Genomic DNA, 72,089 nt, shown 5'->3' with positions numbered 1-72,089 from the left:
TGTTGTTTAATTGCTGTCATGTCCAACTCTTTGCTACCTCATGGACTGTGGCTCAGCAGACTCCTCTGTTCATGGGCTTTCCCAGGCAGGATACTGGTTGTCATTTCCTTCTCTAGGGGATCTTCCCAACCCAGGGCTAAATCCTGCTTCTCCTGCATTATAGGCAGATTCTTTACAGGTGAACCACCAGGGAAGCCCAACATTTTTTTTTTTTTTGACAGATTCCACATATAAGTGATAACATATTTGTCTTTGTTTGACATTCTTCACTTAGTATAATTTAAAAGAAAATAAAAAAATACAAGGGCCCTATTTGATTTTTATTGCCATTCTGTGACTTTATTCTTCCCATTTCCTTTCTACAAAGAAACAGTGCTTCAGAGGGTAGAACTGGGGACCATGTTTGGACCTCAGTCCCAGGCAGATCTACAGGTCAGATCAGCCAACCAGATGACACTCCTCTAACAAGAATTATTCTCTTCCCAGAATGGTTAAGCTTTGTATTAAGGTAGCATTAAGTTCCTGGCTTGATCTCAAATGGGAGCGTGAAGGCAGCCTTGTCAAGGGTAGGCAGCATTGAGCCATTTCCAGAGATCAACCACAGGCAACAGAAGGTCCCTGAGATTGGGGGCTCATCCTGCTTTTGCTGGGATGAACAGGAAGGTTTTCAGTAAGGCCATTTTGAGGCTGCTTTCCTGGGTCCAGCTCTGTATTTTCTTGGTAATCCTTTGGAAATTCTGCAGGAGTTGGGAGAACTTAGGGGACTTGACCATCTGGTTATGTCAGGAGGCATCTGTGCATCCAAAATAACTACTGTCTATCTTATATTTGAAAATAGCTTATTTTAAGGTACAAGTAGAGATTTTTCGATTGCATTATTGAAGTCACTCTGGAAAGGGAAACGTATTAATTATTTATCAGTGAGAGGCAAATCACTTAATATTTAATATTATTTAAATGAAAGTGTTTAAACATAGTTTTTTTTTTTTTTTTAATCCTTGATTGTTAAGCTGATGCTGAAGCAATTCCAAACTTTATGACAAGATTTCCCACTAAACTGGAGTTGGTATGAGCCTCTGGGGGCCAATAGCTTCTCATCAAAATGGCGAGCTCTGGCAGGGCATTTGTAATTAAGTATCCACAAGAGGTTAGGCAGCTCGTTCCAGGGAAAGAGGAGCCAGGGTTGGCATAGGGGGCAGGTGGGGGTGGGAGGGAGTGAGGTGGGTGGAGCGTCTCAGAGCAGAACATCCGGGGTCACCTGACATATCATCTGTATGTCACCTTGGCCTCTTGGAAGAGAGGAATGTATGGGACTCTGGGCTACCTTTAAGCCCTAAACTCTGGGGGCTATTGGAGGACTTATCTGTTCCTTCAGCAAATATTACTGAGCACCAGAGATGTGTCAGGAGCTGCTCTGTGACATGAGAACCCAGAGAGGCACAAGACACAACAGCACTAGTCTCCATCATTAAGGAAATTGATGCATCCTTTCTGATTATACAAGTAGCAGGAGGGGAGAAACGAGTGGCATATCACAGATGGTGACTTGTGGCAGGAAAGGGGATCACGCTGGCTTCTCAGCCTGGACTCCTCGGAAAAGGCGGCCGAGGGAAGGAGCGAGCACTGCCTCTTTGTTTAGGGAGGAGATCAGTCCCGCAGAGGTGAGAGTGAAGCAAGGGGGGCTGGGGAGCTGGAAGACCCCACCAGGGGAGAACCCTGAGAGGACCTGATCAGCACTACCCTGTCCCGTGAATTACTTCCAAGGAGAGGTTTAACCCGTGTGCTTGTGGGCTTGCACGCATGGGTTCAGAACTGGGTGTGCAGGGCCTCCAGGGGTCTGAGCAGGAGCCAGGTGAGATGCTGTCAGGATGCGCCAGGGACGCCCAGTGTATGCGCAGAGGCCCAAGGTGAGGCTGACGGGCTGGGTGTACTGGGCGCTGTTCTCCCGCTCATGGGTGCCCTCCAGGACAACTGGTGCCAGTAATGCCACTCAGGCTTCCATTGTCTGCAAAAATAAGAGTCCTCACTTCCCTCCTGAAAGGGGAGGTGGCAGTTAGTTACTTGCTTTGTTCTCAGTTGGCCACTGTAGCCTCAATGACCCTGCAATGACTTATTTCCTGTTACTACGGGGCAAAGAAGCACAGAAATATGTCTCCACTGTTCTTTCTATGCACTGACTTCCCCAGCCCTTCCCGAGACTGATCTTTGAACTGCGCTCCTTTCTCCTCTTTCACTAATTAATCTTGATTTTAATTGCTGCCCAGGACTCTACATTTACAGAACTTAGCCTTCTCTATGACACTGAGATCCAAGTAAACCCCTCTGGACACTGTCTCTGGGAGGATTTCCCTTTGCTTTTAGGGTCACCACTGAGTGTGGTTATAATGTGTCAGAGTCCATTTCTTGCTGACACTGAGGTATGATGTCAAGTTATCTGTGAATGGGTCATAATTCTTTCCTTCTCTGTCAGGTGGCCATTGAAATCTCCCCAGAAGTATCAAAAAATCTCTAGAGCTAATCAGTGAATTTCGTAAAGCTGCAGGGTACAAAATCAATACACAGAAATCACTTGCTTGTCTATATACTAACAATGAAAAATCAGAAAGAGAAATTAAGGAAATAGTCCCATTCACCATGGCAACAAAAAGAATTAAATATCTAGGTGTAAACTTATCTAAAGGGATAAAAGAACTGTACACAGAAAATTATAAGACATTTATGAAATAAATCAAAGATGACATAAACAGATGGAGAGATATTCCATGTTCCTGGGTAGGAAGAATCAATATTGTGAAAATGACTATACTGTGAAATGCAATCTGCAGATTCAATGTTATCTGTATCCAATTACCAATGGCACTTTTCACAGAACTACAACAAAAAATTTCACAATTCATACGGAAACACAAAGACCCTGAGTAGCCAAAGAATTCTTGAGAAAGAAGAATTGAGCTGGAGGAATCAACTCTCCTGGCTTAAGGTTATACTACAAAGTTACAGTCATCAACACAGTATGGCACTGGCACAAAAACAGAAATATAGACCAATGGAACAAGATAGAAAGCCCAGAAATAAACCCATGCACATATAGGTACCCATTCTGGGTACCTTATTTTTGACAAAGGAGGCAAGAACATACAATAGGGCAGAGACAACCTCTTCAATAAATGGTGCTGAGAGAACTGGACAGCTACATGTGAAAGAATGAAATTAGAACACTTCCTAACACCATACACAAAGATAAACTCAAAATGGATCATAGACCCAAATGTAAGATCAGAAACTATAAAATTCTTAGAGGAAAACATAGGCAGAACACTCGATGACATAAATCAAAGCAAGATCCTCTATGACCCACCTCCTAGAGTAATGAAAGCAAAAATAAAAGTAAACAAGTGGGACCTGATTAAACTTAAAAGCTTTTGCACAGCAAAGGAAACAATAAGCAAGGTGAAATTACAACCCTCAAAATGGGAGAAAATCATAGCAAATGAAACAACTGGCAAAGGATTAATTTCCAAAATATACAAGCAGCTTACACAACTCAATGCCATAAAAACAAACAACCTAATCAAAAAGTGGGAAAAAGACCTGAACAGACATTTCTCCAAAGAAGACATACAGATGGCTAACAAACACATGAAAAGATGGTCAACATCACTCATTACTGGAGAAATCAAATCAAAACTACAATGAGATATCAACTCACACTGGTCAGAATGGCCATCATCAAAAAGTCTACAAACAATAAATGCTGGAGAGGGTATGGAGAAAGGGGAACACTGTTGCACTGTTGGTGGGAATGTCAGTTGATACAGCCACTCTGGAAGACGGTATGGAGATTTCTTAAAAATGTAGGAATAAAACTACCAGCAATCCCACTCTTAGGCATATACCCTGAGGAAACCAAAACTGAAAAATACACATGTATCTCATTGTTCATTGCAGCACTTTTTACAATATCTAGAACAAGGAAGTAACCTAGATGTCCATTGACAGATAAATGGATAAAGAACTCAGTCATAAAAAGGAACGGATTTGAGTCAGTTCTGATGAGGTGGAAGAACCTAGAATCTATTGTACAGAGTGAAGTGAGTCAGAAAGAGAAAGATAAATATCATATTCTAATGCATATATATGAAATCTAGAAAAATGGTACTGAAGAATTTATTTACAGGGTAGCAATGGAGAAACAGACATAGAAAATAGACTTATGGACATGGGGAGAGGGAAGGAGGGAGTGAGATGTATGGAAAGCATAACAAGAAAATTTGCATTACCATATGTAAAATAGATAGCCAATGGGAATTTGCTGTATGGCTCAGGACTCAAAAAGGGATTCTGTATCAATCTAGAGGAATGGGATGGGGTGGGAGATGGGAGGGAGGTTCAAAAGGGAGGGGATATATGTATACCTATGACTGATTCATGTTGAGGTTTGACAGGAAACAGCAAAATTCTGTAAAGCAATTATCCTTTGATAAAAAAATTAATTAAAATAATAAAAGAAATCTCCCCAGATAAGTGTCAGTTGAAGCAGAGATGTCAGTGCAAAAGAAGAAGGTGCCCTGGGCTTCTGGACCACCTCTAAATGAAATTTACTCATGATCCCTGGACCTGAAAGTACCTTATTTCAAACACAACATTTTCATGGAACAGTGTGTTTGCTATACCCAATTGCCTGTATGGTTCAGTGGCTTTGCAGAGACTTAGATGGTGGCGGGCAGCTATGATCACATGGTCCCCAGAAGGTCAAGCTCCATTGGACTGTCCTCATCCTTTACTCAATGCCATGCTGAGGCAGATCCAGCATCCCCTCTCCTTTAGTTATAGGTCAATAATGCGTCCAAATTTCAAGGAGCCATTCCAGGAGTGCAGTGAGATCAGTGCTAGGGGTCTTGGCTGGAACTTTGAATTCCAAGTTCTGAATGATACATCACATGCTATTTAATCTCCCTTTCCTGATATTGTGTTCTTACTTCTCCGCACAAGTACATAAGTATCAAAATTCCCTTCCATATGTGCTTCTCTGGTGGTGAAATGTCTTTGTCATTTAAGCAAATTTCTCTGGGAGTAGGTTATGCTGAGACTTGACCCTGGTTTTCATCCTGGAGGCAACATGAAGTGATGTATTCATTGTTTATGTTGCAAAACTAATTACTTCCCAAACTTAGTGGTTTAAAGCAATAAGCACTTATATTATTGTTTCTGTGAATTAGGAAGCAGGGCACACTTAGTTAAATGACTGATTCAGAATTTCTCAAAAGTTGCAATTTAGGTATTGTTTAGGGTTGTTGTCTCATGTGAGGGCTCATGTGGGGAGGGATACTATTTCAGGCTTACTTGTGTGGTTGTCCGCAGGATTCAGCTCACCCCTGCTGTTGGGCTGAGGGTCTTATTTTCCTGCTGTACGTTTGCTGGTGGCTTTCTCGGGTGCTTGCCTGGTGCTCCCTTGCAAAGGGAGCCTCACAACATGTCAGCTGCCCTTCCTCAGAGCAAGAGAGCACAACCCAAGATGACCCAGTGTCATAAGGGACATCCATTACTATGCTGGATTCTCTTCCTTAGAAGTTAGACACTAGTTACAGCCCACACCAGATGAGAGGGTGTCACACGACAGTGAGAGAACTGGACAGTGAGGAACAGAGGCCACCTCAAAAGAGTTACACAGAAAGATGTAACTCTTTCCTCCCATCCTGACCATGAGAGTCTTCAAGCATCTAACAGATACTAACAGGTCAGCAGTGAGCAGAGACTGAATTACTTAGAGATTCAGTGTTCATTAGCTCACTTTCCTGCTTATAAACTTTTAACAGGTTTAATAGTGGACACTAAAGGAAAAGTCAGACATTCTGGGTTTGCCCCAGGCACTTTCCTAAGTGCTTAAATTCATTTGCTTGTTTAAATTGCACAAGAAATGACACAGAGGATGGAGGCCACATTATGAATTCAATGGGCCTCAGGAACTTTTGTCTTGCTAGACCACTACTGTATGCACACACACACACACACACACGCGCTATATATATATATATAAGGAGGCTTCCCCAGTAGTGCTAGTGGTTAAGTACCTGGTTGTTAATACAGAAGACAAAGGTGATGCAGGTTCTATCCCTGGGTTGGGAAAATACCCTGGAAAAGGAAATAGCAATCCACTCTAGTATTCTCTTGCCTGGAGAATCCCATGGACAGAGGAACTGGGTGGGCTACAGTCCACAGGGTCACATAGAGTTGGGCACGAGATATATCTATGTCTATCTATTGATAATATACAGCACACACATTTGTTACAATTATTTGCAGCAGGAGTTTTGTTTTGTTTTCCTACATTCCCATCCCTTCCTTGCATTCTAAAGTGTCACCATGTGGCTCAGATCCTCTGCTCCTCTCAACTTCATTATTTCAAAACTCTGCACCTTACTTTTCCTAACCTCAGTCTCTCCTAATTCAGTTTTGATAAACTATGAGGTTGATGAGGCATAGATCATGTGTGTTTTATTTCTGTAAATCCAGACCTTAGCACAGTAAGGGTACAATGCATATTTGCTGGAAGAATCTTTGAGTAAATAGATTCTTTTCTGCTACACTCTGCTTACAGATCTATTGTGTAAAAATCATTCTTGATCGTTTCACTTCCTGTCTGAAAATAATCAAAATGGTTCCTTATTACCTACTGAATTTAGTTCTAATTTCTTATTAGAGTTTGCAGTACTGTTATCACTCAGACCTCTATTATTTTTTCCAATTATCCTGCAGTAAGACTGTATGAACCTCATCCCTCACTAACCCATCTTGGAAGTAACGATGGGTGTCTCTTAAGTATTAATAGTTAACACCTCTTGGGGCATTTATAATATATTATGTAAGAGGCTGAGGATATGGGAAATTTGCCCCAAAGTTAATATAGGTAGTAATTAGGAGGAAACAGGTATAAACTCAGTGTGATTCCAGTCCCTAGCCCAAGATACTACATCAACAGATCTTGTTCTAGACAAGTTTAATAAAGTTCAAAATTCACAGCCTAATCACCAAACTTGTATGTTCTTAACGCACATTCAAGCCACTAAAATACAGACTTTGATCTTTGTGATTTCATTGCTAGAGATACTCTCCACTGTCTGTACTCTTGGGTCAGAAGGCCAAGGTGGGCACTCAGAGTTGCCGTCATCTGGATGCTTTTGCGTCTGTCCATCTCCACGCCTCTGGTTCCCCTCATATACTCTCCTGCTTGAAGTGGAAGTGCTGTAGCTGCTCCAGACTCGCCCTTCTCTTCCACAGCCTCCACTTTGTACAACTTGACCACCTCCCAGGATCCCCCTCCAGTGCTATCTCCCCTGCAAAATTTCCTGAACACTCCCATCCCCACCACATCCTGGAAGTACTCTGTGGAATTTTATCCATTTATTTAATATTTTGCATTCTCTGTTTCAACTTTTCAAGTGCATCCATAAATATTCCATATCAGGCTAAAAGTTACTTGAAGTCAAGATCAATATAGACAAAGATCCTAAGGACTCCAAACTGCAGGACAGAAGACATATTAAATTGAAGGGATTTGGACCCTCACTGGGTCCTTTATATTCTGCTGTTGCTTTGTTCTCCAGACATAGGAAAGTTTCCCACCTGAATTATCTATACTTTCTCAATTCATATTGCTTCTTCTACCTAGTAAAATTTCTTCCATTTATCCCAGGCTAATTTTGTTCAAGTATCCAGTTGCTTTTACTTAAACCAATGACCACTTCCCTTTGCAAATTTTACTCAAGCTCTTAGCAGCATTTGAAACAGCTTCCTACTCTTTCCTTTCTGAAGTGCAGTCTGACTTGGGCTAGGGTAAGGCCATATTCTCTTTCTGGCTTTCTTCCTGCTGAATTAGAAGTTCCTCTCTTGCTCAAGGATCAGTTTAAGATCTTCTTCTCTGCTATATCCAAACTCTTTTCTAAGTTGATTCCATCCAATCCAGTGACACTGAGTACAGGAGTTGAGAACTGTATCATTCCAAACACATGATCGCACTCCATCAGGAAATCCTAGGAAAATGTTCTAAGACTTGAGCCATGATCTCTGATTCCTCCTGGGAAGGGTGCTCTGAATGATTCAGAAAGGCATTCTCTCTATAATTCAGGAAATAAAGTTCCTACTTGATAGCAGATATCAGTTCAGTTCAGTTCAGTCACTCAGTCGTGTTTGACTCTACGCGACCCCATGAATCACAGCCAGCCAGGCCTCCCTGTCCATCACCAACTCCCGGAGTTCACTCAAACCCATGTCCACAGAGTCGGTGATGCCATCCAGCCATCTCATTCTCGGTCGTCCCCTTCTCCTCCCACCCCCAACCTTTCCCAACATCAGAGTCTTTTCCAGTGAGTCAACTCGTCGCATGAGGTGGCCAAAGTATTGGAGTTTCAGCTTTAGCATCAGTCCTTCCAATGAACACCCAGGATTGATCTCCTTTAGAATGGACTGGTTGGATCTCCTTGCAGTCCAAGGGACTCTCAAGAGTCTTCTCCAACACCACAGTTCAAAAGCATCGATTCGTCGACAATCAGCTTTCTTCACAGCCCAACTCTCACATCCATACGTGACCATGGGAAAAACCATAGCCTTGACTAGACGGACCTTTGTTGGCAAAGTAATGTCTCTGCTCTTTAATATGCTGTCTAGGTTGGTCATAACTTTCCTTCCAAGGAGTAAACGTCTTTTAATTTTGTGACTGCATTCAGCATCCGCAGTGATTTTGGAGCCCAAAAAAATCAAGACTGACACTGTTTCCTCTGTTCCCCCTTCTATTTCCCACGAAGTGATGGGACCAGATGCCATGATCTTTGTTTTCTTAATATTGAGCTTCAAGCCAACTTTTTCACTCTCCTCTTTCACTTTCATCAAGAGGCTTTTGAGTTCCTCTTCACTTTCTGCCATAAGGGTAGTGTCATCTGCATATCTGAGGTTATTGATATTTCTCCCAGCAATCTTGATTCCAGCTTGTGCTTCTTCCAGCCCAGTGTTCCTCATTATGTACTCTGCATATAAGTTAAATAAGCAAGGTGACAATATACAGCCTTGACGTACTCCTTTTCCTATTTGGAACCAGTCTGTTGTTCCATGTCCAGTTCTGACTGTTGCTTCCTGACCTGCATACAGGTTTCTCAAGAGGTAGGTCAGGTGGTCTGGTATTCCCATCTCTTTCAGAATTTCCCACAGTTTCTTGAGATCCACACAGTCAAAGGCTTTGGCACAGTCAGTGAAGCAGAAATAGATGTTTTTCTGGAACTCTCTTGTTTGCTCCATGATCCAGCGGATGTTGGCAATTTGATCTCTGGTGCCTCTGCCTTTTCTAAAATCTGCTTGAATATCTGGGAGTTCACAGTTCACATATTGCTGAAGCCTGGCTTGGAGAATTTTGAGCATGACTTTACTAGCTTGTGAGACGAGTGTAACTGTGCAGTAGTTTAAGCATTCTTTGGCATTGCCTTTCTTTGGGATTGGAATGAAGACTGACCTTTTCCAGTCCTGTGGCCACTGCTGAGTTTTCCAAATTTGCTGGCATATTGAGTGCAGCATTTTCACAGCCTCATCTTTCAAGATTTGAAATAGCTCAACTGGAATTCCATCACCTCCACTAGCTTTGTTCGTAGTGATGCTTTCTAAGACCCACTTGACTTCACATTCCAAGATGTCTGGCTCTAGGTCAGTGATCACATTATCATGACTATCTTGGTCATGAAGATCTTTTTTTGTACAGTTCTTCTGTGTATTCTTGCCACCTCTTCTTAATATCTTCTTCTGTTAGGTCCATACCATTTCTGTCCTTTATCGAGCCCATCTTTGCATGAAATGTTCCCTTGGATTCTCTAATTTTCTTGAAGAGATCTCTTGTTTTTCCTATTCTGTTGTTTTCCTCTATTTCTTTGCATTGATCACTGAGGAAAGCTTTCTTATCTCTCCTTGCTATTCTTTGGAACTCTGCATTCAGATGCTTGTATCTTTCCTTTTCTCCTTTGCTCGCCGGCCCAGCGGTGCAGACGCGAGATATTATATTACAATAATCCAGGCCTATGCCCCAACTAGTAACGCTGAAGAAGCCGAAGTTGAACGGTTCTATGAAGACCTACAAGAACTTTTAGAACTAACACCCGAAAAAGATGTCTTTTTCATTACAGGGGACTGGAATGCAAAAGTAGAAAGTCAAGAAACACCTGGAGTAACAGCCAAATTTGGCCTTGGAGCACGGAATGAACAGGGAAAAGGCTAATAGAGTTTTGTCAAGAGAATGCACTGGTCATAGCAAACACCCTCTTCCAACAACACAAGGGAAGACTACACATGGACATCACCAGATGGTCAACACCGAAATCAGATTGATTATATTCTTTGCAGCCAATGATGGAGAAGCTGTATACAGTTAGCAAAAACAAGACCAGGAGCTGACTGTGGCTCAGATCATGAAATCCTTATTGCCAAATTCAGACTTAAATTGAAGAAAGTAGGAAAAATCACTAGACCATTCAGATATGGCCTAAATCAAATCCCTTATGATTATACAGTGGAAGTGAGAAATAGATTTAAGGGACCAGATCTGATAGATAGAGTGCCTGATGAACTCTGGACGGTGGTTCGTGACATTGTACAGGAGACAGGGACCAAGACCAACCCCATGGAAAAGATAGCAGATATAGATACCTGGTGGCTCAGAGGTTAAAGCGTCTGCCTCCAATGCGGGAGACCCGGGTTCGATCCCTGGGTCGGGAAGATCCCCTGGAGAAGGAAACGGTAACCCACTCCAGTATTCTTGCCTGGAGAATCCCATGGACGGAGAAGCCTGGTAGGCTACGTCCACGGGGTCGCAAAGAGTCGGACACGACTGAGCGACAGAACGGAACGGAACGGAATTCACGGAGAGTCGGACACGACTGAGCGACTGAATTGAACTGAACTGAACTGAATTTTAGAATTAAACAGCTTGTGATACTTATTTCTTAGCTATACCAACAGAGGATAGAGTATTTGTCCTGCTGGATTTCCCCAGGGCCCCTTGGTTCTGTGAATTCCTCCTGACCACAGCCCATTCCTCTGAAGCTTCGCACTTGGCCCATCCTAAAAAACAAAAAACAAAACAAAAAAACTGCTTCAGGCAAATGGCTGGACTTTTTAAATCATGCAAACTAAAATGTTCTTTGTATTTATGGCATTTTCACAACCTCTGAAACTTATGTGATTGCCTGTGCAGAGCTGATTGTACTTATCCTCTTCAGGACTATAACTGTCAGTTTACCTAGCACTTGGGCTTATTAAGCAGAGTATCACTGCAATTTTAAAGCTAACCATTAGCATGTGTTTAGGAGAGATTTTTATATTTTACAATATTAAGCAAAAGAAATGAATTCATAATTGCAAATTAAACTATCCTGTAAGGGATTTTTTATTTTAATAAAGATCTATTGCTGTATATGGATGAGGATTTTGGGGGGGATTAAGTAAAACAAAGAATATTTTACAGATTTTAATTGCCCATTTAATCAATTATTTTAAACATATTCCATCTCAGAATTCTCCAAAAACTTCATGCTTATCCGAATTCCCATGGATTAGAGAGAAAGACTCTAGGGCCAAGACAGGTAACTCTATTAAAAAGTCCAAAACAGAAAATACAAGAATGCCAGATGCCCTTTATTGCAACAGGAAATATTTATCCAGCATTTGTGGGTGTTGTTACTGTTGCTCAGTTGCTCAGCTGTGTTCAACTTCTTGCAGCCCCATGGACTGCAGCACGCCAGGCTCCCCTGTCCTTCACCATCTCCTGGGGTTTGCTCAAACTCATGTTCATTAAGTTGTGATGCCATCCAATCATGTCATCCTCTGTCATCCCCTTCTTCTCCCACGTTCAATCTTTCCCAGGAACAGGGTCTTTTCCAATGAGATGGCTCTTCACAACAGGTGGCCAAAGTATTGGAGCTTCAGCTTCAGCATCAGTCCTTCCAACAAACACCCAGGACTGATCTCCTTTATGATGGACTGATTTGATCTCCTTGCAGTCCAAGGAACTCTCAAGAGTCTTCTCCAACACCATAGTTCAAAAGCATCAATTCTTTGGCACTCAGCCTTCTTTATGGTCCAACTCTCACATCCATACATGACTACTGGTAAAACTATAGCTTGGATTACATGGACATTTGCAAAGTGATGTCTTTGCTTTTTAATATTATGTCTAGGTTGGTCATAGCTTTTCTTCCAAGATGCAAGTGTGTTTTAATTTTATAGCTGCAGTCACCATCCCCAGTGATTTTGGAGCTCAAGAAAATAAACTCTGTCACTGTTTCCACTGTTTCCCCATCTATTTGCCATGAAATGATGTGACTGGATGCCATAATCTTTGTTTTGTGAATGCTGAGTTTTAATCCAGCTTTTTCATTCCCCTCTTTCACCTTCATCAAGAGGTTCTTTAGTTCTTCTTTGCTTTGTGCCATAAGGGTGGTGTCATCTGTGTATCCTGGGTTATTGATATTTCTTCTGGCAATTTTGACTCCAGTTTGTGTTTCATCCAACCCAGCATTTCCCATGATATACTCTGCATATAAGTTAAATAAGCAGGGTGATATATATAAGCAGGGTGATATATAAGCAGGGTGATAATATGGGTTTTTATTCCATAACAAAATATTTTTATCCCAGGAAATAGAATGTGCAAATATAGGAAATGTTTCTCAAAAATATTGGAGAGTATATTGTTCTTGGTGCATTCTAACTATTTAAATAAGATTAGTGTAAAGTGCATGTAAAAAAAAAAACATTGCAAATCAAGTCAGAAAGATAATCAGGAAAGAGCTAAATTATATAAACTCTTGTAGGTCTACTAATTATTTTATTTTACCCTTAAGTTTATAACAGAACGTGATTGAATAATTTGCAAATGGATGTAATAAAGTTATTTATCCCTACAAAAATCACTCAAGAAACAGAAGATGATCTTTGAAAAGGAAGTGAGGAGATTTGAGGTTTAGAGAAGACATTTTCAGTATCTCCATGAGATACAATGACCATAATTAAATAGGTATGAAGGTATAAAAATTTTCACCAATTTCAGAGTTCTTTAGAGCTGAATCAATGAAAGTTTATGATCATATTAATGTAAAGGGTGATGTCAAAGAAAAGTAAGCCTCTGTGACAACAGTGTGCCTGACTTGCTCACTTTTATAATCTCCTAATTTGAATAGTTTTTGACTCATGGTAGGCACTTTGTTGCAGTGGTAAAGATTTCACCTGCCAATGCAGGAAATGCAAGACTCAAGTTCAGTCCTTGAGCCAGGAAGATCTCTTAGAAGAGGAAGTGGCAACCCATTCTAGTATTCTTGCCTGGAGAATCCCATGGACAGAGGAGCCTGACTTGCTTCAGTCTATGGGGTCACAAAGAGTTGGATGTGACTGAAGCGATTAAGCATGATAAAGTCTGGTCTTCCCTGGTAGCTCAGATGGTACAGAATCTGCCTGCAAGGCAGGAGGCCTGGGTTTGATTCCTGGATTGGGAAGATCCCCTGGAGCAGAGAACGGCAACCCACTCCAGTATTTTTCCTTGGAGAATTCCATGGACAGAGGAGTCTGATGGGCTAAAGTCCATAGGGTTGCAAAGAGTTGGGCATTACAGAGCAACTAACACACATATATGAGCAAGTCTAGAAACCATTTCTCTACAAGCCGGGAGAATCACAGCAAGTAATTCCTTGCAGAGGAACAGGAAGAAATAGATTCTTTGCTGTGCAGGTTGCTCTGCCTTTAATGCCTGGTTTACTTATCAGAAAATGATATCTTCCTATCTATTATATCAATGAGAAAATGAAATTTAGAGAGATGAAGCATTTTGGCATGACCCCTGGAGGCTTATGAATGATGAGACCAGTATGGATCTTGGTTGTGATGTCAAATCCTACTCTTGATTCATCCTTCCAAGGTGAAACATATGTCTTGGTTATTTTGTTTGTTTTTAGCACTTATGCATACAGATTAAATGAGTATGTTTCTTTGTGAGGACTTTTCAAGTGTGGAATATTGACATAAACATGTTGCTTAAAGATGGGGTGTTTTATCACCACTCTTTTTAATTAATTTCAGATCTATAATATTCTGAGAAAAATTCAGAAGATAGTTTACATCTACTCACCATTGAAATAATTTCAGAGAAAAAGTAGCTTTCTGATGGAATTATCTGGATTCTTTTTTTAATATGAGTATATTCCATCTAAATTGTGTGTGTGTGTGTGTGTGTGATCAGTCATGTGTGACTCTTTGAAACGCTATGGACCATAGCCTGCCAGGCTCCTCAGTCCATGGAATTCTCCAGGCAAGAATTCTGGAGTGGGTTGCTGTTTCCTACTTCTAGGGGATCTTCCTGACCCAGCAATCAAATCCGCATCTCTTGAGTCTCCTAAATTTGCAGGCAGTTGAATTCTTTACCACTGCACCACATGAGAACACCAAATAATAATGCATGCCTTAGTACAAAGTGTCTTAACTGCTAAACCTTACCATTCTTTCTATGTTTTGTCAGTAGTTCTTGACTTCGGCTGGATAGAAAAATAATCTAAGGATTTTGAAAAATATTATTTCTTAGACCAGATCTTAGATATTCTGATTTAATATCAGGGAACGGAAGCAGGCAGCCGCAAGTTTCTGTGCTGAAAGAGAGGACACTAAGCCTCTCCTTTTTGTCAGCTATTCATAAAGACTCCATTAGACCCGTCTCTGGGGTGGGTGCTTTGTCTCTGTGTCCCACGGACACGTTTTCCATTGTGCACACGTCCTCTGCATTACCCTTCCACTAAGGTATTGTCTCTCTTTCCACGTATAACACAGGTGGTGTCTTTGTGTTTCTAAGTCACAATAACCTGATGTAGACCATGGTCCGTTTGTGTCATATAAGCGGGGAAAACACAGAAATCCTTTGCCCACTCCTGCAGACACCAACCTTTCTCTCTCTTCTCAGGAAAAGTGACCACTCTCCCTCTGGATGGTCAGTCCTCCACTTATGTTGTCTCTTCTCATCCGCATCCTTCTGGACCTCAGTTTCTTCTCCCTAAGAAGGGCTTGTTGCCTTTGCCTAAGAATAAGGCAGACATTGAGTTGTTTGTGCAAATGCTGGGTCCCCAAGTGCATCAATCTTGGCTTATTCACATCAGACAGAAATAACTTTAAAGGGATTCTAAACATAATTCGCATCTCTCTATGAATGCTGTCTCTTAGAGGGGTAATAGCTATTGCAACATCTCCCTGAATTCTCTTTCTGTCCTTGCCAATTATGCTATCCTCAGTGGCTGTTACAATCCTCTCCTTTGACAACTGTCAAATTTCGTCCCTGAATGAATTTTCCTCCCCTCCCTATAGGGTTAGGCTATAACACTGCCTCCAGCTAGCAAGGTACCTGGGGCCCCTGCACCTGTGTCCTCCTTTGACTCCCACTCAGTGGATCTCCCTTTTAACTTGTGGCTAGGAACCCTCTGAGAAAGTAAGGACCTTGTTCTTTCTATCAATGCTTTCCTATGCAATGCGGATTTGAATGATTATTTTTATTCCTCTTTCTTTAAGAACATCTTCCCTCAAAACTTCTACAGACTTATTGCCAAGCACCATCACCCATCATTGTTACTTGCCCATCCCCATTATCGTGACCCATCTTCCTAACATCCCCGTGCATGTTCTTCAAGTCACCTTGCTCTCAAGACACCAACCGTGTTCTGCGTGTCACACACCTGGTTGATGGGTCTGCCTTCAGCCTTATCATTAGATACAGTGCATTTGATTTTCCCTCTTGGCTTCTGGGACATTGTTTCTCCTGTTTTCTTTTCATTTTTTTTCCTGCCTTTCTTTCTCCTGCTGCTTCACACATGTGGCTCCATTTTTTGTAAAATCAAATATCATTTTTGAGAATGGCAATTTCATTGTTTCTATCTTATTCTTGTTCCTAAGCTTTAAATTCCTTGTCCCACTGACTAACAGACACCTGCCTTCAGATGTGATTAGATCGTCAGGAAGTCAACATGACTGCAGGGGGACCCTAACCTCCCCAATTTATCCTTACCTCTGCTTCTTTTCTCCTCCTGATGGTACCATTTCTACCACACAAGCTGAACATTTCCTGATTCTCCTCTCTTTTCCCCAAACATTAAATAAGCCATAGGGTCTTTTGAATACTCAACTTCAGCATATTCCTCCTGGTTGATTTATTTTTGCAAGTTACTCTCATGTGGCATCTCATTACCTCTTTTCAGATTTGTAAAATGTCATGCTCATAATCTTCATAATCCAGCTCATCCTTGCCGTTATAAGATTTCCTTGTGTGCATACTGAGTCACTTCAGTCATATCTGATTCTTTGCAACTCCATGGACTATAGCCCACCAGGCTCCTCTGTCCATGGGGATTCTTCCAGCAAGAATACTGGAGTGAGTTGCCATGCCCTCTTTCAGGGGATCTTCCCAACACAGGAGTCAAACCCAAGTCTCCTGCATTTCCTGCATTGCAGGAGGATTCTTTACCACTATCACCACCTGGGAAGCCCAAACTTCTGATCCTGTTGCTGCTCAGCTCTGGGATGCAGGCTCTGAGATTGAGTCTAGGGTTGTTGCTGTTCAGTCTCTAAGTCATATCCAATTGCTTGTGACCCCATGGACTGCAATACACCAGGCTTCACTGTCTTCCACTATACCCCAGAGTTTTCTCAAGTTCATGTCTATTGAGTCAGTGATTCTATTTAACCATCTCATCCTCTCCGGCCCTCTTCTCCTTTTGCCTTCAATCTCTCCCAGCAACAGAATCATTTTCAATCAGTTGGGTCTTATCATCAGGTGGCCAAAGTATTGGAGTTTCAGCTTCAGCATCAGTCCTTCCAATGAATATTCAGGACTGATTTCCTTTAGTATTGACAGGTTGGATCTCCTTGCAGTCCAAGAGACTTTCAAAAGTCTTCTCCAATACCACAGTTCAAAAGTATTGATTCTTTGGCATTCATCCTTCTTTATGGTCCAACTCTCACATCCATACATAACTCCTGGAAAAACCACAGCTTTGACTATCTCAACCTTTGTTGGCAAAAGGTTCTGCCTTTTAATGTGTGTCTAGGTTTGTCATAACTTTCCTTCCAGAAAGCAAGTTTCTTCTAATTTCATGGCTGTAGTCACCATCCTCAGTGATTTTGGAGTACACTAAAGAAAAGCACTTTCCAAGAAAGAAAGTCACTGCTTCTACTTTTCCCCCTCCTATTTGCCTTGATATGATGAGACCAGATGTCATGATCTTAGTTTCCTTAATGTTGATTTTTAATTCATTTTTTTTCACTCCTCTTTGACACTCATCAAGAGGCTCTTTCAGAATTCAGAATTTAGTGTGGAAAATTCTGAAAGAGGTGGGAATACCAGACCACCTAACTTGCCTCATGAGAAATCTTTATGCAGGTCAGAAAGCAAAAGTTAGAACTGGACATGGAACAACAGACTGGTTCCAAATAGGAAAAGGAGTACATCAAGGTTGTATATTGTCACCCTGCTTATTTAACTTATATGCAGAGTACATCATGAGGAACGCTGGGTTGGAGGAAGCACAAGCTGGAATCAAGATTGCCGGGAGAAATATCAATAACTTCAGATGTGCAGATGACATCACCCTTATGGCAGAAAGTGAAGAAGAACTAAAGAGCCTCTTGATGAAAGTGAAAGAGGAGAGTGAAAAAGGTGGCTTAAAGCTCATCATTCAGAAAATTAAGATCATGGCATCACTTCATGGCAAATAGATGTGGAAACAGTGGCCGACTTAATTTTTGGGGGCTCCAAAATCACTGCAGATGGTGACTGCAGCCATGAAATTAAAAGACACTTACTCCTTGGAAGGAAAGTTATGACCAACCTAGACAGCATATTAAAAAGCAGAGACATTACTTTGTCAACAAAGGTCCATCTAGTCAAGGATATGGCTTTTCCAGTGGTCATGTACGGATGTGAGAATTGGACTATAAAGAGAACTGAGCACTGAATCATTGGTGCTTTGAACTGCGGTGTTGGAGAAGGCTCTTGAGAGTCCCTTGGACTTCAAGAAGATCCAACCAGTCCATCCTAAAGGAGATCAGTCCTGGATGTTCATTGGAAAGACTGATGCTGTAGCTGAAACTCCAATACTTTGGCCACCTGATACGAATAACTGTCTCATTTGAAAAGACCCTGATGGTGGGAAAGATTGAAGGCAGGAGAAGAAGGGGATGACAGAGGATGAGACGGTTGGATGATACCACCAACTCAATGGACATGGGTTTGTGTAAACTCCGGGAGTTGGTGATGGACAGGGAGGCCTGATGTGCTGCAGTCCATGGAGTCGCAAAGATTCAGACACGACTGATTGACTGAGTTGAACTTGCTGAAGAGGCTCTTTAGTTTTTCTTCACCTTCTGCCATTAGGGAGATATAACTTGCATATCTGAAGTTGTAGATATTTCTCCCGCAACCTTGATTTCATCTTTTGACTCACCCAGCCTGTCATTCCACGTGATGTGAAAAAGTGCAAATTGCTCACTCATGTCCGACTCTGCAACCCAAAGGACTATAGAATCCATGGAATTCTCCAGGCCAGAATACTGGAGTGGGTAGCCTTTCCCTTCTCCATGGGATCTTCCCAACCCAGGGATCAAACCCAGGTTTCAAACCCAGGTTTCCTGCATTGCAGATTGATTCTTTACTAGCTGAGCCTCAAGGGACACCCAAGAATACTGGAGTGGGTAGACCATCCCTTCTCCAGGGGATCTTCCCAACCCAGGAATGGTACCGGGGTCTCCTGGATTGCAGGCAGATTCTTTACAAACTGAGCTATGAGGGAAGCCCTCACATAATGTACTCTGCATGAAAGTCAAATACTCAGGGTAACAAGGTACAGCCCCGTCATTCTCCTTTCCCAATTTTTGAACCAGTTCATTGTTCCATTTAAGGTTCTAACTGTTGCTTCTTGATTCATATGCATGGTTCTCAGGAAACAGTTAAGGTAATCTGGTATTCTCATCCCTTTAAGAATTTTCCACTTTTTTTTTTTTTTTTTGATATACACAGTCAAAGGCTTTAACTTAGTCAATGAAGCAAAAGTAGATGTTTTTCTGAAATTCCCTTGCATTCCCTATGATCCAATGAATGTTGACAATTCGATCTCTGGTTCCTCTGCTTTGTACATCTGGAAGTTCTCACTGCGTATACTGCTGAAGCCTAGGTTGAAGGATTTTGAGCATAACTTTATTAGCATGGGAAATCAATGCAACTGTCAGATAGTGTGAATATTCTCTGGCACTGCCCTTCTTTGAGACTGGAATGACCACTGACCTTTTCCAGTCCTGTGGCCAATTCTGAGTTTTTTAAATTTGCTGACATATTGAGTGCAGCACTTTAATAACTTCATCTTTTAGGATTTGAAATAGCTCAGCTGGAACTCCATCAACTCCACTAGTTTTGTTCATAGTAATTCTCCCTAAGGGCCCCTTGACTTCACACTCCAGGATATCTGGCTCTAGGTGAGTGGCCACACCATGGTGGTTATCTCAGTCATTAAAACTTTTTTGTATGGTTCTTTTGTATATTCTTGCCACCTCTTCTTAATCTCTGCTGCCTCTTTTACTCTTTTAGGCCCTTACAATTTCTGTCCTTTATTGTAGCCATCCTTGCATGAAATGTTTCCTTAATATCTTGTTTTCTTGAAGATATCTCCAATTTTCCCCATTTTATTTTTCCCTCTCTTTCTTTGAATTGTTCATTGAAGAGGCCTTCTGATCTCTCTTTGCCATTCTCTGGAACTCTGCATTCAGTTGGGTATGTCTTTCTCTATCTACCTTGCTTTTCACTTCGCTTTTTTCCTCAGCTATTTCTAAAATCTCCTCAGACAACCATTTTACCTTCTTGCATTTCTTTTTTCTTTGGGATGTTGTTTACTGCCTTCTGTACGATGTTATCAGCCTCCATCCATGGTTCTTCAGGCACTCTGTCTAACAGATCTAATCCCTGAATCTATTTGTCTAGGATGCAGGGTATTTATTAGGGATGGCCTTTAGGATCTTTGCTTGTGGGGAAGAAGAGGAGGAGCAGGATATGATATAGGGAAAAGTTGAGATGCAAGCAGGTCCAAATGCCAGCCTTGGTAGACCCCCAGGAGCTCTGGATTAGAATGGCTCCTAAGAGCTATGTCCAGGGTATTGAGTGTCCAGACCCTTTTATCTCCATGCTGGTCAGTCACCAGTGCTGTACAGGAATCTCACTAGATAACTAAGCAGGACCCTATGGGGTGTTCCCAGGACAGATACTCTGTCATCCATGTCCTCCTCCTGTTTCTTGCTTTTAGAAAAAAATTACCTTCCAAGGGCTTATTTTCCAAGTTCTGATGAATAAATTTAATCTGAGAAGTGAGAAAATGTAGAAGCTAAGGAAAACACTCAGGCAAGACCAAATAATGATAGTTTAGCCACTAAACAAGGTCAAGAATCTTTGGTTTCTCCTCAAAGACTGTAGAAAATATTCTGAACCATGTCCTTTGAGTTGTTTCACAGATACTGAAATCCCAGAAGGTGGCAGAAGTTAACTGTATGCTGCCCACAGGCATATCAGTCCCACACTGTTCCAAACCAGAAGGTTGATAATACTGACTCCTGATTACCTCACCACCAACCAATCAGAAGGGTGTCCATGAGCTGACCATGCACCCATAGACCCATCCCCACCCTGTCTTTAAAAACCTATCCTTAAAACTCTTTCAGTTCAGTTCAGTTCAGTCAGTCAGTCGTTTCCGACTCTTTGCAACCCCACGAATCACAGCACACCAGGCCTCCCTGTCCATCACCAACTCCCGGAGTCCACTCAAACTCATGTCCATTGAGTCAGTGATGCCATCCAGCCATCTCATTCTCTGTCGTCCCCTTCTCCTCCTGCCCTCAATCCCTCCCAGCATCAGAGTCTTATCCAGTGAGTCAACTCTTTGCATGAGGTGGCCAAAGTGGGAGTTCAAATCTTTTAATTACCAACTACCTGGACTCCTTGTTTAGTGTCTGCAATAAACACTGTGTTCTCCTTCACCACAACCCACTGTGAAGATTGACTTTACTACACACAGCCAAGCTGACCCAAGTTTGGTTTGGTAGTACCTGTAGCTGAGGCAATCCCTGGAAAGGCTAATAGCTGGAAAGTCTCTATTGACAGTTCCCCTTGGCAAGTCTTCTGATGAAGGGTGATCTGAGTGGCTCATCACACTGGTCACTAGAGTCCTCAATGGCTCCCTATTACTTCCAGGCTCTAATTTAAGCTCCTTAATGTGGAGTCTGTGGGCATTCAGCCTGGTTCAAGTGCTCTCCCATTTCACTCTTCCAGACCTCTACTTTCAAGTCCTTTGCTGCCATCACTTTGAGGAACTCAGTATCAGGCCCATGAGACACACGTTTTAACCTCCACAACTTACCCATTTTCCCCACTTTTCTAAAGCTCCCTGTTCAATCCATCCTTTGTCATAGAAATCTTATCTTCCATGTTCAGTTCATATGACCCTCTGTCTGAATTCTTTCCTGATAGTCACAGTTGGAAGTGGTCATTCTTTACTTTTTTCTCCAGTTTAAATGTATATGGATCTTAGTAAATACATACATACATACATATATATATATATATATATATATATATAATTAAGGTTTATTATGCTTCCTGACATCACTGCCTTTTCAGTTTAACAGGGGCTTCTGTTTCTCAAGCATTAAACCAAGTGCTGGTCAGTTTCTGCTTTTTAAAATCGTTACTGTTGCTCTATTTCACTTTCAGTGTCGCCCAGTATAATTTGCATCTTCAGTGAGATCCAGTCCAAGGCTAGGCTTACAGAAACCAGTCAACACTAGTTTTCTGAGTGACTGACTGTATAAATAAATGCTATGCAAGAATGTATCACAATATTGGCCACTTTCCTATTCTGCTACTGGCCTGGAAAAAAAAAAAATCCTTGTTGACTGAGAATGACAAGAAGGAATAAATGAATGCTTATCTCGCGTCTATAATTTCATCAGTGTAAGAACACACCTTTGTCAACAGGAAGTAAGGTGAATTTTCTTTGCTGTGCCCTAAGACAATGACAGAAAATGGGGCCAAATACAGATGGAGAAATGGGAGTAATTTAATTGTGGAGCACAGAATTCTCACAGTGTAATTAGTTGAAATGCTCTTTCAAAGTTTAATATTTCAGATCCTTCTGATCTTGCTTGTAGGATCTTTTCAACTTCCTCGAAGGAGCAAATAAGAGCTTAAGTTGTTGATTGCAAGAAACACATTTTATTTGGCCACGTCTGTTTTATTTTACTCTTTCTTTGCTTTTGAACCAGCAAAGTATCCTGCTTTTTCTTCAAGAAAGAAAGCTGAGGCCATTCCAGCTAAGATGTCAAGATTGTTTAGTAATGAGGAAGCATGGTGAAGGGTGTTGGAGAAAGAATGAGCTTTGAGAGGGATGTGTTCTAAGTTGAGATTGTTAAGTTTGTTTTGTGCTGCACAGTGAAAACTGCATCCATCGATTATGTATGGATAATATTATTGCAGAAATAAGCTTATTCAAGTTTATAACACTGTAAAATGCAATAAATAGCTTACTGTTTTGTGGAGGAAGATTCACTGTTTCTCAAGGTGCCTAAAGTACGAAAAAGACATATAAAGTCTTCTTTGACCTTATGGAATTTTCTTTCTAGTTCACAATGAAAAGGTAGCCTTGCTATGACAGCCTCTTGTTTTCAATTCTTTCTTTATAAATGTCCTTTCTGTAATTCTCATTTAAACAAATAAGATGGTGCCCATTTTTTCCATATAATAGAAATTCTGCAAATAATAGATCAAGGGAACAGCATGAATTCACCTTTATCATTAATGAATTATTTGGAGGAAAAGAAAAAAAAAACTATATTTAATATAATCAGTTTCTCAGAGTATAATTAGGCATTGCCTTTAATTTAATACAACTATCTTTTAAAAGTCTCTTTAAAAAAATCACTGCATGTTGTGTTTTCAAACAGTCAAAATATCAGCAATTTACAACATCCCCCGTTCTTTACCAGTGTGAATGTTTAAAATAGATGCAATTAATGTGATCATTAGGAAAGAAAAAGGGAAGTGAAGACTTGCACAGGCCAAATCATGCCCCAATTTAGGTTCTATTAAGCCACATATGATTAGCACAGGGAATTGGCACTCTCAAAAGTCCCTAATTTCAGCCAATCCCATGTTAGCAACCTCTCATTATTGGTTGGGAGAGCCCTTGTGGATATCACAATCCGTGAATTAGCAAGTACTTAAAGGACAATGCCTAATTATCCCCTGCATTGTAAAATAGGGTTTACAATGGCAGTCTTGTTTTATTATTCAAAATTACTGGGGAGAGAGATTTAAATGTGATCCTTTACAGTACTTGGTAGGTAGAAGACGTAGTATGTAATGTACATACATTATATTTATGTAATGCTGATTTTTATCTTTATTTTTTTTTTAAAGATGGGTTGCTAACCTTCAGATTCTGTATATTATACTAAGTAAAAAATAGTATTAAAACATACATGTTGTTGTTCAATCCCCCAGTTGTGTCTGACTCTTTGTGACACCATGGACTTCGGCACACCAGGCCTCCCTGTCCCTCACCATCTCCTGAAGTTTGCCCAATGTCATGTCCATTGCATCGGTGATGCCATCCAACCATCTCATCCTCTGACACCCTCTTCTCATTCTGCCCTCAGTCTTTCTCAGCATCAGGAACTTCTCCAATGAGTCAGCTGTTTGCATCAGATGACCAAAATATTTAAGTTTCAGCTTTAGCATCAGTCCTTCCAATGAGTATTGAGGGTTGATTTCCCTTAGGATTGACTGGTTTAATGCCCTTGCTGTCCAAGGGACTCTCAAGAGTCTTCTCCAGCACCACACTTCAAAGGCATCAATTCTTCAGCAGTCAGCCTTCTTTATGGTCCAGCTTTCACAATCATACATGATCACTTGACAATACAGCCTTTTGTTGGCAGAGTAATGTCTCTGTTTTTCAACACACTATCTAGATTTGTCATAGCTTTCCTGCCAAGAAGCAAATGTCTTTTGATTTTGTGGTTGCAGTCACCATACACAGTGATTTTAGAGCCCAAGAAGAGGAAATCTGTCACTAGTTCCACCTTTTCCTCCTCTATTTGCTATGAAGTAATAGGGCCGGATGACATGATCTTAGGTGTTTTTTTTTTTTTTTAACACTTAGTTTTAAGCCAGATCTTTCATTCTCCTCCTTCACCCTCATCAAGAGGCTCTTTAGTTCCTCTTCATTTTCTGCCATTAGAAGTGATATCATTCACATACCTGAGGTTGTTGATGTTTCTCCCACATGTCTTGATTCCAGCTTGAAACTCATTCAGCCCAGCGTTTCTCATGATGTGATCAGTGTATAGATTAAACAAACAGGGTGACAGCAGACAGCCCTGTCATATTCCTTTCTCAATCTTGAACCAATCAGTTGTCCATAGAGGGTTCTACCTGTTGCTTCTTGACAAGCATACAGGTTTCTCAGGAGACAGGTAAGATAGTCTGGTATTCTCATCTCTTAAAAGTTTTCCACAGTTTATTATGATCCACACAGTCAAAGGCTTTGGCGTAGTTGATGAAACAGAGGTGTTTTTTTCTGGACTTCCTTAGCTTTCTCTATGATTAATCCAGAGAATGTTGGCAGTTTGATCTCTGGTTCCTCTTCTTTTTCTAAACCCAGCTTGGACATCTGGAAGTTTTTGGTTCACACAATGCTGAAGCCTAGTATGAAATATTTTAAGCATGACCTTTCTGGTATGGGAGATGAGTACAACTGTCTGACGGTTTGCACATTCTTTATTACTACCCTTCTTGGGAACTGGGGTGAGGATTGACATTTTCCAGTCCTGTGGCCACTATTGGGTTCCAGATTTACTGACATATTGAGTGCAGCACCTTGATGGCATCATCCTTTAGGGTTTTGAATAGTTCTACTAGAATTTCATCACATCTACTAGCTTTATTAACACCAGGGCTTCTTAAGGCTCACCTGACTTTGCTCTTAAGAATGTCTGGCTCTGGGTAGCTGGCTGCACCATCATAGTAATCTGGTTCATTTAGATCGCTTTTATACAGTTTTTCTGTGTATTCTTTCCATCTCTTCTTGATCTCTGACTTTAAATTGACCAGAACTAAAATTTTGTTGGTTTGTTTTGAAACAGAGTAAGATGAAACTAAGCAAGTAAGACATACACACATATGTATATGCATATATGCATATATATTTATACTTTCACTATAGCCACAGAGGTCACATTATTATAAAGTATATAAGCTCTATTCTCTTCCTGTGGTTTTTAAAAACAGTCTTGCCCTGTCAGCTGCAGCAGCCACAAGGACCAGGTTTCTTTCTTGTTCCCTCTTTTGAAATCCATTTCCTGTTAGCTGAACATATATTTAAGTTTAACGAGAATGGTACCATGTATATTCTATCCTACAATGACTGCCATTTCTCCCATGCTTTATCTATAGACTGATTCCCAGTGTGGAAAACTAATCCACAGTTGTGCCTTATTATGCCTCAAGTTGATGGAATTAAAAATGTGGTACTTGGAGCCACAGAATGTGAAATAATAGTCATTGAAAATTGTGGAGAGGGAAGGCAATGTTGAAAGTAAGCTAAATACCAATGTTTTATAATATAATTAATAAATATTTTATACAATTGCTAAACAAGATGAGGTTTCAAGCACAAAAAGAAAAAATAGCAGTGGTTCTCAGTGCCTGGTATTGGGAAGTGTCCAGGAATAAGTGATGGATTGATGTTCTTTTTTGGTAAAACTTTGACATGACATTGCAGTTTAACAATCACATGTATTTTTTCCTGCATTAAATGGTCCTGTTGAAGGTTAGATAAGAGTTTGAAGAGACAACTTCATGGAGAATTGTGTCAACACCTCTGACACATTTCCGGCTCCGCTCCTCTTCTCTTCTTTGGCTCCTGTACTTTCAGTGCTGGCCCCAGAAGACTCTTGTGGGCCCTGCGTGTTAATGACACATCCCTACCTAGTAAGACATCTCTTCAGACCCACAGATGTATTCCTTTAGTTCTTGCTACATTAAAGGGATGTTTCAATTAAACATGGAAATCACTGAAGAACCACAGAAATCTATCACTCTGAACCCAAATGCCATTTTCTCTAATCACATTTCCTTTAACCAAAATGCAAAAATTCTCACCCTTATTCCAATGCCACATGTGGCTGTAAGTGTGGGCAGGGTTTTGCAGAGTGGAGAGAGATAGGGATCTCGATGTGGAGTCAATCTATCTTAATTCTGAAAATTTATGAAAACATATGGGTAAGTGAACAAGTTGCTAGGATCTGCCCTGGGGGGTGGGGTGGTCTCAGGATCCATGGAAATGAGATTCCCTGGAATTTTAGTTTCATTTGCTTGATAGTGACTCTGCCCCTGAATACTAATTTCAAGAATTTGTGGTCAGAGTGAGAAATGAAATACAAAGAGAACTCTTTGATTTGAACAGATTTCTACATTTGGGAAAAGATTAAAACACACACACACATTTTGAAGAATGTGTCTGGCTCTGCCCAGCAAATAATTAATGATCACACAAAAACTTAATATCTTCTGTCTCTAATGTGTCCAGATAAATTACCGTGTGCAGCTCCATTTGGGTATTGGCTTTCCTGTGTGCGCTGCAATTCTTTAAACTTTATTCCCTGATAATTTGAATTAGGTTTGCTAGATGTGGATTTGCACACATTAGACACAGAAAACCTTTCAACTGATCATGGGTTTTGTCAGCCAACATTTAGTTATTTAGTAAGTGATATCTCCAGGGCTTACCTGGTGCCTCATCAGTAAAGAATCCGCCTGTCAATGCAAGAGATGAAGGTTCGATCCCTGGGTTGAGAAGATCCCCTGGAGAAGGAAATGGCACCCCACTTCAGTATTTTTGCCTCGGAGATCCCTTGGAGAGAGCAGCCTGGTAGGCTAAGGTCCATGGCTTTACAAACAGTTGAACACAACTTATCCACTAAACAACAGCAACAAGAAGTTATATCTCTCCTTTTTTTTTTTTGCCACAGAGTACAGCATGTGGGATTTTACTTCCCTGGTTGAACTGGCGTCCCTTGCAATGCAAGTGCAGAATCCTAACCACTGGACCACAGGGAAGTCCTAGTGATAGTTTCATCTTTGTTAAGCAGATTGTGCACTTACATAAAAACTTTACTGCAGTGACTTTGGAAATACACTATAGAAAAGAGATGTGTCCTGGGAACATCACCCAAGTGGAGCTGGTGTTGGTAACAGGGGTTCCCTCTGTTGAGGGTGATCTGAGCCCATAGGGATCCAGCCAACTGCCCCCAGAGCCATGCACTGATTCCCTGCTCTCCAGATTGGAGTTTCAGGCATAAAACTTCAGAAGAAGACCCAATCTTCCAAAAAAGCATACCTATTCTCTTTTATTTATTGAATCATTATCCAACTCTGCTTGAGAAGTTTGTTATAGACGTGTCATCATAGCAGATAATATGGCAGTCCTCTGTGATACATGAATTGATTAAGTTGAACTAGGATTTTCCTCTAAAAGGTTGTGTCATTTTTAAAATGACACTTTACCTCTTGGGCCTTTCATTCCTAATCTCAAAAATTAATGTACTAGGAATGAATTGCTTTTAAGGCCTCAAGTCCAGTTCTGATATTCTGGCCAGACCTTTAGCCCATCTTTTATGCTTCAATCATGCTCTCAAGAACCTGCCTTCTACTCAGAGTCTAAGAAGACTGAAGGAAAGAGAATTTCACATCCTGAGTAATTATTTGCTTCTTTGAGTATATCTTCTCATTTATAGAATGCTGTTTATGATGTGTGATCCATGTGCATTTTGAGGGGGCTCAGTGAAGCTTTGGTATGGTGTGCCTACAATGATATCTTGTACTTTTGTTTAAATATCAGCTGTCCTCTTCCTCTTCCTCCTCATCATCACATCCGTTAACTTAAGAATTGTATTCCTTTGTTTCTGATACAAATACAGCTGGGAGGGCAGCAGATCCCAATGTGTCAGCAGCTGAAAAACAAAGGGTTTGTCTGAGCAGCTGGGCAGCCATAAGCACTGTCATGTCTATGCCTATGTCTCTAGTCATCCTTGAGAATGCAAATAAAGATAAACAAAAACTGCTTTCTTCCTAGGCCCACGGAGCTAAGTCGTCTGTGGAAATGAACTTCCATTCTCTCTGACAATTAGTTTCACTCTAAAATATGATAATTCTTTGAAGTTGCACCCAGAGAGGAAATATGGCATGCTCCACATTCAGCAAAGGAGATATATGGGGCTGCCAGAGACATTAATCTCATTTGCTCTGCACCTGATTTTTCACTGTTAGAATATTGCAGCAAACCTCTGTGCTAAATCTCAAGCCATTTAGCTCAGCAAAGTAGATTAGTTAGAGCCAATGCAAAGCTCTACCTTATAACTTTCTTTCTCAAATGTGATATTCAGATAGATAGTCTGAGGTCTGGACTAAAAACTGAGATGATATGCTTTTGCAATTTTTATAATATTATATGAGAATCAAGGCAAGCAAATAGGTGTTTGTGACCTGAACTCTTACTCCAAAAACATTTAAATCTTAAATAACTTTTATATAGTCTGTTGTGAATAGGGCTCAAGAAATTAGGTTGGATGAAAGATGGGAGGATTGTTATATGTACTTACTTAGCTCTACAAAAGCTGTCTTTGTCTTGTTTCAAGGACATAGACTTAATGGAATTATTGTTTTCTTAAATACAGTGGCTCTGGGTGAATCCTTAGCCAATATATTAACTATTAGACACTAGAATGTTTTGCTGATTACAACTGACTAACTACACTTCCTGCCATATTATGACCTAGCTCACATCTGTACAGGACTATATTGGGTTGAATGGTGTCTCCCCAAACATATGATCTCTTGAACCCCAGAATGTAACTGTAGTTGAAATAAGAGTCTTTGTTGATGGAATTGGTTAAGGTGAGGTCATCCAGGTCTTAGCTCCACTGACCAGTGAGTGTCCTGATTAGGCCACAGGAAGACACAGAGATGCACAGACTAAGGAAAAGTGGCCAGGTGCATATGGAAGCAATGACAGGAGTGATGCAGGCTGAGGAACACCAGAGAAGGCTGGCATCTACCAGAAGCTACAAAAGGACAAGGAAGGTTTATCACTCACAGTCTTTGGATGCAACATGATTTCAGACTTCTGGACTCCAGAACTTGGAGAGAATACCTTTCTGCTCTTTCAGTCCTCTCCATCTGTGGCACTTTGCTATGTCAGTCCTAGAAAACTAACATGGCCCCACGGTGCCAGACTCACGGTTTGACCCTGGGTCAGCACAGCTGTCACCCTCGATCACTGACTTTAGACCTGACAGTGTGCCTTGCTTTAGAGCTGAGCTCCCCAAGGAAAGTTCAGCACCATTTATGCATCTTTCTAGCCATAATGTCTGGTGATATTTTCATCTTTGCATCCCAGAATCAATCTGTGGGGTCTTGTGATTCCTGGTTTGGGAAGATCCCCTGAAGAACAAAATGGCAACCCACTCCAGTATTCTTGCCTGGAAAATCCCATGGACAGAGGAGCCTTGGGGGCTACAGTTCCTGAGGTTGCAAAAGAGTGAGTGCAGACTGAAGTGACTCAGCACACATTCACTCGCACCACTTCAAACACTTCCTCTCCCCCAACCACCACTGCAGTGACTGAGTCTGTGCAGATTTTAGCTGCTGCTGCTGCTGCTAAGTCGTTACAGTTGTGTCTAACTCTGTGCGACCCCATAGACAGCAGCCCACCAGGCTCCCCCGTCCCTGGGATTCTCCAGGCAAGAACACTGGAGTGGGTTGCCATTTCCTTCTCCAATGCATGAAAGTCAAAAGTGAAAGTGAAGTCGCTCAGTCCTGTCCGACCCTTAGCGACTCCATGATAGCTTTGCTTAAATGCGCATGACGACCCTTCTGCTCAGGCCCATAGTTCACCCCGGACTCTTGACTCGGAGCTTCTCTGACTCCGCAGTGGGCTACTCTGGGGATGTGTCAGCTACCCCGTGGTGCAGGTGCGTGAGCACCCACAGGGCACACTTGGATAAGTGTTTTCCCTACTGTGGCCAGGAGCACTCTGCTCTTCAGCACAACCCAGAAAGCTTTTCAGTGGATGCTGAGGACTGAGGGGTAGTTGCCCTCGAACAGTGGAAAACGGATGACATGTGGTTTTGTTGGCTTGCCTTTTATCCTGTCTTTCCTTCATCCTTGAGAGCAGTACCCAAATAAACATCCAACACAAATACCTCAGGTTCTGCTCTGTGGGGGAACCCAGGCTGACAGTTGGTATTAGAATTAGCCCTAGCAATTAGAACTTTATAGCACTAGTGAGCAGAAATGTATAGCTGGATCATTCCAGTCAGAAGGCAGACATTTCCATTGCTGGAAGAAAGTAGGGTGGTGGTAACCCCTAGCATGGAGAAGCCTTGCCATCACTGGTCCTCTCACCATCAGTTCTGGGAAAATATTCAAGCAGCAAATGAAGAGTGAGATTGTATATTGTGGCAAGTGAACTGAATGGGAGTAGATAACAGTTATGAGGCTTTTGAAGTTAGCTGGTTAACTCTTTGGAAATCTTGAGGTAACGTGGTCCCTGGCCAGCCGGTAACAACTCAAGTGAGCTTTGAAAGCTGGAGGTCCTCCATATCCATGTTCACAGGAGACCTTCATCTCCTCCACCTCCAGGGAAGACCAGACTATGATGTAACTGAAACAATTTCAGAGCTACAAGCGAGACTGACTCCCAAGCCTTAGCATATCTCCTGTGACAAAAAAATCAGGTCCTGATAATTAAAAATGTTAATATGAGAACTGGAAAGGATTCCCTTTGGGGACAAAGATGGGAACACAAGTTTGAGAATATTTTTTTAATTAAAATATAGTTGATTTACAATATGTTATTGGTTTCAGGTGTACAGCACAGTGATTCAGTTATAAGTATGCATATATATGTATACATCTGGGCTTCCCTGGTGGCTCAGATGGTAAAGAATCCACTTGCAATGCAGGAGACGCTGGTTTCATACTTGGGTTGGGAAGATCCTCTGGAGAAGGAAATGGCAATCCACTCCAGTATTCTTACCTGGAGAATCCCATGGACAGAGGAGCCTGGCAGTTTACAGTCCATGGGGTCACAAAGAGTCAGACATGACTGAGGGACTAAGCACGAACACATGTATATATATATTCTTTTATAAAATTCTTTCCCACTATAGTTTATTATAAGATCTTGAATATAGTTCAATGTGATATACAGTAATTTTTTGTTACTTTTTAATTACATATATAGTATTGTACATCTGTTAACCCCACATTCCCAATTTATCCGTTCCCCATTTCCCCTTTGGTAACCATAAGTTTATTTTTTATGTTTTCTACATTTGTGATTGCTCTTGTTTTGTTTCTTTATTTTTATATTTGTATTGAAATATAGTTAGCTTGCAGTGTTAGTTTTCGGTAAATAGCAAAGTGATTTGGTTATACATATATACATTTATATATGTGTATATATATTATATAAAATATGTGTGTGTGTGTGTGTGCATATTTGGGCCTCCCTGGTGACTCAGTGGTAAAGAATCTTCCTGCCAATGCAGGAGACATGGGTTCGATCGCTGGGTTAGGGTGACCCATGGAGAAGGGAATGGCTACCCACTACAGTATTCTTGCCTGGAGAATTTTGTGGACAGAGGAACCTAGCAGGCTACAGGCTGTGGGGTTGAAAAGAGTAGGCACTGCTCAGTGACTAAACAATAGCAACAACAAGCCTCAATGCAGTAAACTATATTTTTCAAAGATGGGCACAACCCACATGACCTTGACACTCTTTCAACAAAAGAGGGGTTACTTTCTTCACCTGTTTGAAGTTGAGCAGACTCCATGCCTGCTTTAACTGGTAGAAAACCTGAAAGTGTCACTTGGCCAGTTCCAGGACTTGTCTTCATTGGCTGGAAGTTTCTTCTTCCAGGCTCTGAGGCAGGCAGAACCGTTCAGGTGTTCTTGCCAACAACATGGGCTGAGTTCTCAGCAGACACCAGCTTCCAGTCACGTGAGGGTGCCATCGTGGGTATCCCACCCCAAAGGGCCTTCAGTTAACTCCAGCCCAGCTCCATCTCAGTGAAGCTGAGACAGGTGATTCCAAGTGCAAATTGCCCAGATGAGCCTGCTTAAATCACAGAACTGTGAGACACAATAAAGTTTTATCTTAAACCACTAAATAAAAAAAAAAGAATGTGGATAAGTCTGGGAAGGTCAGTACAAAATTGCAGATCTTTGTGTCTCACACTAATAGCCTTTAGACAGCATTTATCATGATGAGACACTCAGCAATTTCATGAGCAGGATGTACATGAAAGAAGCCTCAGAAGAAGGGCTGAAAGCTTAGCATGGACTTGACATCATGGGGTCTTGTCTCCTTAAGCTTCATTTAATTACTGCTGAAACAGAGATAATGCTGAATATCTGATTTGGCATTGTCCCTTCAGGTAACCAGGTACTGAAGCCCTTTTCACCCTTTCACTCTGGAGGCACCAGTGATTTTATTTTTTTCCTAACTAAAATTGATACTTACTGGAGATATGTTTGTCGACCCTGGCCAGAGGGTAACTCCACCAGAATCACCATACAGAATCCTAAATTTAAACACGCTATCCTAGTGATGCAATCTCTTCTAAACCCTTGCTTCAGACCAAGAGACCCATTTATGGCCGTGCAACCATGGAATCTAGTTATTGAACAGTATAGCTTATCACCTAAAGGCTGTAGATTCAATGTAGTGCTGGATTAGGCTGGTAAAGTCTTAATCTAGGCACCAGCTTGATAGAAATTCTTTGACGGGTAGAGGTGATATCCTCTAAGCTGAACCAGTGACTGTGGCATGTAGCTGTCTGGCATTATGGCAAGTAGTGTTGTTTCTCCGTAAGTATAGCATATGTTATGAGAGTCATGGGGGTGGGTGGGATAGAACCAGTCTTTCTAGTTAGGATTTCCAGTGACACACTTAAGGAATTTGAGTACTTCACTCCCCACAGTCTAGGCTCTGTCCTAGCCTCCAAGGGGAAATTCTTCCACATTGGTCTCTGGCAAGGATTCCACTGAGTTAGATGGCCAGTTTGGCTCCTGAGGCCAGTGAACAAGCAAGAAAAACTAGAAGTTACCACATTAATGGGCATAATTTGCCCTGTTTACCATCAGAATTTAGGATTGGTGCTGAACAATTGTGGCAAAGAGGAATATGTGTGGTATTTATTGAGGGCTCCATTGGTGTTGGGAAAACTGCAGCAATGACTGATTTTTCCCAAAAACACATCAAAAAACAGACAATTATGGGTTTAGAACTAATGGTGTGGATCTGGCAAGCAACCTAGACCAGCTGAAGTGCTGGCCAAGGCTGAGGAAATAGTGACAAGAGAATCACACTTCGTCACTGGAACCATTGGTAGTGACAGTGAGAAATATAATTTATCTGTTGGAAAGATCCACTAGAGCAGGAAATAACAACCCGCTCCACTATTCTTGCCTGGAAAATTCCGTGGACAGACGAACCTGGCTGGCTACAGTCTATAGAGCTGCAATAGTCGGAGATGACTTAGTGACTAAACGACCCCGCCACTTCTCCTAATACTCCTGAGTGAAGCCCTTGTAGAGCTGATGTCTGGTTACCACCTTGATCCATCAACAAAATTCCACTTTGGGGTTGACTTGCAAATACTAACTATCTCTGAATTAGCATGCAGGGTGTTTATCATGGAACAGTGCCCAGAGCTCAATAGTGGGAGGAGAATGACAGAGAATTAGTCAGAGGAAGAGCTGAAGCATGATGCAATCTCTTCTAAACCCTTAGCAGATCCCCTTCCCCTCACTCTGGGGCTGGGGTAGATGTTGAGGATTCTCCAAAATTTGGCCAAGAAGGATGGGTCACTGGGTGGGCGTGGATAGCCACTATATTTGGGATGTCCCTTAGGATGGACTGTGACTTTGGGCGAATAACTCTTTTCAGGTTAAGGCAATTTTAAAAATGGCAATGAAAATTCTGCCATAGGTTTTTAGAAATGCGTTCAGAAAGCCTGCTCTGTCTTCAAACAGTTTTCCTATTTGGAATAAGGATTCAGCAGCTATTTGCTGAGCAAACCCTCTGCCACAACCCTGTTCATTTCTCTCTCAGCCTCCAACCCACTGCTTCTTTTGCTTTAATTCCTCCCAGTGCATATTGGCTCAGTTGGCTGAGAGATCTATTCTCCTCTCTCACGCATAAAGCCTATGATGTATTGGCAGCTTCCGTGCCCAGAGGTTTTCTCATTACTGCATTCCCAGTGGCTATTTCTCTACATTGTAATTAGATAACAGTCTTTGGAGCAAGTGTTCAGGGCACACGATGTCACAAAGCTAGGTGCTGTCTGGAAAAATGAGGAGATGTTGTCCATTAAAACAAGGATCATGGACATATATATTCCTCAAGATGAGGGGAAACAATTGATAATTGAAATGGTGGATGTCTACTTCATTTATGTGCTGATTAAGAAAAGATTTAGATCTTCCCTGCTAAGCCAGAGTGGCCTGTGACATTTAATTAGTGAATGCATTCAATGCATTCTTCCCAATGGGTAATTAAAGCTCTATGCCAGACCTCCCCAAGTCCCCAAATCCTCTGTCTTCACACACACATACACATACTCACACACACACACATAAAGATACACGCACACACATACCCCCCCACACACACAAACATATACTCACTCTCACACATACAGAGGTACTTGTTACTGTGTTTATTAATTCTTCATTATTCAATATCAAAGCTTAATCAAACATTAAATGGATTACTATTTATAGCAATTAATGCAATGTCAAAAGTGAACTATTTTTCAGGACAATATATTTCAATGAAATATTCTGAAAAATATTCATGTCAGGAAACTACACGTACATAGGATAATGACTGAATTCTGTTAAAAATAATGCATTGAATCTAACATGGCTGTTCCAAGTATAGGGATTAAAATGATGATACTTTTTATTAATTGGTTCACTGAATACACATTTAAAGGTGTTTCAGAGGATCAGACATTCTGTGGGTGGAGAATAGGCAAAAGTAAACAGGTCTTTGTTCTCCACAAGAAAGAGCGATGCCCCACAGAGCAATTGTAACACTGCAGAAACATTGCTGTCCTGCACAAATGGAGCAGATAGCAGGGGAAACCTGCTTGTGTCCATATATGTCATTAATGCATAACCAGGTGCATGCATTGTAATCTTCAGGATGATCATTTTTATCCTTAGGATATTCATTGCAGTGATGACTAAAATAAAAAACAAACAGGTGACAACAGATATTAAGCATAAAAATTCAGACAAGTAACCTTTTCTTCTAAGGAGGATGCTTGCTAGACAGCGTATTCAAAAGCAAAGATGTTACTTTGCTGACAAAGGTCTGTATAGTCAAAGCTAAGGTTATTTTAGTAGTCATGTATGGAAGTGAGAGTTAGAACATAAAGAAGGCTGAGCACTGAAGAATTGATCCTTTTGAGCTGTGATGTTGGAAAAAACTCTTGAGAGTCCCTTGGACTGCAAGGAGATCAAACCAGTGAACCCTAAAGAAAATCAATCCTGAATATTCATTGGAAGGAGACGGATGCTGATTCTGAAGCTCTGAGACTTTGGCCACCTGATGCGAAGAGCCAACTCATTAGAAAAGACCCTGATGCTGAGAAAGATTGAGGGCAGGAGGAGAAGGGAGTGACAGAGAATGAGAGGGTTGGATGGCATCACCTACTCAATGGATATGAGTTTGAGTAAGCTCTGGGAATTGGTGAAGGACAGGGAAGCCTGGTGTGCTATAGTCCATGGGGTTGCAAAGAGTCAAACATGACTGAGCTACTGAACAACAACAATCTTTGCTGAAAATTATAAAGAAACATTCCCTTGTAAAGGAGCAGGCTACACTATAATTTTCTAGAGTAAATCCATGTTTCTACCATCAGAGTTAGCACATATCTTATGCTGTATATCTATGTGAAATAGAATAATTGCTATAATATACAATTAGCTTTGTTAATTTCCTTTGACTTTAATAAAGTATGGTCATAGGAATGAACCACAATCCCTTAAATATCAAAAGTGCACCCAAGGTGAAAGTGCTAATCACTCAGTCCTGTCCAACTCTTTGTGACCCCATGGACTGCAGCATGCCAGGCCTCCCTGTCCATCACCAACTCCCAGAGCTTGCTCAGACTCATGTCCATTGAGTTGGTGATACCATCCAACCATCTCATCTTCTGTCGTCCCCTTCTCCCCCTGCCCTCAATCTTTCCCAGCATCAGGGTCTTTTCCAATGAATCAGTTCTTCCCATCAGGTGGCCAAATTATTGGAGTTTCAGCTTCAACATCAGTCCTTCCAATGAATATTCAGGAATGATCTCCTTTAGGATTGACTGATTGGATCTCCTTGCAGTCCAGGGGACTCTCAAGAGTCTTCTCCAACACCACAGTTCAAAAGCATCAATGATTCAGTGCTCAGCTTTCTTTATAGTCCAACTCTCACATCCATACATGACTACTGGAAAAACCACAGCTTTGACTATCTGGACCTTTGTTGGCAAAGTAATGTCTCTGCTTTTTAATATGCTCTCTAGGTTCGCCATAACATTTCTTCGAAGGAGCAAGCATCTTTTAATTTCACGGCTGCAATCACCATCTGCAGTGATTTTGGAGCCCCCAAAGTAAAGTCTCTAACTGTTTCCATTGTTTCTCCATCTATTTGTCATGAAGTGATGGGACCAGATGTCATGATTTTAGTTTTCTGAATGTTGAGCTTTAAGCTAACTTTTTCACTCTCCTCTTTTACTTTCATCAAGAGGCTGTTTAGTTCTTCCTCACTTTCTGCTGTAATGGTGGTGTCATCTGCATATCTGAGGTTATCAATATTTCTCCTGGCAATCTATCAGATTACATAAAGATAAAACATCTGTGACTTCATATCACATTAAAAAATTTTATTGTGGCAAAAAATATATATGAAATTGACATCATAATCATTTTTAAGTGTTCAGTTCAGTAGTGTTAAGTATATTTACATTGTTGTGAAACAGATCTCCAGAATTTGTTCACCTTGCAGAACTGAAAGTTTGTATTACATGCTACACTATAATTTTGAAGAGTAAATCCATGTTTCCACATATCTTATGCTGTATACATATGTGAAATAAAATAATCGCTATGATATATAACTAGCTTTGTTAATTTTATTTGTCTTTAGTAAAGTATGGTCATAAGAATGAACCGCAATCCCTTAAATACTGAAAGTGTATCCACTATGAAAGTGAAAGTGTTAGTCACTCCGTCATGTCTGGCTCCTTTGCAACCCCTGCTAGGCTTCTCTGTCCATGGGATTCTCCAGGCAAGAGTACTTGAGTGGGTTCCCATTCCCTTCTCCAGGAGATCTGATCAATCCAGGGACTGAACCAGGGTCTCCTGCATTGTGAGTGGACTCTTAATCATCTGAGCCACCAGGGAAGCCCAACATTTATTAAACAACAAATCTCCAGTTCCCCCACTGCTTTGTGTTGTCCCTGGTGCTTGTCTTTCTACTTCTTATCTATGAATTTTTCTACTTAAAATACCTCGCATTAGTGGAATCATGGAATATCTGTCTTTTTGTGGCTGGCTCATTTCCCTTTTCATAATATCCTCAAGGTTTATCCATGTTGTAGCATGTAACAGAATCTCTTTCCTATTTAAAGCTGTTTAGGGACTTCCCTGGTGGTCCAGAGATTAAGTCTCTGAACTTCCCACACAGGGCATGCAGGTTGGATCCTTGGTGGGAAAACTAAGATACCACATGGCATGTGACACCCCCCCCCCTCCACCAATCTGCCTCGTACTCCATTATATGTATATCCACAGTTTGTTTATCCATTCATCATATCATAACATTTTAAAAACAGTTTTAATGTTATTTGATGTTATTTTTTCTGTTTTTCAAAGTAATACTTTTTCATTGTAGGATATTTAAACAAATAAATAGGAATAAACAGCTACTTTTATTTTTTTTATTTTTTATTTTTGAGCTTCCAATTTTTATTTTATTTTTTTTGCTTCACACATGACAACATACATGTTAAAAATGATAGAATTCTACCACCTAATGCTATGACCCTAATATTATTTCACATATTTCCTTCATGTTATTGAGATATTTATTTTATTGTTGTTGTTTTTAGCTGAAATTATGATAACTTAAAATATAAATGAAGTGATGCTACTAAAATTTAGTTAGCCATTATCTTAGAGTATCAGATGGGAGGCATTAGCTCTGACAGTCTAGAGAAAGAAGGAAGGAGAGACAGAGACAGAGAAAGAGATAGAAGAGAAGCTTATATTAAGTTATGGCAGTGAAGCGGCAAAGAAGTGAGGAATGTTTAGAAGACGAAGTCTTTTTGTGTATCCAAGTCTCATGGTTTTCTTCTAGTAGTTCACATATATTCACATACATTTCTCATGATTTTAATGTTGGAAATATCTCATTAAATTTTTAAATAGGGCCTCTTTTGAAATACAATTAAAACAATAACCACTATTTTCAAGAAATATTATAGACTTTTGTATATTTGTCTTTTTTTTTAGAGTTTAGCTGATGCATTTTTAATTTGTAATATAATGATTTGCACTCCTGGTTGTCTAAGTGGTATAATCTCCCTAATAAGTATTTATAATTGGCTTTGCTACAAATTCCACCACAGTGTTAAATAATATGCAGAGTGTGTTCTTGTTTGTGCTTTGATGTCGCTTAGACATGACTGAGCGACTTCACTTTCACATTTCACTTTCACACACTGGAGAAGGAAATGGCAACCCACTCCAGTGTTCTTGCCTGGAGAATCCCAGGGACGGGGGAGCCTGGTGGGCTGCTGTCTATGGGATCACACAGAGTCGGACACGACTGAAGTGACTTATCAGCAGCAGTAGCAGCAGCAACATCCCTCTCATATTTCTTGAGAAATTGTTACCCTTGAGACTCCATGTTCAAGTTGCAACACTGCTTAGAGGGGTGATTTAGCTATGCTTTTCTTGCAAGTTAGCATAGTATGAAGGCAAAAGCAAAAACACAAACACATTCTGAAACAAGGAACAAGATTATAGAAAAATTTAGTTTTCTAATAAACTGCTTTTCCAGCACTTTATTTATTAAGACCTTGTTCAAGGCCTTGCATTGTTTAGTGTACCATCCTAAACTATTCTGTCATAAACTTTGCCTAGTTCCAATGTTTCTGGCTTTGAGAGGTTAATATTTAAAGCTGCTTGATCCTAGAGTCTGAAATTAATTATCATCTCCTAATAACAATAGGAAAGCTGCCTTAATTTGCCAAATTAGAGGTTAAATAATTTTTTGTGTTCCTTGAGCTCAGTTCAGTCGCTCAGTCATGTCCAGCTCTTTGCGGCCCCATGAACCACAGCCCACCAGGCCTCCCTGTCCATCACCAACTCCCGGAGTCCACCCAAACCCATGTCCTTTGAGTCAGGGATGCCATCCAACCATCCTGACTCCTCCTTCTCATCCCCTTCTCCTCCTGACTTCATTGTTTCCCAGCATCAGGGCCTTTTCAAATAAGTCAGCTCTTCGCATCAGGTGGCCAAAGTATTGGAGTGTCAGCTTCAACATCAGTCCTTCCAATGAACACCCAGGACTGATCTCCTTTAGGACGGACTGGTTGGAGCTCCTTGAAGTCCAAGGGACTCTCAAGACTCTTCTCCAGCACCACAGTTCAAAAGCATCAATTCTTCAGTGCTCAGCTTTCTTTATAGTCCAACTCTCACATCCGTATATGACCACTGGAAAAACCATAGCCCTGACTAGATGGACCTTTGTTGACAAAGTAATGTCTCTGCTTTTCAATATGCTGTCTAGGTTGGTCATAACTTGCCTTATCAAATAGCAAAATACATGTAACATTGTGGAGAAAATATTAACATCTTTAAGGAAGACACTAGGCCTCTCTTAAGAAAATATTTTTGGAAGAGAACTTTGGAAAAATATTTTGACCAGGCACATAAAAGATGGTGAAATCCTGAGGGCATTCTAAGACAAAACTTGATAAGATATGATAGACAAGGAAAAAAAGAAAAAAACAAACAAACTTTCACATCCCGTAAAGTAATGAGAAGGATAAGGGATAGAAATGAAAAAGAAAGAGAGGAAAAATAAGAGGAAACAACTGGTGGAATGGAAATAAAAACTTTGTGGGAAATGGTGTTTGAGGGATATTTTATGAATGGTAGTGTGTACACTTCCATTAAATGTTTGCCAGACTGCATGTAAACTCACATCCTTTTTCCTTCTGAAATATTTTGTCAAGTCTATTTACTTCACCACTAATTTGTGTGATAGGGCTTCCTGAACATGTTGTCTGGCAAAAGTGGTGCAGTTGGAAAAGTCACAGAACTCTAGGCACTTGCAGGATTCTTTAAGTAGTTTCAGACTTTCTGTGGCTGCAAAGCTGGTGTGGTTGGGGAAAAGGAGTACTCTAGATACCCACAGTCTCCTCTCTATTCTTTCTCTCCTCCATCTCTTTCTTTGTGTTGCTCTTATTTTTTAAAAGAGATTAATTTGTGTACTTTGTTGAGGACACACTCTCTCCCCTCTCCTTCACCTTGAGAGAGATTTTGAAGTATTTTTTTTGAGAATTAAGACCCTTCACATCCACAGTTACCTGGCAGAACTGAAAACCAAGGTCACCTCTGTCAACATGGCATTCATATTTGCTCTTGGCAATGATTGTCCAGGAAAGTCACACCACAAATAAATGAGTAAATATACAATTTGCTTTAGAAAATTTTTGAAAACCAATTTATGTGCAGAAACGCTTTGTCTCTGTGTGTGTGTGCGCGTGTGTTTGTGTGTGTTAGAGGCTCAGTCATTTCGACTCTTTGCTACCCCATGGACAGTAACCCGCCAAGCTCCTCTGTTCATGGGGATTCTCCAGGCAAGAATACTGGAGTGGGTAGCCATTCTCTTCTCCAGAGCACCTTCCTGACCCAGGACTGCATTGTGGGCAGATTCTTTACTGTCTAAGCCACCAGGGAAGCCCACTAGCCTCTGGGTAAATGACAATAAAAAAAATACTTCACTCACCTGGCCAAACTGTTCATTTTCAAACAAAACTTATTTATTAAGGTTCCTTTCATGACCCCTGTCTTGGCATGTCCACTAATCCTAAACTATTCTAAGCTTCACCCAGTCCCCAAAGAGCCTGCTCACGGGTGCACCAATCTGCCGGCATCTGTCGCTAAAGTGTTCACTGCTGCTTGTGGCTTCACTGCCACATTTGGATGCAGCCACGACCTAGAAGCTAACTCGAATCTCAGCAAAATGAACAGATCACTGTTGTGCCACCTTCTCCTATAACACGAAGACTTCAGTATAGTAACAGGAGCATATGCCATGCGTGGCCTGAATCACTCAAATGTGAGCTGGCTGTTTTCTTTGATAAGTAAACTGAAAATATAAAAACAGCGTGAAGCTAGAGAAAGTTAGAGGATGGTTTACAGGTGAAAGGTAAAAACAGCCTAACTCTTTTTGTGTTTAGAGACTTGAGGAAGCTAAACAGAAAATATTGAACGTATGCATTCTATTATTTAAAATGGAAAGACAGGAAACAGGGATTTCAGACTGTAAAACAACCAGTTACTTATTTTTATTTAGCAACTTCTTATTTATTCATTGAACCTGTTTTTCAGAGCTTGAAAACTTTTTTCCTTCACCTAAAAAGGAAAGTCTTTGGCAAAGAAAATCTAGAAATCACTGTGGCTACAATGACATCCTTGAATAATGGCACTATTTACTTGAATATTATCAATATTTAATTATCTCTGCAGACACAAGTTAGAAACAAGGGAATGCTACATTATCAGGTTACTTATTTGAATCACTTTAGTTTCGTCAAAACTATTAACAAAAGTTATTTTAGGAGCTACGCAGAATGGACAATATTTACTAATATTCTGAGGGCTAGGAAAGCATCTTGTTCAACATGTATATTTTATAGGACAGAAAACAGAAGGTGAGGAGAGCTGGTTCAGACCACTCAGGGTTTTCCCAGCTATCAGAACAGACCATTTTCCACAGACTTTTCAGTCTGGTGTCTCAGGTTTATTTGATATTTCCAGTCAAGTATCTAACAGATTTTAATTCTTATTAAGTAATATAAATAATAACTGTTAGCACATATTAAAACACTATGGGATTAAGAACAAAGCACTGTTAATTGGTATATTTATCAAATTACTTTTCATTGCAATCTCTCTTCCTGTGCCAGGCAGAATGCTCAGAACGCAAGGTGGAGAAGGCATCAGTGTTCTCTGTCTTAGGAAAGTTTACAATCTGAGTAATAAGAATGGAAAATGAGGATGAAGCAATGAATAAAGTACAAATAGTGATTAGGACTTGGATGGAGACAGTCATAGTGTGTGTTGGGGGCTCCTTCCAGTGGGAAGGAAGAGGTGGGTGCAGTGACAGGGCCCCATGGGGAAGAAAGCACAGGTGTCCATGGGGACCCTCTGCTGCAGCAACTTCTGGGGTTCCCCAAGCTTCCTTTCTGTGGGTCTCCCCAGCAATGCTGCTCTCGTGATTAACAACACAGTCCTTTAGGATCAGCAATAAACAGGTAGGGATTACAGAATTTCCTGGACATTTTTAAAAAGTGTTACTGACAGGGTTTTTTGCTTCCTTAATCAATAGAAATTGATCAGAGTCCAGACGTGAAATTCAGACAAGTTTTTTTTTGGTGTCCCTGAGGCTACAGGGGGATCAAGAACAAGTAACAAGTGCCCTTGCTTATCCCACGAAGAGGGGAGAGCAGGTTCCTTGTATGGAGTGAGGATGGGGTGGGTCAGGGCTTCCTCGGTGGCTCATCGGTAAAGAACCTGCTGGCAGTGCAGCAGCCACAGGAGACACGGGTTTGATCCCTGCTCAGAAAGATCTCCTGGAGGAGGGCATGGCAACCCTCTCCAGTATTCCTGCCTGGAGAATCCTCAAGGACAGAGAAGCCTGGTGGGCTACAGATCTTGGGGTCACAAACAGTCGGACACGACTGAAGCGACTTGGTACGCATGCCCGCAGCGGTGGGTCAAGGTGTCTGGCTAGAGGGATAGCTTAGGTGTTTTGCTCACCTTTCCAGTGGAGAAGGAAACTGCAACTTATTCCAGTATTCTTGCCCGGAGAATCCCAGGGATGGGGGAACCTGGTGGGCTGCCGTCTATGGGGTCGCACAGAGTCAGACACGAGTGAAGCGACTTAGCAGCAGCAGAAGTCAGTGGTATTTGAGTGCAGGGGGCATGCACTCTGCTCCCAACGTTCTGTTGCTGCTCCCAGCGCTTTAGAAGTGCCAACTGGACTCTTCTGGTCATTTTGTGTCTTTGTGTCTTTATCCAGAATTCGTACCAGTTGTGCAAGCACACAGCTGCCTTTAGTCTTTTATGGTTTCTTTGTGTTTTGTTGTTTCGCGGAGAGGTTTATTCAGTTCCCAGCCCTTCTCAAAAGGTCAAATTACACCTGAATACCTTTATCTAGAACACTTTCCACAGGAAACTACAGGAATCCAAAGTAACAAAAGCAGGAAGACATCCCCAAAATCAGAATGCCACAGTGGACCCCAGCCTCTAGAATGGGCATGCTGTGCCCTCTCCTTCTGCTCGTAAGTTCTGTTTCTCTCCTGGATCCGACTGTAAGTGCAGAAAGTTCAGCTGTCTGCGGCATTTCTCCAAGCTCTCCGGCACCGTGCTGGACACATCTCAGATGGACGAGTGCTAACTACCTGTCAATGAGAAATAGCTGCAGTAACACAAAATCTTGACTCACCTCCTGTTATGGCTGCTCATCAACAATTTGAGTAGGATTTTTGTATGTTTCATAGTCCGTAGTCACAGAGCGAAGGAATTAAGAGATGATAGTTGGTCTCGTCATCCCGGATGGTTTCAGCTTTGAGGCATCGTATAGGCACATGTGCGCTAGACAGGAAGTTCGGGGCCTGCTGGACTATAGAGCTTTCCTCTAGGTTACAGCAGTAAAATCTCCATCAGACAACTCCAAGCGGTCATGCACTGGCTCTGAGTGTCTGTGTTCCAGGGTGGGTTCCCTGTGTGGTGCGGCAGCCTTGCTCAGCAGGAGCGGTAAATGCCGCAGTGAGGACTCTCCTTGGTCCCCAGCTGACTGGGAGAAAAGGGAGATGACACAAGAGCTTGAAGACTCTGAGAGCTCTGACAAGCTAATGGAGAGTTGGTGCATTGAGGTTCTGAAGAAAGGGAAGGTGCAAGTCAAGAGTTGTCAGGAACATTTTCTGGGAGTCACAGGTGTCATGACAGGGATTTGTGTTTTGGTGGGACAACCCCAAACAGAGTGGGGATTCTTTTTAAAAAATCTTCAAGGTAAATTTCACACTCTGCTTGGCGGTATCTGTGACAGATGCTGAAATCCGTGGTTAATATTGAGCCAATAATTTCACAGGTCAAGCATTCCAGTGACAGACACCAATGTTTACAAATGAAAAGGGCAGAATGTGTGTGTGTGTGTGTGTTTAAAAAGGAAGAGAGAGTGACAGAGAGATGGAATTTGGCAGTGGGCTGGTAAAAATGTATCAATTTTAACTGGCTTTCTGGGGGGGAAAGTTATGCTTTACAGCCTTTGCTGATTTCAAGGACCCAGATGGCATGACTGAATGTGGAGCGGGAAAGTGACAGTATCAGCTGACTCCTGGGAGCTCTTACAGGCAGGTTCCAGCACGTTGGTGCTGCTTGCGTACACACAGGAATTTACATGTGAAAAATGTAGCTTAGGTTACAGATAGATCACATCTTTAAACATATTTTCATCAGCTTCTCGAGATTTCACTTTCTTCATTTATTGGAATATCAATTTTTGTTTTCATGGAGGGCACTTGTATTATTTTCAGAATCCCAAAGATTATTTGTCCAAAGTTTCCAATTGTGCATCTGAATGTCCTCTTGCAGAGACCTGGGACATCAGGTCAGCATTTTGACCCAGAGGGCCCCAATTTTAGCCCCCTTTGCATATAAGGCTGCCACAGAGCATCCAGGGCACAGAGCTTGTCCACCTTCAGCCCTTGCTTTGCATCTCTTAGCAGGACGGGGATCCCAGTGTCACCTTTGGTTATACACGCATGCTCAGCTATTTTTCCTAAGCTTGTTCCCAGGTCAGAGGATTCATGTAAGCTGCGATGGAGGGATGAAGTTAGGCCACGCTCCCTCTTCCTCTTCCACTGATTTGCAGAAGGAGGTACCTGAGTAAGACACTGAACCTTTCAAGAGCCATACATACATGGAGGAATCTACAGACTCAGGCACATGCTAAGCTCAATCAGCGAGGTAGGGTACTGATTTGGGGTTGTATGGAAAGAAGAAGAATGAGAAGTTATCATCATAATATTTAATACAATTAAAATAAAGTCTAATACTATAAAAATATAATGATGGCCTCACTGTTTAATGTAGGGAGAGAAATGATTATAATTTCTCCTCCGTGTGTCAATGCCTGGCTCAGAGGTGGATGTTTTGAGCCCTAGGTTAGTGTCCATACACAGTTCTCTTACAGTCTTTTTTAAAAAGCATTTTAAATTGTAATGTAGTTAACTTACAATGTTGCATTAGCTTCAGCTGCACAGCAAAGTGAGTCAGTTATATGTGTATACATATACGTGCATTTGTTATTGTTCACTTGCCAAGTCGTGTCTGACTCTTTTCAGCCCCATGGACTGCAGCACGCCAGGCCTCCCTGTCCCTCACCATCTCCTGGGGTTTGTCCAAATTCATGTACATTCGATTGGTGATGCCATCCAACCATCTCATTCTCTGTCGCCCTGTTCTCCTGCCTTCAGTCTTTCCCAGCATCAGGGTCTTTTCCAATGAGTCAGCTCTCTGCATCAAGTGGCCAAAATATTGGAGCTTCAGCTTCAGCATCAATCCTTCCAATAAATATTCAGGATTGATTTCCTTTAGGATTGAGTGGTTTGAATCTCCTTGCTGCCCAAGGAGTTCTCAAGAGTCTTCTCTAGCACCACAGTTGGAAAACATCAATTCTTCATTGCTCAGCCTTCTTTATGGTCCAACTCTCATGTCTGTACATGACTACTGGAAAAATCACAGCCTTGAGCATAGGGGGCTTTGTTGGCAAAGTGGTGTCTGTGCTTTTTAAAGCACTGTTTAGGTTTGCCATAGCTGACTCAGATTCTTTTCCAGTATAGGTTATTACAAGACACTTTATAGCTCCCTGTGATTTTATGTTCCTCACTTTGTTTCTGTACAATGACTATTTTTGCTTTACTATTTAAAATGGGTAGGAATGCAGCTAGGGACTGGTGGGTCTGTCAGAGAGTATGGGTTATTTCCCTTGACTTCTCTATGAAATTTGCCTCCACCCTTGGCTAGAAATTGAATTGCTAGTTATCAGATTCACACTGGGGTGTGCAGACTTTTCAATATGGGTTTGTGGCAGTGGGTTTCTCATCCTCTATTCTGATATATTTCACTTTGGATAGCATTTAATTTCTTCTGTTCTGGCTCTTAGATGGACTTTTGTGTTTGCTTGATTTTGGTTTAGTGCTAATAATCTGCGGTTGACTTTTTTGCTCTGTTGAAAAAAGAAAATCATTAAGAGCAAGGAAATTGTCACACTTGGCAATGACATTATTGACCACAAGCTTCATTCCTCTTAAGGAACCCTGTGATCTTTCTCTCAACATTAAGGCGATGTGATATTTGACACAGGCTCTTTGGGTGCTCTCAAAGGATGAAAGTATTGCTGAGAAATATTGCTTACACTAGTCACTGGAATTGCTAGTGACTAGGACACGAATGAAGTGACTTAGCAGCAGCAGCAGCAGCAGGATGGTTTTACTGGCATTTTCACAAACATTATTTCAAAGACACACCTGATCTCTTTTCCTCCATGTTGCCATCCATTGCTCTGTCCAGAAGGCTGTGCGCACCCATGGGTAGGACTGATTTGGGGAGGCACTGTGGTCATAAGTAGATGTAAGGGAGTCAGATGATTTTCAGTCCTGTCTCTGCATCTTATTCACTGTATTATTTTGAACAAGTTCCTTCATCCTTGTTTGCTCAGTTCCATCAGCTATAAAATGAGTATAATGACAGCATCTACCTTACAGATTATTTTGAAGTTGAGCTGAGCAAGTCTATGTAAAGTACTCACAGCATTGCCTGGCTGCTGCTGCTGCTGCTGCTAAGTCACTTCAGTTGAGTCCGACTCTTAGCGACCCCATGGACTGCAGCCCTCCAAGCTCCTCAGTCCCTGGGATCCTCCAGGCAAGAATACTGGAGTGGGGTGTCATTTCCTTCTCCGTGCCTGGCCGCTAGTAAGTCAGTTTCCCTTCTTTTAGCACTGCTATTACAGTTTTCAGTAGTGGAGGTAGATGCCACTACAGTCGGTCTTCTGTTAGCACCTGTAACATGCCTTTGCTGAGAAGTCCATTTCGTGCTTTCTCGTTGTGGTTGTGCAGTCCCTCAGTCGTGTCTGACTCTGTGACCCCATGGACTGCAGCATACCAGACTTCCCTGCTCGTCACGAACTCCTGGAGCTTGCTCAAACTCATGTCCATCAAGTCAGTGATGCCATCTCATCCTCTGTCGTCCCCTTCTCCTCTTGCCTTAAATCTTTCCCAGCATCAGGGTCTTTTCTAATGAGTTGGCCAAAGTATTGGAGCTTCAGCTTCATCATCAGTCCCTCCAATGAATATCCAGGACTGATTTCCTTTAGGATGGACTGGTTTGATATCCCTGCAGTCCAAGTGACTCTCAAGTGCCTTCTCCAACACCACAGTTCAAAAGCATCAATTCTTCGGCACTCAACCTTCTTTATGATCCAACTCTAACATCCATACATGACTACTAGAAAACACATAACTTTGACTATACGGACCTTTGCAGGCAAAGTAATATTTTTGCTTTTTAATATGCCATCTAGGTTTGTCATAGCTTTTCTTCCAAGGAGCAAGTGTCTTTTAATTTCATGGCTGCAGTCACCATCTGCAGTGAGTTTGGAGCCCCCAAAATAAAGTCTGTCACTGTTTCCACTGTTTCCCCATCTACTTGCCATGAAGTGATGGGACTGGATGCCATGATTTTAGTTTTTTGAATACTGAGTTTTAAGCCAGCTTTTTCACTCTCCTGTTTCACCTTAATCAAGAAGCTTTTTAGTTCCTCTTCACTTTCTTCCATAAGGGTGGTGTCTTAACCTGAATGAAAAACATGTCTTCTCTGTAGTGTGGATCACATTTTAAACATAGGAGAAAGATCACAGAGTTTCTTAGTATGTATCACACTGTATTTTGCTTTCTCTTGAAGCATCCTTTCCTCATGGCCTGAGTTCTCTTGCTGTAAGTCTTTCCTATAATTGTTACCTAATGCAAATTTGTGTTCTCAACACAGGATGAGGCCCAACAAATTGAAACATTGGAGTCTAGAGTAAAAGAAGGTTGATTGAAGAGCTATGAAAGGAGATAGGTTGCTTGAGCTCCCTAAAACCTTGAACCCCTCTAAGCGTTCTTGTTTTTGTTCAGTTGTGTCCAACTCTTTGTAACTCCATTGACTGCATCAACCCAGGCTTCCTTGTCCTTCACTGTCTCCTGGAATTTGCTCAAATTTATGTCCACTGAGTCAGTGATGCCATCTAACCCTCTTATCCTCTATTTTCCCCTTCTCCTGCCTTTAATCTTTCCCAACGTCAGGGTCTTTTCCAGTGAGTCAACTCTTGGCATCAGGTGGCAAAGAATTTCTAAAGGTCAGGTGAGGAAGGCACATGTTTGGTTGTAGACTTCTTGGTGTTGAAATTCTTTGTTCTTGCAGCTGTTCCACATGTCAGATCTTGCTGTTTTTGTAAGCCTCCAGCAAGACAAATGTTATCCTCTGTTCTACAACTTTCTATCTCTATATGACTGGAAAAGTGTTATTTCTTAAAAGTCAGATCCTTGAGAATGGGCTATCTTGTGTATTTCAAGCTATAGACAACTTTCTTAACTAGAAGCAAAAGCAGTAGAATGTGAAAGTTAAAGAAACAGATCTAACATGGGGTCAGGTTTGTTCTTTCCTGTTATAAAACATGGGTCCTCCCATACCTTCACCAGTGGCGTGACTTCTGCTCTTCTACACTTTCACCCAAAGCATCATTTATCTTCAGCTTCATTACTAGTGTGAGTTCACACATCTTCATCTGCTGCATGAGTTCCCCTAGTCTCATGCTGACTTGAAGACTAGATTCCTAGTCTTCTCCTAGTCATCTTCCTTTTTCAAAACTTTATTTATTGACCTTTAATTGGAGGATAGTTGCTTTACAATATTGTGTTGGTTTCTGCCATATATCGATATGAATCAGCCATAGATATATATATGTCCCCTTCCTCTTCCCCTCCCACCCATATCACCCTTCCAGGTTGTCTCAGAGCACTGGATTTGAACTCCCTGTTTCATACAGCAAATTCCCACTGGCTATTTATTTTACATATGCTAATGTATATGTTTGAATGCTACTCTCTTATGGACATAGCAAGGGAAGGAGAAGGTGGGACAAGTTGAAAGACAAACATGATTTTTTTCTCTTGCATGGTTTTCAAAAATTAAGAAATGATATAGTGATCAGGCAAGTCTCCCTCTTACATACCAAAATTCTGATTTTTACCCTGCACATCTGCTGTTTTATTTGCCTATAATACTGTATATTTTTGGATGCCTATGTGATAGTAATTACTTCATCAGATGGATGTAATGCAATTAATCAATATATAACCCAGTTATTCATTAAAATAATGTTTCCTTGCCTTTTATGAATCTGAAAGAATATATTAGATAATGGAAGCCTGTCTATCCAATTTGGAAATGCATTAGTAGTTGTTTATTTAGTTGAAAACATAAATTAAGATATGGAATAAAATATTATCAGTATAATTAGACACTTTAACTTCAAAACTTAAATGAATACTCATTGTGAATATTTAGCAAAGGAACAAGATCTGTATTTTTTTAAGGAGATAGCAAATTCAAGAGTAATATTTATTTTTGTCTCTTGTTGTTAATGAGATTCATTCTGGCTCTCAGCACACACTTTATTACCACACTCATGAAGTATCATTCATGACTTCCAGTTTTGAACACTTAAGTGCATAGAAGACCTCAGTACATTGATACTGGGGAGCAGTCATCTTGCACAGGACCTGTAAATTTGTGTAACTCCCTGCTCCTTGCATCTTCCATGTTTGTTTAATTTGTCAGCTACATTTGAGCAATTAACATGTAAGTCTTGTTTCCAAAACACTCAAATTGGTTTTCATTGAAATATTTGTTTATATTTATATTTTGTGAGTTTCTATATTTCATGACATTAAATAGTTAAAAGAATGAGCCTAACTGCAAAAACATATTTGGGAAGAAACGTAACTGACAAATTGTACCAACAAAACTCAACTGGGGGTAGCAGAAAAGCATGGTTGTGCTGAGAGCTGGCAGAACTCAGCCCGATGTTGACATCAGCCTCTGTGTTTCCTGGGAGAAATGAACAGAGGACGTGGGGCCACTGAGGTCAGTGTTCATTAGGAGAACTTGGGCTGTTAACCCTGTGAAGGTTTTACATTCAGTGTCTAATAGTATAATTCTGCTATGCACATGGGGACACGGAACAATTGATCTGTTGTTTTGTTCTCTTCCTTAAATAAATAGTACAATTCATTCATTTATATTAGAAAGACCTATCTTATATTCATATAAAACAAAAAGTATGATTGAATTAACATTTTAATTCTCAAAAAGTTCTGTATTGAATTTTAGGCAAATGGATTGTCATCCCTATAAAATCCAGTTTCTGTTATTTTTAGTTACATTTCTTCATCACATCATTCTTTTCAAGTCTGCATGTACAGTATGTTTCACAATGAAGGTTTCACTTGTCACAGCTACATGGTTTTCATTTACATTGGAGTTGTGACTGTTTTTACAAAACTGTTTGGAACTATAAAAATTTAGTTGCTGTTTTCTTCATTCACTTTGCAAATAATCACTTTTTGTGAATTAAACATCTAACACAACAGAATAGAGATAACAATAACATGAATTTGACAACTATAAACAGGTTAAATGACAAGAAACGGTATTAGCTAGACTGTAATGCAATTAAAGTATGTGTGATCAGAGATAGATCAACTGCCAGATTTCATATCCAAAACATGCATATGTAATAACTTTTATCAAAATTCATTACTGCTCTTATCTTTCAGATGTATGAGGTGTGTGTATCACAGGGATATTGCATTCCTAACTCTTCCAAGTGACAGGACCAAGAACCCTAGGGCTCACCCGATCATGGGACATCAGGTCTGTTGGCCACCTTTGGGGACCCTCTTGTTGGTCTTGGTCTGGTCGAGTCTACCTTTGTGTGTGCACGCTCAGTCACTCAGTTGTGTCTGACTCTTTTCAACCCCATGGACTGTAGCCCACCAGACTCCTCTGTCCATGGGATTCTCCAGGCAAGAATACTGCTGCAGGTTGCCAATTCCTTCTCCAGGGGACCTTCCCAACCCAGGGATGGAACCCACATGTCCTGGATGTCCTGCATTCACAGGTAAATTCTTTACCATTATGCCATCTGGGAAGCCCAGTCTACTTCCTCTGTGGTGCATTCTCCTCGGGAATCTTTTCCTGCCAGCAGCCCTTAGCAGGTCTGGCTCAACCCATGGAGAGTACTCACTTTCCAAGGGAAGAGTTCTTTCCTCCCTGGAACTTCTGGTCCCTCTGCAAGCTCACCCATCTGCTCCTGAGTCCAGCTTTCCCGGGGAGCTCTAGGAAAGGGCACCCATGGGCAGCACTACTCCTTCCTGTGCTTACAAAACCAGGGGGGTGCATTCAGAAATTTATTCTAATAAAGAAAAGACATAAGCTTGGTTTCAACTGTCACTGCCTTGCCATTGTGAATCTACCAGATGCCTTTTCTGCTGCAGTAGATCTGAACAAAGATATACCTAAAGACTGTTGTTTGTATACTGTTTCAGACACACACAGCCACCCACCCCACTCCCCGACAAACACACACACACACACACACACACACACAAGGCCTCCATAACTTGGGACCATGTGACGAGGTTGTAGGTTCTATGTCAGTTTTGAAGATGTGTGATTCATCTGCTCTGACGGAATTAAAGGAGGAGCAGACTGCAGACTTGACAGAGATCTCCTGTCACTGAACAAAGATGAAGATCAACCAAGGCTGAGGAGGGCCATGGACTTTTAGCCATGTTTATCATCATGGTAAGGCACTAGAGAACACACTTGTAATGCAGTAATTCCTGACTTATCTCATAATTAAATGGATATGAAGATGGTTAAAAATGTCCTTTCTAAAGCACATTTGACACTAATAATACTAACATGATGTAACCAAAATACAATTATCCAAGTTGAAATAGAAATAGCTATTATTTCTTTTTCAGCCTTTGCATTCCTAATATACTTTGCGGTGGCCCAAATATTCATGCATTTATGTCTAGAGACTAACAAGAAGAATTTAATTATACATAATACATCTTCTTTGACACCAGAAATGTGCAGTGGTCAGAAGGTCATTGCATTTTCTTTGTGAAATGAAAACAGTCAGAAATGACATGGAAAATGTCCACAGGATACTGTCTTAGGAAAGCAATGAAGGCTAATATCACATCTCCCAAGTTTGTACAGGCATCTTGTTAACTAGAAATAGCCTATTATTATATTGGTGCTAATATTTTGACTCTGCGAATGAGGCCTGGCCTATACCAGTGGCTTTCTCCTGCAGTGCTCTTTGATCTTTTGTAGGCATGAATTGTTTAAATTCATTGCAGCAATTGTATTTGGGAATGTAGTAGCAGACTTGACTTCTGATGATTGCAATCGCAGAACAAAAAGATAAAGGCAAAATCTAAACCACTCACTGCATGGGTACATTTTTGGCTCCTGAATATACAGATGATAAATTAAGACAAGTAACCTCCTCCATCGCGGAGAGTCGGACACGACTGAGCGACTGAACTGAACTGAACTGAACTGAACCTCCTCCAGTTTGGTCTTTTATCCAGAGATGGGTTAGGATATGATTTAGGAGAAACCTAAGGACACATCTGGTTTTGGGAGAGGCCATTGAGGAAGCTGATCCTTGCATCCAGCTCAATGTCCTCTCGGACTTTATTTTTCGTGTTCCTGTAGAGAATGATGAAATCTACTGAAAGACTTCAGGTCTCTTCGTGGACGTAATTAGACTGTATACCAATATGCGGTGTCTGCTGAATTAATCATTTAATTGAACATGTTTTGAAAATATATATGTATATTTGGGGCATGTCACTTGAAAAAACTAAACTTACCATATAAGAGTTGTGAGTTGAGTTTATTCAGGGTCTTTTTGAGGATGATAACCCAGCAGACATCTCTCAGGTGGCCCTGAGGGGTTGCTGTGAAGAGGTGGGAGAGACCCCCAGTCAGGATCTCAGGAAAAGGTTACTGCTACTCATAAAGATCAGGTATCTCAGTTAATAGTTTTAGTGATTTCCCAAGTATGGGAAGTTGCAAAGATTTAGGTTGACGAAAATTTCTCCTGAAAATGGCTAATGGTCTGAATGTCTGTTCTACCAGTTTTCCCAGAGCACGGAGGGTCTCATTCCTGATCTACATCTTGAGTTTTTTTCCCAGGATGTGCTGTGGGCCAGTGGCTGAAGTGGCTGATGACTCAGTTCTTGTAGATGGTGGGCAACATTCTTTGCTTTACTGGGAATGCATGTGCTACAATGGGGAAACAAAAAGGTAGCAGGGAATGGAAGAAATCTGGAAACACTATTGTTCACCATGATTGGTCCTTGGATGTGGCCTCTGTCAGTCTTCTGTAACTTACAGACAGTAAAGACACGTGGGCAGTTCTGCAAAGTGCTGACTGGAAGGCTGTCCGCAAAGTCTGTGAGCAGATCCTGCCAATCAGCCTTTGCCTTGAATGGGCCTCGTAGCAGACACAGGAAACAAAGGTCAGGCTGGCCAGTCTGCCTTAAGAGGGGAGAGGAAGAAATGCTGGGATTTATTTATAGTTGATCATTTTCTCCACAAGAAAACTAACTCCTGGATCTGCTGTCTTGAGTCCTTCGAAGCATTTTGAAATGATTAAGCATATCCACATTCTAATACAGATGGAAATCATCCATTTTATCTTGTTTACTATGTCTGGCTTCTGATTTTCTTTTCCAGTGACTTACTTGGAAGACAAATACACCAGCATTTTGTAGTATATGTAAGTTTATCCCAGACACCCAATCTTCCTGATACACAATAGCACTTACTTACCTCTTGGGGTTATAAGGCTTACCTGAAGGCTGTTTACATCTTTAATACAAATCCAATGTCTGCACAAGTCCTCCAAAGATTGTATTTCCAATATAGGAGGAAAGGTGATTCAAAGGACTGTAACATGCACTTAGAAGTAACTACAAATTACTTTCTTCTTTTTCAAAAACTACTTTCATGCATTACCTTCATGGTGTAATACTGTTTCTGGCACATTATATCTTGCATAATAACGTTCTTACAGTAGGTGATTCAAATGGCTTTTGAATAAGCAGTATTGCATTTCCCTCAATGCCTGGGCTTCCAAGGGAGACTTATTCCTCACTAAGTTGAGAATAAATAATGTGTACCGTTAGGAAGAGCCTTTTTTAAGCTTGTGCATATGCTAATTTATTTAAATATATACATTAGGACAGTGTGGATCCGAAGATTTAAGGGTCTTTGAAAATTCTATACATAGACTATCCTTTTTATTCAAGATCTAGCTTTTGCTGATACAGTTTTTCTTTGTTGGCTTTTCCTATTTCTGAGAAGTTATTTATCACTTCACAACAATTATCATCTCCATTGCATCACCCATTTTTTTTTTAACCAAATTAAGTGTGTGCAAAGGAACAAGGTAACTGAGGCTCGGAGTTCAAGCTTTGATTGTATAGAGAAGTTTCAGGAAAAACTCGGAGATACAGCAGTCATGGAATGTGCACTCACATACATACTGATGCAGTCAAAAGAAGGAGTTGTCATGGGGTTATGTGAAATCGTGAGTGCTTTTGAAAATTGTCTGAGCCACCAGGGAAGTCCTATAGAATTTAAGGGCTTCCCTGTTGGCTCAGTAGATAGAGAATCTGCCTGCAATGCAGGAGACCCAGGTTCAGTTCTTGGGTTGGGAAGAGTCTCTGGAGAAGGAAATGGCAACCCACTCCAGTATTCTTGCCTGGGAAATCTCATGAATAGCGGAACCTAGAAGGGTTGCGGTCCTTGGGGTCACAAGAGTTGGACACAATTTTGGGACAAAACTACCATACAGGATGTAAAGAATCTTTCATTCCATAAACATAAATTACAGAAAAGTGCTTGCTGACTTAGTACATATATATTTGATGTTTGCTTTTAAAAAGATCTATACATTTATTTGCCTATTTGTTAATCAAATCACATACACTAAGTGGTTAGCAATTTCAGCAATGTCTTCCTGTTCTTCATGGGCGATCATGAGAGTGTGAACTGAGGCCCACACACTCTATCATGAATTAAGCACATTGACTGTTGTGTACAGTATGCCCCAGCCCACCACACTGAGAAACACACGATGACTGAAGTCAGGTCTGACCGCGGGAAGTCACATGACACTCCCCCGTTTCTCCTGCCATTCTGCATCTCTCTGCGAGGAGACTCGCCGCACACCTGTCTGCTAGGACAGGCCAACGTGTTCAGGCTTTGTGTCCCTACTCGAGAGGGCATGCCCTTTGCTCCCCCTGCTAGTGGTGCTGACACCCGCCTTCACAGAAGGCTCTGGCTCTGGACTCGGACCAGGCTTGAAAATGAGTCCTGAGGTTATCAGTTTGCACCTGTGGTCTGTATGATGAGCATGGGGCCTGAGTGGGCGCCTGCCCTCAGTCTGGAGGATTCTTTCCTGACAAGTGGGGAAGACTCAGGTTTGGACACCCTAAATCAAACAGTCCAGAGAGAGGGCTCTTTTGTCTGCGTCTCACATTGCTGGCTTAAAGGAACTTGATGAGTATGTGAAAAGCAGGCCTAAGTGCCAGCGCGACTGTTCACTGCAGCCCTCTGTGGGAGACATGTGAGGAAGCAGACTTGAAGCACACTGTGGTGGTGGGCGCTGAGAAGCACAGGGTGAGCTTTGCAAAGAATGGGCTGACTTGGTGGTTTCCTGGATGCTGGAGGAGTGTAGCTAGGGGTATAAGGATGGGACCAACATTTCTAGCATGTAGGAAGGTGAGCAGACAGGGTAAATGCACTAGGATTTATCTGGACGTACATTACAGAAATCCTAAATAATAGTGGTTTTCTGTAATTTAAGTCCACAGCAGGCAGTTTCTGAGTATCAGTGAGTGAGTCCGTGATACTGGAGCTGCAGTTTTTGCCCTTAAGTTTTTTTTTTTTAGCTGCTGCAATCCAGCCATTCCAACTACATTCAGGTATGGAGGAAGAAAGTGCGAGCAAATGGAATATCCCTCTTTGTGAGACAATGCCAATTTATTCCACAAGCAATATATCTGAACTTCCAAAGCTGTAGGAGACCCAGGAACTCCCCTGAGCTGGGGTTAGACAAACAAGGGCACAAGCCCACGAAGGGTTTCTCCGGTCTAAGGGGAGAGGGCTTACCACGTGTGTTAGTTAGTCAACTTGTCCAACTCTTTGTGATCCCATTGGCTATATAGTCTACAAGGGTCCTCTGTCCATGGAATTCTCCAGCTAAGAATAATGGATTGGGTTGCCATTCCCTTCTGCCGGGGATATTCCCAACCCAGGGATTGAACCCAGGGTCTCCTGCACCGCAGGCAGGTGGTTTACCATCTGAGGTTTCCTGGGCATACCATGGCTGCTCTCATTCCTCAGGCAGCGCTTCTCCTCCCTGGGATGCAAAGATTTTCTGCTTGAGCAAAACTTGAGCAAAGCAGGGTTTCTCTCCTGGGAAGAAAGTTTAGGTGTGATACTCTTGGGAAGGAAAAGCCTTGCAGCCACCTTAAAAAAAAATAAAGAAGTCAGCATATTGGGGAAGTTCTAGTGATTTGGAATGTTTGCAAAGAAGGATATGAGGAGAGATCCACCCAGAGAAGAGGCTGTACAGGTAAGGAGCATGTAGACAGGCTGTGCTGCAGTACAGGAAATCCTCATTACTCATCCACAAAAGAAAAAGGAAATAATGCCATTTGAAGCAACACGGATGGACCTAGAGATTGTCATCCTAAGTGAAGTAAGTCAGATAGAGGAAGACAAAGGTCATATGATATCACTAATATGTGGAATCTAAAATATGACGCAAATGGACTTGTCTATGAAACAGAAACAGATTCATAAGAATAGACTCGTGATTACCAAAGGAAAAACGTGAGGAGGAGGGATATGTTAGGAGCTTTGGATTAACAGATACACAGTACTATATATAAAATAGATAACTGAGAAATATATGGAACTATATATTCAGTATTTTGTAACAAGCCATAATGGAAAAAAATGTGAAAATAATATATATATGTAACATATATAGAGACCCGCATATGTATAATAAAATCACTTTGATGTACACTAGAAACTAACATAATGTTGTAAACCAACTATCAGATCAGATCAGTCGCTCAGTCGTGTCCGACTCTCCGCAACCCCATGAATCACAGCACGCCAGGCCTCCCTGTCCATCACCAACTCCCGGAGTTCACTCAAACTCATGTCCACAGAGTTGGTGATACCATCCAGCCATCTCATTCTCTGTCGTCCCCTTCTCCTCCCGCCCCCAACCTTTCCCAGCATCAGAGTCTTTTAAAGTGAGTCAACTCGTCGCATGAAGTTCCATAAAAAATAATTCAAAAAAAAAATAACTGGGAAATTCCCATTACTCTAAAGGTACTCATCCAGTTTTAAAAACAAATAATGACTTATAGATAGCAATTGTACTTTTCATACATGCTAAGCAAAATGATACAACAATGGATCTCCATGGATTAGTAAGGGTTTACGCTCACAAGTAAATGCATATGACATACTGATCACAATCACTTCTACATGCATTTAGAAAATAGCTGTGCAGGCACAGGAGAGACACTCATTATGCATTCACTGGGCACGCTGCCTGAGCTCCTCCAGTGCACAATGAGGTGTTTTAATTAAGAAAATGACAAGATCAGTTTTGCCTTTTACTTACTTAGCCTTGTGACTGGAAGAAGTGATTAAACAAGTTAGAAAACTGTTGTCTGAATCCAAGTAGGAGATGATAAGAACTGGGATTAAAGCCATGAAGAGACTCTTTAAAAAGGAAGAGACAAAAGAGATTAGAGACTGGTTTCTCTCAGGTCTTATGGGTTTAGTGCCTGATATCTGGCACAGAGTAGGTTCTCAGAGCTTGCTCATTGATGGCAAGATAATTGAAAGAGTGGGAGATGGAGAATTGGAAAGTGAGCAGGGTAGGGGAAGGCATGGGGTCAGTGTTAGGATCGAGCTGGAGATCATGGCAGAGTATCTAAGTGGAAGTGTGTTGAAGCATTGGACACCTAGACCAAAAATTTAAGACAGACTCTGTGTTGGGTCACTCAGTTGTGTCTGACTCTTTGCAACTCCGTGGACTACTACAGTCCCTGGAATTCTCCAGGCCAGAATACTGGAGTGGGTAGCCTTTCCCTTCTCCAGGGACAGGAGTTTCCCTGATAACTCGGTAAATCTGCTTGCAATGCAACCTCAGTTCGATTCCAGGGTTGGCAAGATCCCCTGGAGAAGGGATAGGCTACCCACTTCAGTATTCTGGCATGACTGAGCGACTTTCACTTCACTTTCACTGTGCTGGGTAGATTTAGAAGACATCGGCGTGTAGAAAAAGGCTAAGGTTGGAACTATTGGGAAAATCAAATGACAAGGAAAGATATTGAAAAGGAAATCAATGACATAAAGAAAACCAGGAAAATTTGTTAGGAAACCAAGGGAAGCAGGAAGGGAAAGAGTTTCATTCATTCTGCCAACTTGAGCAGAGCCAGTAAGTGAGGTAAAGTTTAAGCCTTTTTGGAAGCAGTCCCCAATCCTTCTGGTACCAGGAACAGGCTTCGTGAAAACCAGCTTTTCCATAGACCTGGGGGCGGGGGGGAGGGGAGGGCGTGGCGTGGTTTTGAGAGGATTCGAGCACATCACACTTACTGTGCACCTTGTTTCCATTACTACTGCACCAGCGCCACCTCAGTTTATCAGGTGTCAGATCCCAAAGGTTGGGGACCCCTGGTTTAAAGTATTTCCTCTGTATTCAGCGATTAGGAAGATGTTGATGACAGTGGCAAAAACACACACAGAGGACTTTGGAAGAGGCCAGATTGGCAAAGGCAGTAAAGAAAGATTTAAAGACAATACAGGAGCATCAAAGTTTAGATCTAATCAAAAGTCAGTGTTCATGTGTATATGGTTTAGTTTAAGAGCACAAAAAGTAACTGTCACCATCCAAGTCCAAGTACATCAGGAATATGCAACAGACAGAGGTGTGGGAAAGAGCAGTGGAAAGAAGAGACAGAATTTTCACTCACAAGAGAGGCAGAGAGAGAAAGAGAGAAAAGCTCAGCGTTACCCAAACACACAAAATGCATTCTCCCAGCTGGAAGTCCAGCCCTTCTTATATATGTAAGAACGTGCTATTGCTTGCGATTTATTTCAGTAGAACTTAGGGTACAGGCAAGAACTTATAAATTATATATGGCTATTTCCTTTCTAATGGATCATATGGCATATTCTTAACTAAGAGAATAAACTATCAAACATATGCACATATGTAGTTTCACAATGTTCATTTCCTTTGACTGTCTCAGGAATGCTCATTATGGCATGAACACAGGCAAGGTTTGATTCAATAATAGATATTCCATTTTCTAATTTCTTCTCTACACTCTTTGCAAACTTCAGAGTTGCTGAGAATTCATTACATTCTTTAAAAATATTATTGTGTCTGTTTTTAATTAAAATTGGTTCATCAGGTGCACAGCATGGCTGTAACAGTAATAGGGTCATTTTTCATCCTGGACTTTCAGAAACATGTGGATGTTTTTTGTCCTTAATTGTCCACTGGGGCTTACTGCATTTGACTTTTTATTTGTTTGTATTTAACATTTTCCTCCAAAATTGCTATCAGGCACACCAGGCAGATAAGAGAGTTTTCCTTCTGTGTAATTTAAATCATAATGTTTTGATGCAAAAGCCTTCAAAAAATTGATAAAGTTTATTGTAGTCTATAAGAAACATTACAATATTCTGAAAGCATTGAGACACTGTTTTTTTTATTTGTTTCATTTAACTGAGAGAGATACTCCTTTGATATCAATGAAAAAAATTATCAATGAATGATGGCTTTAACCAATCAAGATCCTTCAAATACATCATCTATTGGCTGAAAGACCAATTAATAAATGTAATCAGACCCCTCGAAACTGTAGGGTTAGTAAGTAATCTTCTCCCATGCCATCAATATTCATTGAATGTTTCACTCAATTGATATCAAGTATATGCTGTCAGTAGAGAAGGAAATGGCAACTCACTCCAGTGTTCTTGCCTGGAGAATCCCAGGGACGGGGGAGCCTGGTGGGCTTCCGTCTATGGGGTCACACAGAGTCGGACACGACTGAAGTGACTTAGCAGCAGCAGCAGCAGCATATGCTGTCAGGCCCCTGGAGGAGGGCATGGCAACACGCTCCAGTATTCTTGCCTGGTGACTCCCATGGACGGAGGAGCCTGGCAAGCTACAGTTCATAGGGTTGCAAAGAATTGTACACCACTGAAGCGACAGTGCACACATAAGCTGCCAGGTATTAGTCTTCATATTTTAAATTTTTTCATCTCTTGAGGGCCGTGAGTTTAATGTTTGTGCATTGGAAACAGCCTTAGCATTATTCTGTAGCCAGCTCTCTTCATTCAAAATGTCTGTTTCAGACCTTCTTCTCTTTCGGTAGATGGTCTAGTCTCTAATCTAACAGAGCAAATAGCAGCAATCTAACCCTGCTGCCTGCACTGACTCGCCCTCTCTTCCTTCCTGTCGCTCCCCAGTCACAAGAAGGGGCACCCATCCTGATGCAGGCTCCTGGCACCATTTCATTTCCCCTCTTCTACCTCTGAGGATTGTTCCAAATGTTGGTCCTTCTCTCTTCTCATTCTCTTCAAATTGCCTTTAGTCAACACTTGCAGACTCCTCTCTGGATGAGAAAAGTGCATGTAGGTGGTGCTCTTGCCACGGTAAGAAATCCTAGGACCATGTTGCCGCTTCCTTATGTTCTTGTCTATCTTTCTGCAATTGTTACTACTGGACATGTGATGTCATGGACTCCAAACTCTACTGAGCACAGGATGCATTTAAGGATGTTGCTCACATTTCTGAGTTAGTTGGAAGCATCTGGTCTTTAGCAGAACTCAGGGATTTAAACATGTAACTATTACTCCAGTTGCCTTTGAAGGGGAGTGTCTAGCAATCACATTTTGAGAAACGTTGTTTCAATGTATGTATTTCCTGGCTCAACTTAGGCTTTCTCAAGCATAGTTCAATCTTTGTAGTTGCTTCTGTCCTTAACAGATGTTGTATCTGTCTCTGCAACATAAGCAATGGTGGAAGGATAGATAATTCTTTATCAGGGTGGATGCTCTATTAACATCTTGTTTCCTCGGATGCCTTCTCTCAGCTACTGAGAGAGCTCCTTTTCTCTGAACTACTGAAATGGAAGCAATTATATTGACTTTTTTTGGCTAATAACATTTTCAAGGTTGTAAGGTGTCTGAAAGATGGTCCCCATTCCATAGGAGAAACTGGTCTGTAGAAGAATTTTTATATGTAGGTGCTGCCCTTTCTGCAGCAAATCAAGTTAACTTCTGCTCCTGGAGACGAACAAATTCACCAGGGGACTAGCGCTCAATGTTCATCTTTGCACATGACAACTACAGGCATTTTATAAGAAACATAGTGACACAGTTTCAGAAACTTATTTTGGTGTCTGAAAAGACTGGCAAATGCCATTCATTTATGCCATGTGTTTAATATAGAGCATGTTCAGATTGCTGCTTTGCATTGGAAGAAAAAGTATTTTCCATTGAAAAGCCCAATAGTTCAAAAAGAGGGACAGAAAATCAGGGATTTCATGGATTTTACCCATAGTGTAGTGCAGTCTTTTAGTGATATTTATAAAAATCATCTTAGAATGAAATCTTACGAAAGATTCCTAAGTTGATTTTTATGCAGTTTCTTTGAGGCCAACCACTCTGAAAGCAGCCAATTGTTTTTCAACTGAACTAATTGAAATTAACTCATTAAAACTAGTTTATTGAAATGAATATCCCCGAACATCACATTTCTGCTGTGTGTTCACTTTAAGTGTCTTGGGTGGATCCAGAAATCAGATTACCTACAAGGAAGGTGGGGATGTCAGGAAAGGAGGCAGAGTTATGGTAAAGGTGATGACCCTGAATCTCATATTCACAAAAACTTCAAACTATAAATTAATTTCTGAATGCACTAGCCACGTAATTCCTGTACTTCCCTTGGAAAGACCTGACACAGTCTGTGTTCCCATTAGGGGTAGAGAGAACCCTGGCTTCTGAGTGCTCTGGATTTCTCTACTTAGAATTTCTTGGAGTCACTATTTTCTGCTCTGAAAAGCAGGGCTAAAAAGATATGCCTTGTATATCTGGACAAAACTATAATTCAAAAAGATGCACGCACATCTAAATAGGTAACTGGTGAGAAATTGCTGTATAACGCAGAAAGCCCAGTCTGGTGCTGTTTAAAGGCCTAGAGAGTCAGGACAGGGAGGCGAGGGAGGCTCGAAAGGGAGGGACGGTATGTATAGTTATAGCTATGGTTCATGTTGCTGTGTGCCAGAAACCAACACAGCAATGTGGAACAATTTGCCTTCAATTAAAGAATACATTTTAAAAATATGCAGACCAATGTTCATAGCAGCACTGTTCACAATAGCCAAGATATGGAAGCAACCCAAATGTCCACACATGGATGGACAAAGAAGATGTGTTATATATATATACAAAATAATACTACTCAGCTATAAATAAATAAATAATGCTGTTTGAAGACAGATAGATGCAACTATAAATTATCATACTAAGTGAAGTAAGCCAGAAAGAGAGAGAGAAATTTGTACGTGGTATCTAAACTATAGCACAGGCAAACCCGTCTACAAACCAGAAACAGACCACAGGCATAGAGAACAGACTTGTGACTGCCAAGGGTGGGGGCAGGGTCAGCGGTCCGCTAAGGGTTTGGAGTTGGTAGATGCAAACTCTTATATTTAGAATGAATAAGAAAGGTCCTACTGTATAGCATGGGGAACTATATCCAATCTCCTGGAATTAAACCACAATGGAAAATAATATTTTAAAAAATGTGTATATGTGTAAAATTGACTCACTGAGTACAGCAGAGATTGGCAAAGCATTGTAAATCAACTATAGTTCAATAAAAAAGATGCACCTTGCAACATCGTTGTGCCTGGATAAAAACATCTACTCTTTTTTTGGAATATCAAGCTAAAATCCAGCAAATGGGCTTTTTTCTTTTTTTTCTCTTCACCACTTAATTGTTCTGGTAGTTTGGAGAAAGAAACTTTCACCCTCCCTGTCGATGAAACGTTTGTCACATCTAGTCTCGGGGGCAGGAGAACATACAGGCTTCTGTAGGTCTCAGGGAAGTTTACGTTCACTTATTTACTTCAGAATGTATCTAATTCACTGACCTAAACCACCCTCCAGCGGCAGGCTGACTGTGCGGCTGTGAGCTGTCAAAATCACAGTCTATATATTAACAGATGCAGGTAGAATATAGAAAAAGGTGCAGATGAATCTGGTTCCAGGGCAGGAACAGAGCAGAGACTTGTGGACACAGTGAGGAGAAGCGGAGGGTGGGGTGAATTAGGAGATTCGGACTGACGGTGAACACTGCCATGTGTGCAATAGATAGCTAGTGGGGAGCTGCTGAACTCAGCGCAGTGTCTGTGATGACCTAGAGGGGCAGGATGGGGCAGGGGGCGGTGTGGGAAGGAGGTCAAGAGGGTGGGACTTATGTATACATATGGCTGACTCACATTGTTGTACAGCAGAAGTTAATGCAATATTATAAAACAATTATACCCCAATAAAAAAATAACATAAACTATGCTTAATAGAGTTTCCCTTCTGGAGTTGGCAGCATTTGTGGAACTGCATAGCAAGCTGGGTTTATTCATTCTAATCTCTAATGATATGGGTCCCTATCTAAATTTTTTAAATGTATTGTCTCCTTTAAGCTTAGCATCAACTCTATGGGGGCAGATTCTTATATTTCATTCCCATTTTGGTGGTGAGAACCTGAAGGCCCAAGGAATCTAAGGAACAGAGTTTGGAGTAATATCTGCATCTGTTAGTGTGGAGGGGAAATGCGATTACTGGATTGACTATTCAGAGATTCCAGTGCATGAGCAAGACAAAGTTATTAAAGCCAAGGTCATTTATCCTTCAGGAGAGAACAGGGTAGCCAGCCTGGATCTACATACACTTAGAGAAATAAATTCCACATATTTTTAAATTTGATTCAATTCACTAAACAATGCCTTTCTACCATGTCCTGGTTGAAGTTCCAGAGAAATAAAAGGCCATAAAATCCTAACTTTTCCAAAAGAAAGAGAAATCAGAGTCACAAATAAATTGTGATTGTTTATGAGGGGACAGACCGGGCATTAAAACCAAGAGAGACTGAATGATTTACTAGCTGATGGCAGAATACAATCAGAGAAAGATATCAGAACACCAAGTTGGCGGGAGAATAAATATTAATGGGGAATAAAGTGTAAAGTGTATGAAAGGAATTCTAGCAGTGAACTCAGCTGCCAATGCAGACATGAGAGATGCTTAAAGATTCTTAAGTGCCCAGATGATCTTGAAATATAAGCTGTAAGGAAAGGAGGCAGGAAGACACTTGGATGAAACTTGGAAGCTGGGTGGGTGTATAGGGATCTTGGGATTTTTTGGTAGTCACAGTGTGTGCAAATGGAAGGCACTCAAGGAGTGCTCATTGAATGAGAAATATGTGACAAGCTATATACGCATCCAGGAGCAGAGCTGTAACTCTACTTGTCCTCGACTCTCCCCGCTGGGTCTTTCTGGGGAGGTCCCAGAAACCTCTTTTCATAGTCTGGAAACCAGAATCAATCCATCTCCATTGATTTATCTCAGTTCTTGTTTTAAAGACCATAGGCTTTGAGACTCAGAGTGGAAAAGAATGTATGAGTGAGGGTGCTATGTTGGGGTCTCCAAGGCTATCTCAGTGTGTTATGTGACCTGATCTGAAATCTTTGTTAGAATTTCCAAGCAGAAAGGCAGTGGGCATCTCCAGCTGTTTCTTACAACTTTGAGCAAGAGAAAGATGAGCATAGCATTAGTGGGAAAAGTCAGATCTATACTGCAAACTCAAAATGGAGACTTTGAGATGGCCCTAATTATTTCTTGGTTAGCCAGTCTTAAGGGGAACCCTCTATCTTGTATAGCTAACTATTGAAAAACTGCACTAAAATCAGTGAAAATCTACTTACTGGAATTCAATGAACATAATTAAATTAGGCTTCTGTTCTTTAGAATTCAGCTTAGGCTGACTAGTGTAAAAAGAAAAACAAGGGCTTTATAAGAAAAAAAAGGGCTTTAAAAGCTAAAGAAGACAAATCATTTCCAATCTGTAGGATGATATTTCTAAAGTACAAAATGGTTCACTCTCAAAAATTAATAATAGAGTGTCAGGAGAGAACAAATAGACTGTAAGAAAGACCATAATTTTTACATATTTTTTTATTATTTTGCCAAAAAATTCCATTTAGGAAAATTAAAAATTAAAGTATCTAAACATTTGAAATTAAATAATAAAAACTATCGGCTTTTCTCTTCAGGATTTTGTTCTAATTTTAAGGAGCTGTAAAAGGATAAAGCAAAAGAGAAATGCCTTTTATCACAGAGAGTACTGTGCTCCCCAGGAATGGCGCCCATATTTTTCTTCCTTCTTTGGCATTTTCTCATTACCTTGGTATTTTGAGTTCACCTCTTTTCCTTTTGCCTGAGATAAGCCCTGACTTCTGGAGATGTTTTCCCATTTGTTTCTTGGGTGTTTCTAGACTGAGATTTCTTTTATCTTTCTCAGCTCCATTTGGTTCTTATGGATTCTTGAATGCCTTGCATGCCAAGTTACTTCAGTTGCATATGAGTGACCTGCCAGTGTCCTCTGTCCATGGGATTTTCCAGGCAAGAATACTGGAGTGGGTTGCCATTCCCTTCTCCAGGGGATCTTCCTGACACAGGGATGGAAACTGCATCTCTTCTGCATCAGCAGGTGAGTTCTTTACCAACTAGTGCCATCTGGGAAGCAGATTCTTGGGGAAGTTAAAATATTTACTGAAGAATTAGAAAGAACTTGCAATGTCAAGGATTTTCCTCTCTCTCTTTTTAACATTGAAGTATAGTCGATTTAAAATGTTGTGTTAGATTTATATGTGCAGCACAGTGATTCAGTTATAAAGATATATATATATATATATACACATATATTCTTTTTCAGAATCATTTCCATTATAGATTATTATGAGATATTCAGTATAGTCCTCTGTGCTATACACTAGGTGCTTTTTGTTTGTCTCTTATATACAGTAGTATGTATCTGTTAATCTCAAACTACTAATTTATCCCTACCCCTGCCACTCTTTCATTCTTCAGTAACCATAAGCTTGTTTTCTCTGTCTGTGAGTCTGTTTCTGTTTTGTAAATATCAATCCTTTATATGTATTTTTTTTAGATTCCACATATAAGTGAGGTCATATGATATTCATTTTCCTCAGTTGACTTACTTCACTTAGTATGGTGATCTCTAGGTGCATCCAGGTTGCGGCAAATGGCATTGTCTCTTTTTTTTCACGACCAAGTAATATTCCATTGTATATAAGCACATCTTCTTTATCCATTCCTCTCTTGATGGACATTTAGGTTGCTTCCATGTCTTGGTTATTGTAAATAGTGCTGCTATGAATAATGAGCATATGTTATCTTTTCAAATTATAGTTTCTTCTGGATATATACCCAGGATGGAATTTCAGGATCATATGGTAGGTCTATTCAGATTTTAAGGAACCTCTGTACTGTTATCAACAGTGGCTGCACCAAATTACTTTCCTACCAGTAGTGTAGGAGGGTTCCCTTTTCTCCACCGGGAAGGAAGAACTTATTATTCTCTAAGGAAATGGCAACCCACTCCAGTATTCTTGCCTGGAAAATCCCATGGATGGAGGAACCTGTTAGATTACAGTCGCAAAGAGTCAGACATGAACTGAGCAACTTCACTTTTTTCTTTCTTTCTTTCTACTCTTTTAAGATACACTCTGTACAATTCTTAGCGAATCTTTGACTCAGATTAAAAAAGAAACAATAAAAGTAAAATTTAAAATAGAAAAAAGTAGAAGGAAATTTCAGCCCCCCAGCAGGATCATAGGTATGAGTCTAGTCCGGATGCTCTTCTGTGAGACATGAGGCTGTCAGGACGCAGAGAGCATCCTCTGATCCACTCACTTGGAAGAGCTCCATTCTGATGCTGGAAGCAGTTGTGTCCACGGGTTCAGTGCCAGAAGGTTCTTGGGTTTTACAGGAGAACACCTGGGTTCGTCTAGTGCTTCATCTGTCCTAACAGGCTCTGCAGGAAGTCATCCCTTTTCCACATCTTCCCGGCACCCATCTCCCCTCTTCCTCCACACTCTCCCCAAGGTGGCTCCATGCACAGCAGGAACGTCTCGCATGTGACTCCAGTCCGCAGCCCCTAATCCCCTCTGCGCCCTTCTTTGAGGACTCGGCTGGCTCTGGGACTCAAGGGCACTGATGCCCCGCGCACGGTGTCGTTGGCATCCTGCAGTCCTCATGGTTCCTCCTTCCTGTGTCTCCCGTCACTAAACAGGTCCTATGCCCTTGCTGCCTGGGGCTCCCCTCCAGGGTGGGTGTGGGAGGGGACACACAAATGCCCACAGCTGTTGGTGACCGTTCATTTTCAGCTGCATATCAGCTGCAATTCACAAGGCTTAAGATGTTAATGACATTGACAGCTCACGTCTAACGAGAGGTAGGCTGATGAATGCAGAGGCTAGGAGACATCCTGAAGAAAGAAGACTTTCCCAGGATTCTGTCTGTTCCGTCTTTCATTCTTTGTCTTCATGTTTGTCATCTAGTGATGGCAACATGCCAGAGGCAGCTCTGGGCATCATCGCTTCCCACAGAGACATGAGGACATCCCCCTTACAGCAGGATTCCAAATGATATGGGAAAACGAACCTCTCTTCCCTTCTAGGATGGTCTTAGGCTCAGTTCTCAAGAATAGAGAATGGAAAGGAAAAATACTAACTTCACAAAGGAGAGTCCTGGCAAATAGCACCTTAACCAAATGGCCAAGGTTAACATCACCAGTGAAGTCATACATCCATCACTTACTTACTGATGGAATGTGACAAAAGAGGCACTTCACTTGTGGTTTCCTTTTCAAAACGGGTGACCCTAGTCTTTCATGAGGAAAATAAAGGATAAGGCTAATTTGGGTACCCAATGAGTACTCCCTGAAACTGTCACAGTCATGAAAAGTAAAGATGAGAAAACTGTCACAGACCAGAGGAGACATGCCAACTAAATGCAATGTGGTACCCTATCCAGGCCTATGCCCCAACCAGTAATGCTGAAGAAGCTGAAGTTAACCGGTTCTATGAAGACCTACAAGAACTTTTAGAACTAACACCCAAAAAAGATGTCCTTTTCATTATAGGGGACTGGAATGCAAAAGTAGGAAGTCAAGAAACACCTGGAGTAACAGGCAAATTTGGCCTTGGAGCACGGAATGAAGCAGGGCAAAGGCTAATAGAGTTTTGTCAAGAGAATGCACTGGTCATAGCAAACACCCTCTTCCAACAACACAAGAGAAGACTCTACACATGGACATCACCAGATGGTCAACACCGAAATCAGATTGATTATATTCTTTGCAACCAAAGATGGAGAAGCTGTATACAGTTAGCGAAAACAAGGCCAGGAGCTGACTGTGGCTCAGATCATGAACTCCTTATTGCCAAATGCAGACTGAAATTGAAGAAAGTAAGGAAAACCACTAGACCATTCAGATATGACCTCAATTAAATCCCTTATGATTATACAGTGGAAGTGAGAAATAGATTTAAGGGACTAGATCTGATTGATACAGTGCCTGATGAACTCTGGACGGAGGTTCATGATATTGTACAGGAGAGAGGGACCAAGACCATCCCCATGGAAAAAAAATGCAAAAGAGCGAAATGGCTGTCTGAGGAGGCCTTACAAATAGCTGTGAAAAGAAGACAGGCAAAAAGCAAAGGAGAAAAGGAAAGATATAAGCATCTGAATGCAGAGTTCCAAAGAATAGCAAGGAGAGATAAGAAAGCCTTCCTCAGTGATCAATGCAAAGAAATAGAGGAAAACAACAGAATAGGAAAAACAAGAGACCTCTTCAAGAAAATTAGACATTCCAAGGGAACATTTAATGCAAAGATGGGCTCGATAAAGGACAGAAATGGTATGGACCTAACAGAAGCAGAAGATATTAAGAAGAGGTGGCAGGAATACACAGAAGAACTGTACAAAAAGATCTTCATGACCAAGATAGTCACGATAACGTGATCACTGACCTAGAGCCAGACATCTTGGAATGTGAAGTCAAGTGGGCCTTAGAAAGCATCACTACTAACAAAGCTAGTGGTGGTGATGGAATTCCAGTTGAGCTATTTCAAGTCTTGAAAGATGATGCTGTGAAAGTGCTGCAGTCAATATGGCAGCAGATTTGGAAAACTCAGCAGTGGCCACAGGACTGGAAGAGGTCAGTCTTCATTCCAATCACAAAGAAAGGCAATGCCAAAGAATGCTCAAACTACCGCACAATTGCACTCATCTCACACGCTAGTAAAGTCATGCTCAAAATTCTCCAAGCCAGGCTTCAGCAGTATGTAAACCGTGAACTCCCAGATGTTCAAGCAGGTTTTAGAAAAGGCAGAGGCACCAGAGATCAAATTGCCAACATCCACTGGATCATGGAGAAAGCAAGAGAGTTTCAGAAAAACATCTATTTCTGCTTCATTGACTATGCCAAAGCCTTTGACTGTGTGGATCACAATAAACTGTGGAAAATTCTGAAAGAGATGGGAATCCCAGACCACCTGACCTGCCTCTTGAGAAACCTGTCTGCAGGTCAGGAAGCAACAGTCAGAACTGGACATGGAACAACAGACGGGTTCCAAATAGGAAAAGGTGTACGTCAAGGTTGTATATTGTCACCTTGCTTATTTAACTTCTATGCAGAGTACATCATGAGGAACGCTGGGCTGGAAGAAGCACAAGATGGAATCAAGATTGCTGGGAGAAATATCAATAACCTCAGATATGCCGATGACACTACCCTTATGGCAGAAAATGAAGAGGAACTCAAAAGCCTCTTGATGAAAGTGAAAGAGGAGAGTGAAAAGGTTGGCTTGAAGCTCAACATGCAGAAAACAAAGATCATGGCATCTGGTCCCATCACTTCATGGGACAATCTTAATAGATGGAAAAACAGTGGAAACAGTGTAAGACTTTATTTTTTTGGGCTCCAAAATCACTGCAGATGCTGATTGCAGCCATGAAATTAAAAGACTCTTGCTCCTTGGAAGGAAAGTTATGACCAACCTTGATAGTATTTTAAAAAGCAGAGACATTACTTTGCCAACAAAGTCCATCTAGTCAAGGCAATGGTTTTTCCCGTGGTCATGTATGAATGTGAGAGTTGGACTGTGAAGAAAGCTGATCGCCGAAGAATTGATGCTTTTGAACTGTGGTGCTGGAGAAGACTCTTAAGAGTCCCTTATACTGCAAGGAGATCCAACCAGTCCATTCTAGAGGAGATCAATCCTGGATGTTCATTGGAGGGACTGATGCTAAAGCTGAAGCTGCAATACTTTGGCCACCTCATGCGACGAGTTGACTCACTGGAAAAGACTCTGATGCTGGGAAAGTTTGGGGGCGGGAGGAGAAGGGGACAACGGAGAATGAGATGGCTGGATGGCATCACCAACTCTGTGGACATGAGTTTGAGTGTACTCCGGGAGTTGGTGATGGACAGGGAGGCCTGACGTGCTGTGATTCATGGGGTCGCGGAGAGTTGGACACGACTGAGCGACTGAACTGAACTGAACTGAACCCTGGGTTGGATCCTGGAGTAGAAAAAGGGTGTTAGTGGAAACACTGGTGACCTCTGAATAAAGCCTGTGGTTTAGTTAATAGTAATGCACAGTGTTAGGCCCTTAATCTTGACAAGTAGATCATGGAGTGTGAGATGCAACAATGGAGGACACAAACTGCGTGGCAGGTGACTCTAAACTGTGGAACTTTTCTATAAACACCAAATCTGTAGTGGAGAATCCAAGAAAATTTCCAAGAAACTCAAAAAAAAAGAAAAATATTCTGTGTGCAGTTCCCTGAAGAATGAAGGAAGCTGCCCAGTGGACTTGCAAGCTTAGAGGGTACCTGGACACTAGAAAGGCAGAGGAGGATACCGTCTGCATATTGATGCTGCAGGGCGGCAGCCAACAGGGTTAAACCATTCCCTGCTGTCTCAGAGAAGAGAACACTTTGTTCACAGGATTTTCTTCTTAATAACTACATAGAAATAGTCTTGTGAATCAGTGAGGAAAACAAAATTCCTGAGTCTAAACAGTCCCTGTAGCTGTTGGTTTTTCCCTGATCACCCCTGCTTCTTTTTCTGGATGGTCCCTGGGTTTCCAGATGAGTCCCTTGTGAGACATTGAGCTTTGTGCAGCTGGGGGCTCACTGGGCCGACTTGTGCCTGGACCCCAAACCCATCTTCTCTTGC

This window comes from Moschus berezovskii, chromosome 3 (genome assembly GCF_049115385.1).
Source record: "Moschus berezovskii isolate FMDL1 chromosome 3, NW_MosBer_1.0, whole genome shotgun sequence".
Taxonomy (NCBI): Eukaryota; Metazoa; Chordata; class Mammalia; order Artiodactyla; family Moschidae; genus Moschus; species Moschus berezovskii.
Note: the sequence above shows the minus strand (reverse complement) of the source record.